This window comes from Gymnoscopelus microlampas (genome assembly GCF_963454915.1).
Source record: "Gymnoscopelus microlampas genome assembly, chromosome: 14".
NCBI lineage: Eukaryota > Metazoa > Chordata > Actinopteri > Myctophiformes > Myctophidae > Gymnoscopelus > Gymnoscopelus microlampas.
This window is the reverse complement of record NC_139951.1, coordinates 18,448,525-18,513,268: the sequence shown is the minus strand read 5'-3', so window position 1 is coordinate 18,513,268 and position 64,744 is coordinate 18,448,525. Positions and strand designations below refer to the sequence as shown.

Below are 64,744 nucleotides of genomic sequence, written 5' to 3'. Positions count from 1 at the left end.
GCCTACTATGTTTAGGTACTGTAGCTTGTGTTTATGGGATAGGGTTTAAGGCTGGATTAAATTCAGAAAATATCCTAAAAGTAAGTGATGTGTGATAAATGTAGTTTGCTGTTAATATACTGTACATCACAATGTGTCCATTGTAGAGCAGCAGTGATGAACTGTAGGTCATGGTGAGATCGGGCTCAGTCTGTTCTCCCCCCCCTTCCAATGAATAGATAATTATGATCTCAGAGTTTAAGTTTACGAAAGGGCCTACTCTGTGTGGAGTTTGCATGTTCTCCCCGTGTCTCCTAGGGTAGTTAATACCCTCACAAAAACATGTAGTAATCCTGGTCACTATACTGCCTCCCCCTGGTCAGCCGGGGCGCCCGATGGAGGAGAGGGGAACTGGTTGGAATAACGTGTTCCTTCCACGCGCTATGTCCAACCAGGGAAACTCCCCCCTGTCGGGTGATAAGAAGCGGCCTGCTTGCTCCTCATGCATTGAAGGAGGCATGAGCTTCAGCTTGGGCTCTCCCTAGGCTGGCAGAGGGTAGGTAGTGCCCAGGATTACATAGGCAATTGGCACTGGGTGAAAAAATGTGGGTTACAAAATCGTTGGATAAAAATTTAGAAAAAAAAAAAAAAAAAAGAGTTTAAGTTTACATCTAGTTTAGGGTGCATCACTCTGACATTTAGTGTGAGATGCAAGTTCACTGTACAGCTTTTTAGCACAAAGCCAAGCCAGCCCTTAGTTTTCCCTCTTAAGTCAAATGTGCCAGATTGTACAAGAAATAGTAACGTCAAACTGTACAAGAGGTGACGTAAATGTTTTGTTTCCTTTCTTTCTGTGTGTATTGAAGACGTTCCTTCACTGTGGCCTCCTGACACTGTGTGTCAGTGTGGGACCATAGCGTGGGCCCCAAGTAATAATTGTGAGTAAAACTACAATATTTGTCTCTGAGATGTTAGATGTAGTGGAGTAGAAGTAAAAATACTGAAAATTTGAAATACTCTAGAAAAGTCAAAATACTTCAAAATTGTACTTAAGTATTGTACAGTACTTGAGTAAATGTACTTAATTACTTTCACTGTGAGCTTGTAGATCTGCTATTTTCAAAAGATTTTAATACATTTTAGACCTTGCCATGATGTAACACCAAAGGTGGACAAGAAATCAAAAGGTTGTAATAATTCTTTAATGTAGCCTATATATTGTATATCAGCATGTATATAGTTCATTTTTGTTCATCATTAAATATATAACAAAAAATGTGGAGTCGTAGTGAATTGTTCCACATTAATATCCCACCACAATCACAATCACTGTGCTGCCATGCTAAAAGTAGTGCAAGTATTAAGCTATAGGATGACAGGATAACATAAAAGGATAACACAAAAAGCCCCAGGCGCTTGTTTCCATTGTGGTCCATTGTACTCAATTCAACAGAAATACATACTTTAATTCACTTTTCACCTGCCTCAGTAAAACAACCATATAGACAGCCTCCAACTAATTCAAAATGCTGCTGCCAGACTGTTGACCAGGTCCAGCAGAAGGTGCCACATCACTCCAGTCCTGCCTCCCTCCACTTCCTGCTAATTTCAGAGTCCAGTTCAAGGTACTGGTGCTCACTGGAGCTCTACATCAGTGGTTCTCAAACTTTTTCATGTCAAGGACCCCCAAATTGACACTTATTAGCCCGCGGACCCCCATTTCAAAAGATATGCCAGGGACCCCCATAAGAGAAGATTTTTTACATCTCTAGCAGTGATTCACAACCATTTTAATTTCAAGGACCCCCAGTTTGACATGCATTAGGGCTACAGACCCCCATGTAATGGCATTTCTATCACTTGGACCGCAATTTATATTGTAAAATCAATGTTAATTTAACTCTGAGAGTGTACAAATGGAACCAAATGGACCTGTTAGGGTCCATTTGGTTCCATTTGTACACTCTCAGAGTTACAGACCATAAGGGTCCATTTGGTGCCTAATCTATCATTTAGCTGGGGATCCCCTGGAACTCCCTCAAGGACCCCTGGGGGTCCCCGGACCCCACTTTGAGAACCAATGACTTAACTGACTGCTCCCACATTATGTGTCCAGCAGGACCCTAAAGTCTGCTGAACAGCAGTGTTCATTTTGACAGCAATTGTGAGCTTGTAGACTGGACATGTGTGCACATTGTTCAACATGGAAACGATTATGCTAAATAATTGCGATTAGGCGATTATGTAATCATTGTGACAGGCCTAAATGTCTTACTAGTCTGACAGCCTATTATTCTGAAACCTCAGGAACCCATACTCTTCGGAACATCTCAACACAGTGGGCCACAGTGCTCACTGTTCCATCTCTGTTTTGATAGTGTTTTAACCACTTAAACCCCATTATGGTTGAGCAGAGTCCCTCAGGGCTCTATGATTTGTCTCTAACCCTAACCCGCTCTACATTAAATATCTTTGCAGAAAGTATTTCCTGCTAAAGTTTTCCGTCAGAATATGGATCCTGGGGTGTTTTAAGCGTGAGGAGGCAAATATACTTTTTACTCAACTAATGTTTTGACAGGCTAGCATTTAGTTACTAATTGCAGTAGTTACTTTGCAGATTTATATTACATACATTAACCACTTAAGCCGTATTATAATAGCCAATCTACAAGTTCACAACACTTTGCATCACGATGTGTTGTGAGCTTGTATATCTGCAATTTTTAGTTGCCAATACTTTGTTACAAGTAAAAGGCCTGTATTCAAAATTGTACACGAGTAAAAGTACCAGAGTTTTTCTATGGTATTGCTTACTTACGTACAAATCGGAGTACTTCTTCCATCTCCACCACGGCAAAACACAATGTGGACTGAAAAATTCACCAACTTCATCAAACACTATTAACTATTCATGTTTATTGTGATCTTAATATACTGTATGACAATTCAATTGATCAGCTATCCTTTAAAGATTTCAAGTAAATAGACAAGTCTTCACTTGACAGTAACATCATGATGGCAAGTGTACAGTGGGATGTCAATGGAGAAACTACTGCTAAAGATGAAATATTGTCCATGTTCACACAACTTCTATGTCATATTCAAATGATAAAAGGAATATATTGACAAATCTTGCCAAGAAAGTAAAATATAGAAATCCAAGTTGTCACCAATTGTTGACATTCACATAAAAGAAAACAATAAACAAGCATTTGAATAAAATGCCATGTGTGTCTACTAGTTAAAACATTTTACACACAAACTCAATTATTTCTAAGCTGTACATAACTAACTTATTAGCATAGCTGTACATAACTAACTTAGCAGTAGAGGATTTGTCCTCTAGCCTACACAAATAAATTAAAAACACATTTGAAAACAGTTTTGACAACTTACAAAACTTCACATACACCGATATAACACAAAAGCCAACCAGGGCTTCACATTCAAATAAATAACATCCAAACACACATTAATCTCAGATTTAACACAGTAAAGAAATGTTACATTCAGAAATTAGGTCGAAAGGTAAGAAAAGTTCTCTGTCTGAAGGATCATAAGATGCAGTTTCCTCTTACATAGGCTATAGAACGTACTGATCAAAGACAATCCTCGCGTAATACCATATCCCCAGTTATCAATAATCAATGACTTGTGTTGGGTAACACAATGGCCAACTCTCAGCCTCAAAACCACTGGCAATGGAATTACATTTGTCTATCTCATCTTCCTAGACCACAACCTGCGCCAATTGCCTTACAAAGACAACAATTCTGCCTTGCAAAGACAGGAATTCTTAGTGGTAAGACACTTTACGAAGATCAAGACCTATATCATATGATACTAATGGTCACTGGATATATTCCTACTTCTCAGGGTCCTCCCACCCATGCAGATAGGGCCCAGAACCTACCGTACATGCAGCTATACCATAGCTCGGAGTAGCCATAGATCAGTGATTACTTCATTATTATGATACAGTATCCCAACAGAGACAATGAAAGCATACAGGCATGAGGACATAGTACCTTGCTATTGCACTAAATCTTCAACATTACTTCTAGGTCCTTCACATTTCATGTGTACTGTGTATACACATAAAAACCCTCAGGGCCAAATCGTCCTCAGAACAAACAAAAAAAAGTGTCACTTAAGGTGAAATAAAAGGACTCACACTTCCATTGTGTACTGTTCCAAGTTAGAAGAGTGTTGTTAACATTTTTATATTTTCTCCTTGGACAGTACAGTAGGTGACGTGTTAAAGTGTGATTAAGTTATTAGAAATGTCATTACGAGGGACAGAAAGCATTAATAATGAAAATTGAAAACACGAGCAAACTTGTGGACATATAATCTAGAAACAAGTTAGAAATTAGGGCCCCAAAATGACATTACAAGAAGACGTTTCCACCACAAAATACAAATAAAAGGCTTGAATTGTGAGGTTTATTTCCTTCAAAATTACTACTTTAAATGTAAATCATTTATTTATTTCCTGTCAATTCCTGCTTCATATCTCATAATTCCGAGTTTGTTTTTGTTTTTTTACGTGCTCACATTTGTGAGACAATAACACTATTCTATAGTCACAATTAAGAGAATAAACTGCAGAATGTTGAGATATATGGCTGCAATTAGAAGAAAACTAAACACAATTCAGCCCTTTTTACCTACTAAGTGGCAGAATTCACTTGTGTTTCTGTAAAGTTATGGTATACAACTATACCTGAAATGTGTACAAATTCAAATATACTGTGGAGGAAACTTTAAACGACAAGGCCAGAATAATTGTAAATCATTATTATTATTATTATTATTATTTGCTTTCTATTGTCAACAGCCTTTGAAAAGATAAAACCTAGATAGCATTTCTCCAACTAACGTTCATGGTCCATGTCGCCCACCGGTTCTCGAAGTGGGGTCCCCCACTAAATGAGGAATACGTTTAAAGATGTATTTTAGATGTATTATAGATCTACTGTTTTTGACAAATGCTGACAATTGGTGACATATCTTGTCCTATGGGGGTCTCTGGCACAAAACATTTTCAATTTGACATGAAAATGTTTGAGAACAACTGAACTAGCTCCATTGTTATTAACCCCTGCATATGTCATTGACCGGAGTCCCCCAGGGGTCTATAATAGGCCACCCCTTCTTAAAAAATACAAAATTGCTATTATCTAATCTAATAATTTCATAAAAATATTCTAAGATCTAAAGGTTTCTAGCTTTTGCTATTTTGTGGGATATGATGACAGTAAGAAAAATATTTAATTACTCCAGCCATATCAGGTAATCTATTACTATTGTCAACTGCATTAGTGTATGAAAATCTAAAACTTTGCTATTTAAAACACTAAGGACAACATAAGCCAACAGGCCTGCTCAATGTGAAATGTATATTCATATAATAGTTGTAAATGGGAAGTTAGAAAATAAAACTTGAAAGGGTTATTTAGAGATGTACATTTTGATTTACATCTCCAACAACAAAAACAAGTTGACATTGAACCGTTGTCTAAAACCATTTTTTTTTTTTTATCCAAATCATTAGTAAAAGAAAAAACGTCATGAAAAATCTTCTTAAGTTGAATATCTGTCTCTCCGTCACAGAAAGTAGTGAAACAAGAACATTGAACGTAACAGCAGAAAGAAAGAAAAGACTGTGCAAAAATGTAATGAAGACCACACTGTTTCTCTATATCTTGGTGCTAAATCTAAGACATTTAAAAAAATGTGCGACTTCCTTTATATATAAAAAAGAAACCACAAGAAGCCACATTATGGGGAAATACATGTGTGGTAGCATTCATTGTTAAAATTCTAAATGAAACAGCTAGCCACTGTGTACTAAAGAAAGCACTACATTATTTTGAATATCCAACACTACAACAAAATGTGGTTCATGAGATTTCTTGTTTTTAAATTCATATTCTTATCTAATAATAGTACCAAGATAGTTGGAGTAAAACAGCTCATCCTCAGACAAATCACTATAAAGTTGTAGACGTTTCAAGGTCATGATAAAACAGGCAATATTTTAGGGCAACCAAGAGAGAGAACGTTACCAACACTCCCTCAGACACATGTTGGAATATCTCATCATCCGTATTGTCTGAAAATGATGCCCCAGTGTCACCACCTTTAACCACTTGAACCCTAGCATACCTATTCTGTGCATGTCATAATGGGCAAACATTCAGCAAAAATAGCAGATCTACAAGCTCACAACGCATCACAACAAACTTGTAGATCGGTTACTTTCGAGAAAGAGATTTGCATTTGCTAAATACCTAAATTGTAAGCTGTAAATATAGGGTTTAAGTGGTTACGGTGAAGATAAACAGGGCAACTTTTTAGTTCACCAATGGGTAGCGTTTTGACCGTGTGTCTCATTTTGCTGCCTGTTGCAGGCTGTGTTGCCCAACTAAATTGCAAAAAAAACAAACAGGCATGCCTGTACAGTACTGTGAAAACACAAACAATAAGAGAACAATCAAACAAGCCAGCTTGTCAACCACCTTCTAAATGCCCAAACAGAAAAGACAATTCTTCCTTTCTTTTTGTCATCTACTCTCAATCCACTTCTAACTCTCCTTCCATTGCCTCCTTTCTTTTCACATGACGGGAGAGAAGGTATACCTCCGACCTTTATGTGTTTTTGTTCTACCAGAGAGAGGGAACAATTGAAATATGAGGTCAATCAAATACAATAGATATAATCCTCCTGTAGACCCAAGCCTCAACAAAGGCAAATGTACTGTAAACCCCTCCCTGTAAAGACACATTTGTGTATTACTGATGGATAATAATTTGACGGAACTGTTGACTCTGATTCACTAAACCAGTCCTCTATCTCCTCTTTGTGTCACCCTGATTCTGGGATGAAAGCAAAAACATACTTGTTTATTTCATCTAGAACTCAGTTGAACTTGTTTTTGGACATACGGTACTATAGTGTGATTTATTTCTAAAGGGGAATAATAACGTTGACTTTTTCTTCCTCCTTCTGATACCACGTCCCTGATGACTTCAGTGGAAAACAGCTGTCCCGGGGTACTCACTGGCCATGCCACCTCCTTCCAGTCACAGTTCTACCAATAAACAAACGGGAGCCAGAGCTAGCGTTCCAACAGCCTCCATTCAGCATGGCTTTGGGGAGGACTTCATCCCACAAGCGCCCCGGCATTGATCCCTGACTCAGACCATCTGACTGGACCAAACTCCTGTCCATCGTTCAGACAGACAAACAGCATCTGGATTCCGGTCAGTCAGTTAAAACCAATAAATGAGGCTCGGACCCACACCCATCAATAACCCACCCAAACAATGGGGCATCGCCTGAACCCTACCCATCTCTCAAACAACTGGCCAATTAGAGAAGGAATAGAATTATAGAATTAGCCACCCAATCAGGTTGAAGGGGGGGGGTTGCCCAAGAGTGCCAGAGGGGTGTTTCTGTAATTCAAAAATAAAGAACTCAAACACCTCGTTTCTCTTTGAAAGAGGGAAATCAAGCCTCGAGGTTCACAACTGGTCAACGCGTCTTATCTCTCGCTCAGTGGATTTCATTTGTGGACCTTCCAGTTCCTGAGGAGGTGAAGTGTCCAGGTCGGGGGGGTGAGAGAGTAAGTGGAGGACTGTTCGGGTTGGGATCGGAGGTGCTGCCCCTTGGACGAGGCCAGGAGGAGCCTCTCTGCACCAACTCTGCCCTCCGCTACCCACGCTTTGAAACCCGCAGACAGATACCCTGCAGAATACAGAGACGAAGGCGGTTAAAGACAGGTTAGACAATTCCACCCTGGCATTCCCAAACTTTTTTCCAATTCTTTCCACGATAAAAACAAAATCGGTTAAAGACTATTTGTTTCAGCAACAGTCCATACAATGTGATGCAGATCAAGTGTTTCCAACAGCATTTCATAACATACAGTATATATGCTGATGAAATGCCTGTGTTGTGTATGCTATGATGGAAACTACTGGTAGTAGTTAGTGAATGACAGCCACAACCTAAAATACCACATCCATGCATTATTACATATTAAATACAAACACATAAATACATGACACTTAATTAAAAAATAGCTTTTTTAATAACATATTGCAGTATGGCATATTTTGCCCATTACAATTATTTTATAGTTTTTATTTTATAGTTTTATTAGTTTTTAGTTTTTAGTTTCTCTTGGACCGCATAGTACAGTTTGACATGATACTTTAGGATTTATAGTATCATGTTTACATCATTACCTGATGAATAACAACGATTATGTTTATCACATCCATAGCCTTATTTATTAACTAAGGCAATGAGATAATAACATTTAATCAAAACTTTAATTAAATAAATAGATCAAGATTGTCAACTGTCAACAAAGAACTGCCCTAGCTAACGAAATTGTTGTCCTGTTGTGATTTCCCCGATGGTGTGGGGAAATCTTATGCTGTCAAAGCTCTCCTCCACTCACAGCAGGTGGAAGCTGCACACAAACACCACTAGCTGATTGCCACCACCTTCAGCCCTGTGACTACATCTATTATTAGGCACCACGAGAGAGCGAGAGAATGCTCTGCAACCATGCTTGACAGAAGCCTTCTAGGATCTGCAGTACACGAAAACAACTGCAGAGACCAGGGCAGGAGTTTCCGTAGCCCCTCGTTTTTGCTCTATGCCCTTCAAAAAATGATACACCCTAAAGCCACAGTGGACAGTGGACAGTGGACTCTGGACAGGGCATCAAGGTGATGCCCTGTCCAGAGTCCACACTGCCCCAGTGTGCCAGCTGATTTCACCGTTTTCTCCTTTGCTTCTTTTCTGTTTTCTGTTTCTTTTCTGTTTCTCCTTTGCTTCTTTTCCTTTGCTTCTTTATGTTTTTTAGACACCAGTGTCTTGTTGAGAATTGAGATTCTGAATTCTGAAATAAAAAGCTGTATTTACTTATTTAGCTGATAGTTCTATGGTGTATAAATTGACTACACCAAAGGCCAAGTGGCCTTGTTCCTAAAACGATGACATTCCAGGCCTGGTAAGTACCATAGATCAGGGGGATCAAGTCCAGGGGTGCCGCATAATACTTTGATAATATTTGGAATTGATCAACATCACTTCAACACACTTTGTGCGTTGTTTTTCAATCTACAACAAACCTTTTCGCCCAAAAAAATGCAGATCTACTTGTAGATCTGCTACTTTTGCCTATCTAAAGTTTGTCCAAAATAGGGATGACAAGATTAATGTGGTTCAAATTAAAGGCCATTAAAAAGAAGCATATTGGGGTCAGGGTGTTATGATCACTGAGTGCTGTTATTGCTGCGGGATGTTTGCTTCTTTTCGTATTAATTATAAGCTGTTGAGACTTGATAGCTCTTAGCTCTGGGGTATTTTGCATGACGTCTGCTACTGTTACGATTGAACATGTTCTGTAAACTCGGAATAAGCTGCAAGACTATTGACTACACACCTCATCTCCTATGTATAGTGGTTATAAACTCTGTCTCACCACACATGGGTCGTACGTTGGGATGTTGTCCTTAAAAGGTAAATTAGGGGGGGCAATGATGATGAGCGAATGGCTTCTCCTGCATTTAAACATGAGACTGTACATTGCTTCACTCCATTAGTGACAACAACAGAGACACAATGTCCTCACAGAGTAACCATTCACCATGACTGTCGTTAAGCACATACCAGACTGAGTTACAGCTCACACTTACTGGGACTGTACCAAGGAGTGCTTTTATTTTCTACAATGTGTAAAATAATTGTATTTCTTTCCTCTAGCTTTACAGAGTAAAGCTGACTTCAGTTTGTGTCTCTGTTAATCTCCATGATGCAGGAATTAAATACCCACCATTTAAGGTTGTGAACCAGAGTGGAGACTTTAGGTTGAATTATGATTAATTTGCCTGAGAATATATTTTTTCAAACTGTTTGTGTCATTAGTACAATCCACAAAGAAATAACGTGCCGATAAAGCGACAACCTTTATTCTGTCATTCTACAGTATGACACCCCAAAATACGCCATGCCACACAGTATGAAGGATATGCTACATATTAAGAATATGTTAGCATAAAACCAGAGATTCACACCAACCATCACCGTGCACAATAGTGTTAATTTACTAATTTGTAACTCTGAGAGTTTACAAATGGAATTAAATGGACCACTAAGGGTCGCTGTAAGTGATATTTTTTTTGGTTAAAACAACACGTTTATTGTTAAAAGTTAAATCTCTATATTTTGATAGTAATCATTTCTTGCTTTAGTGTTTGTTCAGTAACAGGAGTCTCCCCGTCTCTTCAGCTTTTAATGAACTAAAATATGAAAATCCATTTTCAGGTGGGTTACAAATTTCATCCAATCAGGAGAGAGAACCCCACACAACGATCATTTATTAGCTTGTGTTCCTGCTCCAATTTCACTTGTTAATCCCGTGTCCTATATGGGTTCTCTCTCCTGATTGGATGAAACTGGTATCTTATGTTTACTAAAGAGCTGTAGAGGTGAGGAGACCCCTGTTACTGAACAAACAGTCTGTTGCAATAAATGCTATGAGAATATAGCTATTTAACACTTATTTTAACAAAAGTATCACTTACACTCAGAGGTCATCACCATTCCGGTTTATGATGGACAATTCTGTCAAACCTTATTTTTGTCAATAATATTACCAGAAACACATAGATCTAGCCCTAAATTTACACTAGTGGACTCATAATGTGCCATAGTGTCTATGACAATGTCATACACATTTTAAAATGACATTCTGCATTCATTAAATCAGTGTCCTAGCTATTCTGAAGAAAATGTGGACAGAAAGTGCTTTCATCGCACATTGGATGAACAAAATATTAATCACAATCTAAAATTTGCCACGGACATGGACAAATCTTTCCAGACATTTTGTCTGTGTACGGACACGTTGATGACCCCTGCTTACACCACCGTCTAACAGTGAGGGCTTTACTGTGTACTGCATCTACATCTAGATGTTAGAGGGAAACCAGAGCATTACCTCTGTTGTCTTTCCATGCACACACAGCAGGCAGAGTGTCAGTCTCACTCCTGGATCTCTGTCAGAGCCACACAGCATGCAGCCCGCTCATCCTTACTGTGCGTTGGGCCGTCGTGGCACAGAGTCACCGACTGGCTGACCCCGCTGCCGCTCGACACGCTGCGGCTCCGGCTGGTCAGCTTCTTCAGCTCGCTGGCGAACGAGATGCCTTTCCTCTTGTCCTCGCGCGCCACCTGGGAGGTTACACGTTACTTTGTGTTAGGGGCTGGACGATGACTTCAAATCAATATCACCATTATTTCAAACCTTTGCCTCGATTACGATTACTGAACGATTATCTTTTATTTATTTTGGGTTTATTTTTGCTTTTTACCCTTTTTTCTCCCCAATTTAGTTCTGCCAATTATTTCCTCCCCACACACATTTCTGTGTTGTCACTGCTGTTGTATCGTACTGCAGTGAGGAGCCCCCACCAGGAGGATGTAGAGGCTTCATTCACAACTCACAACCTCCACGGTGGTTGTCACATACTTTACCACAGTGCCCCCCTGAGCGCCGATTATTTTGTAAATAACTAATGAAAATCTACAAGCTCACAACGATCGGCTATTTTCCCACGCCACCATTGTACAAGTAAGTATAATAGGGCTTAAAGGGATAGTTCACCCCCAAAATGACAATCGATTAGTCACCCCCTGGAGACTTGAATTCATGGATATTGTTTTTGTTTTTGTTACATTCCTAAGCCAATAATTTGATGACCAGCGGACCGGTCTGGATGGGGTGACACATCGATAGAAAAAAAGTGTTTTTTTGGGTGAACAGATTGTGATCAGATTAATCAATTTAGTTGATTATAAAAAAAAACATATAGAATGTTTTTGTGTAGATTTGTTGATACAGATTCATTTTAAGTCTGTTAAGAGGTTCTAAATGTCAGTTTTTTTATACATTTTCGGTTAATCGCCCAGCCCTACTTTATGTGTGACTGACATGTACAGACTCAAACACTCTGTATGCATGTGTGACTGATTAAAAAAAAGAAACTTTATTCAATCAAACCTAGCAACAAACAAGGGGGGAGGGGGGAACAGGTGTGATAAGGACAGACATACAACAAAGATGAAGCAACAACAGACATATTAAAACATCTTACAGCAGCAGTTCCCAACCTTCTCTGGATCAGGGTCCACTTGAAAATCGCAAAAGCGTTCATGGCCCACCCATCTCACCACTTAAAATGGTCAGATGGGTGGGCCGTGCCCATTTTCAGGGCAGGATTATTTTAATGATCAATCAATCGGTTGTGTTCTGGCTTGGGTCAATGGAACTAACGTGGCATACTTCCTAATTATCGCAGTATTTTTATATTAATGTTATATTATTGTTAAAATCTGGTACCTGTGGGCACCGGCACACAGGTTGGAAATAGTTTATTTTTCTCTTTTCTTTCTTCTGCAATAGATTAAAAATGTATTTATTGTATTTAACCACCATTCACACAAAACAGCAACACCACCAATTTGACAGTTCAAGTTCAGGAAAATGAATTCTTAATGCACTTTTTCCCACACACGAAAAAATAATACATGATGTGAACCAACACACTAATGGGCTGAAGGGAGGGTGAGACCACAAATAGTACAGTCAATATTAATTGGGAAAAAAGCAAATATCAAAAATATGCGTTTTGCACCGTGCTCAGGGTATATTATATTTTTCCAAATAAGAAACAATTGTGGGTGTAACTTTGGTGTTTGATAAAGTTGTATGGACCTTGTGTGGTTTATATATTTTATGGGAACAGACCACGCATACACCATGGGACACTACGTTTTTATTTTTTTGCAGATACTGTATGTGACGCACACAAAATGTATGGTCACATTTATGTTGTTTGTGTATTTATTTTCGTTTTTATTTTAAAGCTGTTATTTTTGTGAAAAGAATGTTTCTATGTGAACCAGCATGGACAATTATCCCTTTGACTAAGGTTTCTCAGTAGCACTGCATACAGTGGGACTTTCCTAGTGTTGCCACCACTAGGTGGCAGTGTGGTGATTCAATTCTTTCTCAGTGACTCACATTTTGGATGAACTGACTACTCTTTCTCATTCTGCTAGAATCTTGATTCTGCTGAGGAAGGCAGACTGGAACAAGACTCACTTGTCTCTGTTTTATTCCTGTTCCAACAGGTTGGTTCAACACTAAAGTGTCATAAACTGCATACAGTTGTTGGTGAAGATATTGTTTTCATTTGAGATCTATTTTTGTGAAGTAATGTGTCAATTTGAGTGATTTTGTGTCCAAAGTCCAAACTGTTGTTTTTAAGTGCTCCTAAAATGGTGAATCTGTACTGTTTGTTTGCGATCAAGGCAGACTTGGGCTCCAGATCATTTAATTTTTGTCTTTAGATTAGTAGAAGTGTTCAGAACGATTTTCTTTTCCAAAGTCTTAATTAAACTCATCACTAGTACTAATACTTACCCAGTACCTATTTGTAGCAGTACAGTATGCTAGTTAATTTCCATACTACTGTCTATGACAGACATTTAAAGGAGCATTCCCTATATTTTTCTGTTTTGGTTAAAAGGCTGACTGGAGCAAGACATCGTCACTTGTCTCAATTATTTTATTCCTGATTTAACAGGCCTTACCAGGGCTTTCCAGCAACCTTATCTGCATATGGGTCTTAGATCTGAGACCTGTAACAGATACAATGTATCTAATAATGTAAAGTACCTTGAACTACATTCGGTGTATGAAAGCTCCCTGTACAAATACAAATTATCTTTGTTTTCCACTTCCAGGTTGGTGTTGCAAGAAGTCTGAATTTATGAGTCAAACAGACACATGGAAAAACCCAGTTGATGACTTACAAAGCTTGCAGACCGAGGGTTTCAACTGAGAAAGACATTGTGGACAGTCTGATTTAACCTTTGAGTACAAAATGACAAGACGTAATGAGGAACCAGGTCATTTCTCTCCTCAACCAATCAAACTCTGTAGGAGTGCTGTGTCATTTGCAGCACAATTTGATGCCAACGTAGGGAGGATGGAAAACATTGGGCTTATTTTCATGAGAATAGCTGATGATCTTCGAGAGTTGCATACTAACATAATCATGGCAAAGAAGGCAGTTGGACTGTGGGTTGCATTTTTAGGGTTATGTGTATTTTCGACATTTTTGCCCATAGAGAAAGAGAAGGTCCAATCCGATATTTACTTAGAATTACTTAGATTTGCATTTTCGGGGATTTTAGCCTTACTGATACTAGCTGGTTTTGTTATTTTTTTTGCTGCAAATGCAGCAAAGATAATGATGGAGAACATGTACACAAAATGTGTAAAAGATCTGGGTGAAGAGTTCCTAATCATTGTCGAACCACAAATGATATGCCTGAAAAAGATGATAGACATTTGCCAGGATTTAAGTGAAGAATCCTCACTGATGGTACAGGCAGAGAGAAGTCTATTAGACACAGCAGAATTTAAAAGTCTCATTAATAGCATGGATAATATGCCAACTGTGAGCAAGGAGGTTCTGACTGTGCCTGTAGTTCAGGCTCACATAGAGAAGCAACTTCAACTGTTATTGAACACCATTATCTTTTCCATATCAACCTCAAACCAAGATTACAAGTTAAGACATTGTATCCGTGAATCAGCCAGGCTTTGTGAGAAGACTGTCCGGGAGTTTAAGAAGATGAAGAGAGAACTCAAAGAGGTGTAGATAATAGTCAAAATACACAATGGATATGCAGTCTGCACTACAGAGGAAAAGCTTGAATGTGGAAATAAAATGAACAGCACATGTATTTCTATCTAACGATACTCAAATGTATTGTCAATGTACAAAAAAAGAACTTGCTAGGCTAAAGGCCATAACCTGACTGAACCAAAGTGGTGTGAACTGACCACCAAAGGAAAAATATCATTAGTGCCAGAATTGGGGTAGGGAGGTATAACGTGGATGTGAGATTAATGCATATTGTATGCCCCCCCCCACAAAAACAAAATCATGTTTTTGTGTGGTTAATGTGTTTTGGAAACGTACCCATGAAAACCCTGTTCGTTTCTTGCACTTTGCATATCTCTAAAGCATTAATATGGATTTTTCACTCACTGAAGTGAGTGATCATCGCTTACTGAATGCAACTAATAAACTTTTTTTTTAATCAAAAAGTCTGATTCATTAGTGGCCTACTACATTATTTTTGCCCAGGCTAGGCAAACCCCTGAAAAGTGTTTGTGCCAAGTTTGGTGCAGATTGGAGCAACAGTGTGCCTGGGGCCACCAGGGGCCCCTGATGTGACTATTGTCTGAACAGCGTTTGTGCCAAGTTCTGACATTTGCTTGTAGATTGACTATTTTCTGCGAAGAAGGTCAAGTAGAAAGTCCTACTAAGCCGGCGATAGACCCTGCTGAACCGCCTACGCTGCTTCAAAAGTGGGACTTGACAGACAGTGCAGCATGTGAGCAGGGTTGCCAGATCCGCTTATTATAATTTCCCCGTAATATTTTATTTGAAAATAGCCGATGTATATGTTAAAGTGCTCATGTAGCCCATAGTCGCTTCTTTTGGGCTGGTTTTCCTAGACCTGGTTGCTTGTTTCTCTCACAGACACTGGCAACACTGCATGTGAGTGTGTGCAGCGAGTCCGAGCAGACTGACAAACATATAATTACCACCTGCCACCCCTATAAAGACCACCTTCAGGAGCAGGCCTCTTCAACAGATGGCCGCCACGACAATGGGCTGGCCATCTGATGATACACAGGGGAGAAGAATAATGACCACCATTTGTCCTGTTCTTTTCTACATTTTCATCTTATTAACTTAGATTCTCTATACGTCATCACTGAATTGCTGTGCTGTCAAGTTCTGATACAATGTTAATACATTAGAAACTCTTGTTCTATGTTGGCCAATAAGGAGAATGATTTGTCACCGTTTTACCATTATGATCCTGTCATGTTTACCGTATTGATGTTGTCTCACACACACACACACACACACACACACAATTCTACAGCTCTTTAATTACGATTGTTATAATGTGCAATATTCTCAGTTGGGCAACCCTTTTGATTAATGTACAATCTTTTTCTCTCTTTTTAAAATAAATGATATGTTGCTACTTTATTTTTACTTAAATAAAATATCTGAGTACTTCTTCCTTGGGTCTTACCTGAAGTAGTAGGCTATCATAATCTTAACGGCGCTGCATCAACCATTGCTCAAAGTTGCATTTGAAATATTCCAATTTGAGCGAAAACTAAACATTAGTTGAAAATATTACAAATGAGTAGAAAAGATTAAAAGGTCAATCACATGATAATGACTTTGAGATAGAAGACCTTCAACTTCCCCATCATGTCATCTTGTGCCCGTTGGGTTTGCGTGGACCCTGATATTACAATTCTTATCCGTTTAAAACATTGGTTCTCAAAGTGGGGTCCCCCAGTTAAGTACAATTAAGTACATTAATTACTCAAGTACTGTACGGTACAATTTTAAGGTATTTTTTACTTTACTGGAGTATTTCTAATTTTCAGTACATTTACGTCTACTCCACTACATCTAACATCTCAGAGACAAATATTGTACTTTTACTTTACTACAATTATTTGAAAGCTTTAACACTGATGATTTTACTGTGCAGGAGGTGCAAGGGATCAGTTACAGTGTTAATACTCATCACATTAAATCGCACAGTAGCCTATCTCTCCTATGAAATACATCCTCTGGCAGATGGTTGGGCTGATGGGTGGTCCGCATGCATTTTCAGAGCATTTTATTTTAATTAGTTGATTTCGATAAATTAGTTGATTGTGTTCCGGTTTGGATCAATGAAACTAACACAGTATACTTTAAGAAAACATATCATCACATTTAAAGAATCTGAGCATATCATCATCATAGTATGAAGGCTTGACCACAATGAGCAATGCTGTCTTCTGTGGTTTATCATGTGCTGCCCCCTGCTGTTGCTTTATCTTCATAAACAGGTACTATGAAATACATCCTCTGGCAGATGGTCATGCCCCACCCAGAGCCTTGTTCTAGTTCAAGTTCAGTTATTCTCAACCTTTTCTGGATGAAAATCTTGAAACCTGATGGATGGGCTGTGTGCGTTTTGTGGTGGAATGGGTCATGGATAATGGGATGGTAATGCTCTCACCTCTCTACGGGGTTAATGCCGACAGCCATAGACAGAGACTGGGTCAGAGGGTACTCGCAGCTGAAAGGCAGGTGGATGTTCCTCTGACGACTGATGATCGTGTCATGGGGGTCCACCTCACCCTGGATGACATTCTTGTACATGAAGTAGGACCCATTGCTCTGTCGGGGGAAAAGTGTATTAGGGATGCAAATTTATACTTAAAACGAAAGGGTCCATCTTCATGCCGATGCGTTTGTATGTTTACTCTAGTCAAATTTGAATACAGGACATGTCCTTGTAACAGGCAATTTTTATATTGCTGCTTAAACCTAAGCAAGACATCTGAGTACTTCTTCCACCACTGCACACATCCAAATGCAAGAATCTCCTGTTGAGGATTAATAAGGACTCTACACTCTACTGCATTCAGACCCTATCATGTCATTAATAAAATGTTGTAACAATCGGCCTTTTTATCTGAAAGGATAATCACTACCAAAAAGGAAAAACAACGAGATCGGTGGGTGTTTTAACTGATAAGATTTTTTATATAATAGCCAGGAGTTAATTGACAGGTCAAACGGTATTTAAACCAAATAATAACACTTCAAAATGACTTCTGTCCCTGTTGCTCTCCCTGATAAATAAAATAAACAGCCAAACAAACAAATAAATCAAAAACAAACAATAATCACTTTAACTGCCCCTCCCTCCCAAACAATTCCCACTGTCCCTTGTAACCCCGCGGGTCACAATGCAATCAAAAAGAATAAACAAATACACACGGCGTTTAAGAGTCTGTCATGCACGCACGCTGCTTAAATAAATAAATAAACAGTCCCCGCGACCGTCCTCTTCTTAACGCGCGTCCGCGACGCAACAGTTCCTTTTAATCCAAACGAAAATAAAGGTCTTCTCCGCCCGATGCGGCCCAAATAATATCTAAATGTCGGGGTACCCCTCTAATTTGTATTCCAAGAAGAACAGCACGCTCGGGTTGATCTCACCGGTTTCGGCTGTCGGCTCCAATCCCCCCCGCAGCGCTCGAAGTCCCAACGCACGGTATAAACGGCCGGTTCCAACCTCCGCTGGGCTCGAAAGTCCTTTAAACCTTAGCTGCAGTCTAATGTCACGTTTAAACTTAGAATCAAAACGGTATAAACTGGCGCTTCAAGGTCTCTGCTTTCCTCCTCCGTTCAAACTGGCACAAACGGTTTGGTTCGTTCCACCCCTCTGTTGTGCACCACACCCATTACTAGTAACCTCGGGTGGCAACACTGATTCAATTATCCCCCCCAATCAGACCCATTACAGTTCATGTGAATAGGACAAGTTCATATTTTCTCATGGATTCAAACATGTTACATACAGTACATTTACAAATATAATAACATGCACAGGTCGAGTGGAATACTTATAATAATAATGTGCAATTGTCATATCATATACTTGAGTGTTTCAGACTCCTGAACCTCTACACCCCATGTAGATTGTTCCCAAGTCTCAGGGCCCTGACGGGCTGACTTGGCATACAGTACAACCATTCCACTGTCAGAACAACTGCATTCATGTAATTAACAGACAATCCATACAGCATTGTTAACCTATCAGTTGAAAGACGGTTTCATCATAGTTGTTCATTGTGACCTGAACCGTACCGTAGCTCTCGTTGTTGCGGCGATGGTGGTTCTCATCACAGAAGCAGCCGTAGACACCACTCTTCTCCCCTCACCACTCATGCTCGACACAGCCCAGCTCCTCACAGGGGTCTGTCTCCACTGGAGACATGGAGACATAAAATAAACAAGACAGGGTAAGAAAAAGTGGAAAATACTAAATAGTGGAGTTTTTTTCCCCAAACCATTTCTTTGTGTTATCTTGGCAATTTGTCAAAGCAGTGTCTACGTACCACACTGCAAATCAGCACGCCACTGGGGGATTTCCAGCCCCAAGACTGCACAGGTTGTCTCATAGGCCGAGACAGCAGAACACAGCATGCCATTGGCCGGCGTGTAGAGGCAGAGGTCATAGACACAGGAAGTGAAGAATGGCTGAGGGTCAGAGTGGCAGGTGCTGAACGGGCCAGTTGTGTTGGTGATGATGCTACACAGCTGTGAGTACTCCTCATTGAAGAGACAGTTCTCTACGCCGCCACCGCTACGGTCATCTGTGGCCCCACATCTAGCAAGGATATGGAGAGGCTCAGGTTAAGCCTAATCTATATTTCATCCTACAGCCATGTCGCTTGTCCAAAAGTACCACGATATGTCACGTTTTAATTGGAAGATCAGCTCTTTTTGGCATTCTACGCTGTTGTATGAATTAGCTTTTACACATCTGCTGTCTAAAGTGTTGCTTTTTACATACACTTTTGTTCTCTTTCTTTTTTGGGGACTCTCAAACACAGTCTAACACTGCTTCTGGATTCAGTTATCTTTTTTCTGTATTATGTTCATACAATAACTAGCAGCTGTGTTACTGTGTCCCAGGCTCAGTCTAGTCCTTTAGATTACTTTTACCTTTTGGTAGCAACAAAAAAAAGTCACTGAAGTGGCATAGGGTTGAGTTTCCCTTTAGCAATGCATTTACCTTCACTATCCTGTTGACTCCAATCCTGATATAGGCTGTCTCTTGTTCATTTGACAGGTATATGTCCACTGCTGACACAAATGACACACGATTGCTGCCACGGTGATTGTTAGTCGCGACCACTCTGAACCCAGTTTCAGTGCCAGTGCGATTCACACTCTCACTGATGATGCCCTGGAAATGAGCCAGTGCACCATCGAAGGTGACATAGTGGGGGTCCCCCCACACAGTGCAGGTGGTCAACGCATCAAAGCAGCCCAGTTGGCCGTTTTTGATAGTGCACTCTTGCGTGGGGGTGCAGGACACAGCAGAGCAACGCAGATCATTCGGGGCAAAGCATTCACATCGCTGGGAGCAACCGGGTGTGCAGAAAGACTCCCCAGCCTGCAACATGTTAAAGGGGAAAGAAAGAAGCACACTGCGATCAGAAATCATGCTACACATATTGTGGTTTGTGGTTCTACCTGAGTTCGCTTTACTTCTGTTTCATGTTGTCAGTGGCTCTTATGTTGCCAGTCATGTTCATGTTTTTTCCACTCTGCACCTGTACAGTACAGTACATCCTTTTGCTGCACTAGTTACTGTATGTGCTCATTATTCGTAACACTGCAATCTAGACAATCTATATTTCAACTTTCTTGCACAAAATAGGACTGGTGAATTAAACTTGGAATATATGCTCAAATGTGAGGGCTTTGAGGGATTTTTGATGGAGACCTATAGGCTGGAATGGAATGTGTTTGCTTCTTTGGTAGTGATCACACAAACAGCAGAAACATTTAAGCACCAAGTAAGTCAAAGTGGCCAATGTGTGTGGATCATCCTGGTCAAATCACATGAATGCCTGCTGTTAATATTTTAATCTGAACTTTCATATGATTGTTGTTTTTCAGTATGCCATGGTTAAAGTGTGTATGTATGTCATACCCTACCAAATAATACAGTAAAGCCTCTAGCCTTAGTGAAACCCCTGAGACACAGTCAGGGAAGGGTGGGATTTGTTGCTTAAAAATGCAACTTATTTGTATGGGACATAATAGTTATCAAAAAGTTGTGCAGTGGAGCTCTAAGTGGACAAAGTGAAAAGAAAATACGAGGAACTGACTGGAATGCAACTTACCACAAAGTAGAATCCATCGTACTGGCAGCCACAGCGTTCCACAGGGACACACTGGCCTCCACTCCTGAGATAACCCTCATCACAGAAACAGCCCTCAGAGCACACTTGCAGAGCGCAGCTAGCATCAATGCTGCTGGCACATGTGTGCCCGCAGTCTGTGCCACAAAGCTCATAGAGAAAGAAAGTAAGGTCGGTCTAGTTCATACTGTAGAGCAAGCATGTTTCCATGTTTCATACTTCCTATAAAGTAGGCTTGGCTGATAAAGTACTTCCAGTAGCGAAGGCTTGTTTATTCTTCCGTCTGATGGTATCTCAAATAAGCCTAGTCTGACTGCATTTGTACTGATATACTATAAAGTAGGCTTGGCTGATAAAGTACTTCCAGTAATGAAGGCTTGTTTATTCTTCTGTCTGATGACATCTTAATAAGCCTTGTCTGACTGCATTTGTACTGATGCAGCTGTCACAGTCTGTGGCTCTGTGTGAGCGTGGGCTTGCCTTGCAGCTTTGGCACACCTGCCTATGGTCACCTCGTCTCCCTCAGTTGACGCACCTGCCGGCCATCAACTCATCAACCCTCACAGTATTTGAACCCTGGTCTTCTCTCCACTCATCGTCAGATCATTGCACAACCTTCCATGGTAGTAGCATGACTCTTGTCAGTTGTATTTGCTAGTGAAGTTACTAGTGTATTTCAAGTTGTGTTACCTAGTATAATTCCTACTGTTGTGTTACCTGCAACTCAAACTCTTCTCCTCTGGTTCAGAACCTAGCTCACCTGTTCCACTGCCTGCCTGCCTGCCTGCTCACTTCCACGCCTACTTCCACCTTGGTTTGAATAAAGATCTGTTTACCTGACTCTGTGTTTAGTCTCTGCATTTGGGTTCACCAGTTTCCCGGTACCGTGACAGTAGCCTCACGGGCAGGTGAGGAAGGCGGGCTCCGTCGTGGGGACCTCACTGGAGAGGGGGTGGAGGAGTTGGCCAAGGTGCGTACAACGAGGAAGCTGGATGCCATCATGGAGAATCCCTCCCACCCCCTCCACCTAGATATAGTGGGGCACCTGAGCAAGAGAGGAAATAACAAATTCACCTCCCCGGGGTGGAACTGCATGAGACTTGGCAGGTCCTTCGTGCCATTTGCTTCGAGGATTTACAACGAGACACACAATTGCTGCTCTGCCAGGTCTACCGTAACAAAACTTGTAATATTATATGTACTGTAACAAGGTCTCTGACCTCTAATGACATTCTTAGGGTATGGTTATTATACTTTTTTTTCCCCCCTGTGAATACTGTCACTTTGAGATGGGGGTCCTTGACATGAAAAAGTTTGAGAACCACTGATATAGAAACATACTTTTTTCCCAGAAAATTGTTAGGATTTAAAAGACATTTTGTAGAATCGGAACCTCAGGCCTTAATGGGTTAAAACACATAAAAGGACATTTGAATACAATTAAAATAGTTATGATTTAAGGAGTAGTTCACCCAAAAAAGGACTTATTTTCTATCAATTACACACCCCCTGACGCATTGAATTCATGGACCTTTTTTCGTCGCATTCCTAAGCCAATAATTTTATGACCGGCGGTCTCTCCGGTAGGAGACTCAAAGGACTCTTTGAGTCTCCTGCCGGATACATTAGCATCTTTCCGCCAGTCATCAAATTATTGGGTCAGGAATGCGACAAAAACTAAACAATCTCCATAAATTCAATGCTTCATGGGGTGTGTAATCGATAGAAAAATAAGTCATTGTTTGGGTGAACTACTCCTTTAAGAGAAAATAACACACTCTGCTACACCAACTTGCAGCCAACAGCACAATAAGTACATGTAACTGTATGTAACAGCAGTGGTTCTCAAATGTTTTAATTTCAAGGACCCGGTCCCCCAGTTTGATATGTATTATTCCATTTGTACACTCAGAGTTACAGACCTGTGGGTTTATTTGGTCTTAACTATCAATAATTTAGCTGGGGACCCCCTGGAACCCCCTCAAAGGTCCCACTGGCCAACAGGATCAACAGCGCACATACACGCAATTAACTGCAAAAGCATATCAACTAATGCTGCCTTATTTAAGTGATGGGGAAATAACAAATAGCATGTAACAGAGGTTTTGTACAAGTGTGACATCTAGTGGCTGAATGATGTCTAGTACTCCTTTAGTTACTTGTAATGAGCAGATCTAGTAATTGAGGTGTATTCTACAAATGCACTGCTAAATCCCTTAAACGTGAACCCTAGTGTCCCTATTCTGGGAATTTTATAAGAGGCTAACATTCGGCCAACATTTGCCAAAAATAGCCAATCAACAAGATCACAACGTGACGCGTTGTGAGCTTGTAGATTGGTTATTGGCAAAGAGATTTGATGTAGAGGAAGAAAAGGAGGGGACCAAGTATAGACGTCTGGGGGACCCCGGTCAACAAAGTATACAGCGTTTAAGTGGTTAAATGTCACCTGTAATGTATATCTCCGTAAAGATATATGCAGTAGCTGTACCATTTGAGCTTTAAGCTGTATGGAGTCATCAAATAGAGAAAGGCAGTTGTTGATGGATTTCTCGCTGACTACCACCGTGTCTGCCAGCACCCTGGCAGAAGACAGCACACTGACGGGCCTGGTTGATCAGCATCACACCATCCTCCACTGACAGACAGCTCTGCAAAAGTCAGGGAGAGAGAAAACAGCCTCAGATTTCAAAAGTGTTTAGAGGTAATAGCTCCGTTTATATGTTCATATGTGCAGAAGGTCTATGTCAGAGGCCCACTCGGTACACTTGGTATAGTGGGCAGTTACACAGTAACATCCTCAGTGTTAACCTCTTAAGCCCTATAAACTTTGTCATGTGATGAATAGTGAAATGATCCATCTACAAGCTCACCCATGCCGCACGTTGAGCTTGTAGATCTGCTATATTTGGCGAATGTTCCCCCCAGAATAGGCATGCTGGAGTTCAAGTGGTTAAGCCCTATAAACCTCGTCATAGGACGAAAAGTGAAAAATACATCTACAAGATCACAACACGTTTCCATACGATGTGTTGAGCTTGCAGATCTGCCATTTTAGAAATGTATACCCTCACAGGCCTAATTAACACTGATGATTGTATTGTGGATTGTCATAGTGTATTAAAAAGAATGTCCAATGTCCATAACCTTAATATTGAGAACATAGTACATCATTTAAGAAAGGGTACCCAGATATCCGTTCTGCTTAAGGAAGGAGTCCACCCATGCATTCTGTGGTTTGGAGTAAGACGTCCAGTATTCACCAGCTCCTCCAAGACAGCTGTCAAAAGCACATGGAAGAAGCATTATTACACACAGCAGGCTACTGTATAAACTACAGTGTCTCTACATATGCTACACTACGTTGACTATAGGGGTGGGACGATATGGGTATCTCACGATACGATATCTGTGGCGATATTAGGCCCTCGATAACAATAATATCACTATATTCGATATATTGCGATATCACAATATATTGCATGAAATTTCACCAACGATATATCACGATAGTCCTTGTATTCAATTCATAAACAAATAAAATAGCACCAAACAGTTCAAAATCATCATTACACAAATACAGAGTCGGAAAAACAACGTATAAATATTGCGATATCGATATATCGTCCCACCCCTAGTAACTTGACTATAATGTATAATTAACTCAACCAAATTAAAGATTTCTGCACAGCGCGCCACTCAGTGCCGCTGTGCCGCGCTATGAGCTTGTATATCTGCTATTTTTGAATAGCCAAAATATAAAATAATGGTTAAAGTGTTTAAAATCTAAAATGACAGATACTTTCCTGGTCTTAGTGTTAAACAACTTTAGACAGCAAGCCCAAATAAAATAACTACACTTTAGAAACAAGCCCAAAAAACAGTCACCACCAATATTTACAAGTGACTTTACAGAAAAACTATCCCATAGTCGCTTACATGGCAACACTGCTCACAAACCTGTTTCCTTCACAGTAGAGCTTCTGAACACATCATCAACAACAATACTAAGGAAACATTGGCATAATGAGTCACATAACAGTGTATATAATAGTTGTTACCAGAGCCATTCATTACAGAGTTACGCCAGTCACAGCACCGGTCACATGGTTCATGTAACTCGAAATAGTGACAAACGCTCATAGACTCCAGTGCATTCCCTAAACCTATGGTTCAGGGCTTTGTCACTATTCACCAATAGAAGGCTATGTAGAAGACCTGGCCTGATGAAGTGACCGGAGGTGGCGTAACACTCTAATGGCTCTGGTTCTTACATACCAGGCTCCATCTCTGATGGTTTCTTTTGGCTCCAGAAGATTCCATTTCATGCCCAAAGGGGCTTCCTACCTTGCACAGGTGTTGTTGTGGCTGGTGAATCCTTGGACGTCTGCTGGCGGGCTTTGGTTTCTTGTGGTGATTTCTGTAACATATTTTAACTAGGGGTTGTCCTTAGTCTGATCCCTACCCTTCGAGCTGTCCGGCATGGTTGGACCTGCCAGGAGCTTAGCTCTCTGGGTCACTGGGATAACACAAGCTCCTCTACCACGTCAAGGTGACAACCCATGAGAGGAGATCCCAATTTAGTCATCGCCAATTCCCAATTGTCCCCAAGTGTCCTTCAGTCGCTGTTGCTGGCACCACCACCTCCACAGCTGGGGAGGTATAAACTACGGTGTGCATCCTCCCATACACACAGTAGCTTCTATAGTGCAGCAAAAAGGACGGTCACCTGATCCATCACCAGATTAAGTTCCCACCCGTAAACACGGCCAATTGTGTTTGATGGAGCGCCAGGCCATGCTGGAGGCACCGCTTCTGCTGCTGGGTGTTGAACCCAGCTTTCTGCTGCGGTGGTGGGAGAGTTTTTTTGTTTTACCTCTACCACACCCAGACGCCCCATAGACAGACAGACAGACAGACAGACAGACAGACAGACAGACAGACAGACAGACAGACAGACGCTAAACACTCAGGCGCAAGACGCTACCTAGAGCCTGGCCCCGCAAGTCGCCAAGGCCAGTGATCACAACAGTGAAGGGCGGCTCAAGCTAGCCCGCCAGACGCGAGGCCAACTGACTGGTGAAGATAAAACCTACCGCTGAGTAGCACAGAGGACAGACAAAAGAAGAGGCTGCAAGAAACCAGTAAACATACATACGATAGATAGACAGACATATATTCTATTTTAGTTTTTTTTGTAGTTTTTGTTTTTTTTGTAGTTTGTTTTTTTTGTAGTTTTTTTGTGCATTTTTTAGTTATTTAAAGTTAAAAGCCTATAAAGTAGTCGGCCAACAGAAAAAAAGTGAGAAGTTTCTCTGGGAGGGCTAATGCATGCAGAGGAACATGTAAACCTTCCCAGATTCACTTCCTGCTGAACAGGTGCCCAACCAACCTGTAGGAAGACAGAGATCACCCTCACTTACTTAACTCTGCCACACACAGATGCCCCATAATGAATTAGATAAGACAGACAGACATTTGTTTTGTTGTATTTTTCCTTAACAACTATTTCTCTTGTGTTATCCATTCCTTTTAGCCTTAATGACTGACTGTACCTCGTTTACATTTCTGACTAATAAATTATTCAATCAATCAATCAAAAACTGAAAAAAGTTATCTACCACCACCCCTTAATCCATTAAGACGGGGAACGCATCAGTGTCATTTTAAGATTTCTTTGGGCTATTCAAAAATAGCAGATCTACAAGATCATAGGAGCTTGTAGATCTACTGTTTTTGAAAAATAAAGTTGTGAAGATGTGTGCAAATCTTTGAATATATATACATTTTTAACTCGAATATTTGCTTCTGGGGGTCCCTGGAACAACATATTTTGAGATGAGGTGGGGGGGGGGGGGTCCACGGACAAATATTACATTACAGTCATTTAGCAGACGCTTTTATCCAAAGCAACTTACAATAAGTGCATTCAACATAGGTAGGGACGAAAACTACTAATCACCAGAAGTCTTAAGTGCATTTTCTGCAAAAACAAGCAACCAAGAGTATACCTAGGGCTAAGGTAAAAGTGCAATATATCAGCTACCTATTTCCTTAAACAGATGAGACAAAATAGCAAAATCAAATACATATCATTTTGGGGGTCCTTGACATGAAAACAGTTTGAGAACCACTGATATTATAGCAACATAAATTCTTTTAAAAAAAAAAAGGATTTAGAAGACATATGTAGAATCCCCCAGATGCAAAGATTTGAGTTAAAATGTTCACTTTAAAGAATATATGTATTTTCACGATTTTTTAAAAATGTAACAATATTACTTACCTATTACTAACCCTATGATTCCAGATGTATCCAGGGGTGGTACAACAGGTCCAGTAATGTCGCCCTGGATGCTGGATCTTTGACGAGACAGTGGCTCAAAAAGTCCTGGCCACCTGAAAAGATAGAATTAAAAGTTAGTGAAACGGTGTGTGTGTGTGTGTGTGTGTGTGTGTGTGTGTGTGTGTGTGTGTGTGTGTGTGTGTGTGTGTGTGTGTGTGTGTGTGTGTGTGTGTGTGTGTGCGTGTGACTGCGCGTGTACTGTGGGTGAGAGAGAATGACAAAGAGACTGTGTGAAATGTGCGGGTCCATTTGTACAATCATTCATAGTTTATTTTATTTTATTGAATACTTTATGAGCTAGAAATGTAAACAGCACGTGGTAAAGTAAGACATTAAAGCTTAAAGGATAAGTCAAAATAAATAAAAGGAAGTATTTTGCTGTGTACTTGAGTGTGTGTATGGCTTACACTGGGACAGCAGCTCAGGGTTCATCTGTGGCTCTTGGAGGGGGTCGCCATCGACCAAGTTGAAGGGAAAGCGTCCAAACACCATGTTGTACATCACCACTCCAAGTTGCCACACGGTGTAGGGGACTGCCCTGTAGCGCCCAACTCCAAAGAACTCTGGAGGGAAGTAATCCAAGGTTCCTAGAATCCACACAGAGAGAAAGAAAGGGTAAGAGCAAGTGAGAACTACCAAACACGCCATAACATAAGACATAACCTTATGTTATGCCCATACAATGTCCAGAGCAGACATAGGCACAAATGGTCAATATTGTGGGAGGGAAGCCAATCAGTGTTTTTTGTCACTGCACTAGCAACTCCTACAGGTTGATCAAGGACGCCTGTCAGCAGGCATGTTGAACTGTGAGGAATAGGGTGGTTCCTCCACACACACACTACGTCCTCCAGGTGAAGCTTCTCACTGGCACATGAAAAGAAGCGGCAGGCGGTTCCATGTGTATAGGAGGAGGTGTTATATCATCCCTGGGACCAACCAGTCCAACAACCAACCAGTAGGGCTCAGCAGTGACAAGACTACACACATGTAAGTGTTGCCATAAGTGGCAGATAATGGGGAAAAGTTGGCACACAAAAAATAAAAAGACAAAACAATATTGTACCAGCCATGTCGGTGTATTCCTCATCTGTCTGGGCGCAGCTACAGCCGAAGTCTATGACCCTGACCACTGGACCCTGAGAGGCTGTCTGCACCAGTATGTTCTCCAGCTTGATGTCCCTGTGAACAACACCTTTCTGATGGAACTCTATCAGTGCGTCCACTAGCTGCTCCATTATGGTCTGAGAGAGAGAGAGAGAGAGAGAGAGAGAGAGAGACAGCGAGACAGGGCCAGGGGATATGACAGAGAAAGACATGTTATGAGACTGTTGGACTACTGCCAAGGTAAAGAGCAGTAACTACGTTTTTGGACACGCCGACTTATTTGTGTATCCCAAAGGTCAAATTAGCCTTTGCGATTTTGGGGGATAAACAATTACCTCAAGAACAGATGCAAAATTAGTGTAATATCACTTATATGTCGATATCTCATTTGGCTGACCAGTTGAATCACTTTTAAACCCATTTTTCAGTGATTTTCTCTTTCGTAGTTACTGCTCTTTACCTTGGCAGGGCAACTGTCATGACCTAGATTGATCTATTTAATGGACATAGTCACACACACACACACACACACACACACACACACACACACACACACACACACACACACACACACACACACACACACACACACACACACACACACACAGTGTTTTTTTAATCTAATTGTTTCCATCCATCCTTCCATCCCCTTACCTTAGCCTCATGCTCCGGCAGGCTGCCTCCTCTTTCCATGAGGTAGTCAAACAGGTCCATGGAGGGGACGGGTCTCTCCAGGACCAGGACCACCTGCTGACCCAGGTCAAACCAGTCCAGAAGGGTGACGGCTGCAGACTCACCAACCGAGGTCCCTGCTACCTGTCTCTGCAGCAACACCTCCGTGGGAATCCTGAGCAGGTTCCCGTTCACAGTCTGAAGTCACAGTAACAAAGACTCTATTACATAATTATCTACAAGTATATTTTACTGGGGCCATTGACTGACAATGGCCATGACAGTGACTGGTTTCAGGTAAATGTATTGTCCCACATAAATAATATGGGGAGAGACACTATATTATAGAGAGAAGAACTGGTGAACATTTCAAACAACTAAAAACAACTCACCACTTCTGTGTAGGCCACCATCTCCTTAGGAATGTATTTGATCGCCACCTTGAGGAGAGAGACACAAATACATCATTCATGGCTTCATCAATGATAGGTAAATAAATACTGTGTGTGTGTGTGTGTGTGTGTGTGTGTGTGTGTGTGTGTGTGTGTGTGTGTGTGTGTGTGTGTGTGTGTGTGTGTGTGTGTGTGTGTGTGTGTGTGTGTTCCTTACAGGCAGGTTGTCAGCTCTACGGTAGCCTCCAAAGACAGTCCCATAGCCTCCATTCCCCAAAGGCTCTTGTTGGACGTATAAGTCGTCTAAAACAGACAAAAAAAAACAAGTTTAATCAATCAATCTATCTAAATTATTAGGGCTACCTGCCTCTATAAATTATTTTCTTAGCGATACCAGTGTGTAATAAATAAATGAAATCTAGGATCTGAGAATCAAACTGAGATCTGGGGACTCTTACAGGTCTGTAACTCTGAGAGTGTACAAATGGAACCAAATGGACCTGTAGGCTCCTTGGAATTATATATGTTTGAGAACCACGGATCTAGGAAAACATAGAAATTCTAATTCTAATTGTTAAATTGCAGCTATAAGTTAGTAAAATAATAACGGAAAGAGTACAGTAAGAGTATAAAACAGTAGTGCAACATCAACTGAAACATTCAAAATATTACACTATCATCATTACGTGGTATGGGAATGGCATAGACTGGCATATTCGCCGATACCGATTCCAGCATTTTATGCAGTCTATCTATCCATCTATCTACTGCATAGCATAGCTTACCGCTCTTGTCACAGTAAGGGGATGAAGATGAGGATGAGGATGGTGACACTGACCACTTCCAACTCTCTGTCTTCTCCTCCAGGAGAACATCAACGCTGTGACTCCCTACAGAGTGAGAAACCAAGAAAGACGCAAATATTGTGAAAATAGCCAACCGTTGCGAGGCGTTTGTTTGAGCTTGTAGATCTGCTATTTTCGCAATATTTATCTGTGGAACCGAGTCAAACTACACAACTCCTACAATTCCAAGTGCTTGTCAGGGTTCAAATATGATTATGTTGGGGGGGGGGGGGGGTCCCAGTTCAAATATGAAAATGTTGAGAACCAAAATCGGTGCGGTGGAGAGCTGCCTTTAGCTGAAATGTTTGTTAAATTCCAAATTGGATTCAAATATTTTGTAGATCTAGTGAGGAGCTAAACGTCAAACAGCAGAAATGTATTAGAGTAATTCATTATTGGTCAAATAATAGAGTAACTTACTTGCACGTCCAGAGGAAGACGTCTCGTTGGTCATCTTGGTGAGATACAGCTCCACCCTCTTGATGAGATACAGCTCCATCATCTTGATGAAATACAGCTCCATCCTGCTCTGTGGAGGGAGAGAGAGAGAGAGAGAGAGAGAGAGAGAGAGAGAGAGAGAGAGAGACAGACAGACAGATAGACAGACAAAGAGCTGAGAGGGAGAGAGCTGAGACACCTGTGAAAGGGAGAAAGACAGAGAGAGATATATGTCAGTTTATTATGTCAGTGGTGGAAAGTAACTAAACAGATACCAACTGTAGGCTAATTAAGTACAATTTTGAGGTAGGCTACAGTACTATAGTAATATGGAAGTAAAAATGTAAATACTCTATGGAGTATTTACATTTTTCAATACATCTCATTAGATGCATACATTCTAGACAAGACAATACATAACTATACACCACAATAAAAACACCCAGCAAAGTACTTTCTATATAAGGTAAGCCAATTCTAAATGTAAAAGGGTCTTTAAAAGAAAGCAATGTCTTCTCCATACTTGTGTAATGCCCATAATGTTTACATCTCATTACAATACATTAGTTACAGTGTAGATTTACATTGATTATTACAAAACATTAACCAATTCAGCCCCATTTGTTACTATTCAAAAATAGCCAATATACAAGCTCATAATGCATCATAATGCCACACATTGTGAGCTTGTATATCTGCTATTTTTGAAATATAGATACTTATTAACCAATTAAGCCCCATTTGTCACTGCATCTATTTGAAAATACCAATCTACCAGCTTGCAATGCATGCAAGTGATACTGTGAGCTTGTAGATCTGCTATTTTTGAAATATTAGGACATATTTAAAAAAAATGTGGGTCAAATCCATTCATAATAATGAGTACTGTTACTTTGGTAGGCTACTTCAAGGACTTTTACATGCAACAGACTATTTTCTACATTGTGGTATTACTACTTTGACTTAAGTACCCTAAATAAAATCATCTGAGTGGGCCTACTTCTTCCACCACTAAATTAAATATTGTGTAAAATGAGCCTAACGGCTCCGCTCCCATGCAGGCCTGGCCTGGCTGCTTTGTACCACACAGTACGACGGTATTGTTTGGCAAAAAATAACAGATCTACAAGCTGACAACGCCCCAAACATTGACGCTACAGGTTAAAAGCTAAGCTTGTAGATCTGTTCTGATTTGAACGACAAACGACAGTTTGATTCAAACGTAGCCCTGAAACATGACTGTCACACTAATTCAAGCGTAAATAAGCCACAATAAGACGTTGTAATGCAACTCTTTTAAACCCAGTACAACCAATAGCCTATTACAATGACATTTACCCCTTTAATCCTGTTCAGAACGATTTGAAAATCAACAACCAGCTAACATAACAGACGTTACACATCTCTTAACGATAAACAATGTCAGCTAGCTAGTTTATCGTTAATACCTGACAAGACGACAGCAACGGCAACGGAAGAGACGTTATGTTTGCCAAAATGAACAGATCTACAAGCTCACGAGCTTGTAGATCTGTTCTTTTTCCACATGACAGCGGCCGTTGTATGATTTAAACGTACACAAGACTCAACGAGAGACATTATCGTTTGACAAAAAAGAACAGATCTACAAGCTAACAACGCCCCATGATGCAACAGGTTGTTAGCTTGTAGATCTGTTCTTTTTACACACGACAGCAGCCGTTGTCTGATTCAAAAGGTACACAAGCCACAACGTCGAGACGTTATGTAACTCATTAAACCCAGTAGAACACTGACAGTTACCCCTTTAATCCTCGTTAAGAACGTTTAAACGTTTGAAAATAAACAACAAACCTAACATTAAGTTACATAATAGACGTTACACATCTATTAATGATAAACATGCTTTTGTCAGCTAGCTTGTTTATCGTTAAAGATGATAGCAACGGTAACGGAAGAGATGTTATCCACACTGACTTAGCTTCTAAACTTTAGACATAACTCGACGCTAAAATCAAACATATCACTAAATAGGCATTTTAAACAGCTTAAATAGCATTAAAAGAGACAGATCCCACCAAACCCCAAGGAAATCAATCAAAACTCACCGGTTAGTTGACAGTTGTAGCCTATTTGAAACAAATAGACTACAACTTCTGGAAGAAAAGCTGGTTAAAAAGCAACAAATATTAAAGCAAAACGTTGATCAAAAGCCTTGGCTCTGATGACAACAATGTGTAGAGATTCCTCTAGTGATGTATCCTCCGTCCTTTGGTGATAATATTGCTGTAAAGCAGGTTAAATCGCTGTAAAGCAGGTGAATGCGTCCGATTCTGAGACAGTCTCTGAGCATTCTGATCAGTACCGGTCCTGCAGAACCTTTTTATACCTGCAGCATCCCACACGAGCTGTAGAAATTCTGTCCGTTGCTTGGTCAGGTGGTCGCTTGCCCTGAGCGCTGATTGGTCTGCGGTCGTGATTTGTATAAAACTAGTCCAGATGATGATTATTATTTTTGTTTTAATTAAGTGACTCGTAAGTTTAGAGGAGAAAATATTAACCATTGAACTAAAACAACATGCATGGTTTAAAGTAATTAAGTACATTTACTCAAGTACTACTTACTTTATTTTTAGGTATTTTTACTTTACTGGAGTACTTCCAGTTTTCAGTACTTTTACTTCTGCTCCACTACATTGGAGGAAAACATATTATACCTCCACAATGCGTAATTGTGACGCATTATGAGCTTAATTGTAGATCTGCTATTTTCTGCTATATTTTATACATTAAAAAGCTTGTGAAATGGGACATTCTGCATAATGAGTACTTTTAATTTTGGCACTTTAAGCACATTTTTATACCAATACTTTTGTACTTTTTGAATTCCGGCCTTTTACTTGTAACAGAGTATTTCTACATTGCATTATTGATACTTTTACTTAAGTAAAATATTTGAGTACTTTTTCCACCACTGTCGTTGCATAACGTAACGAATTGGTTCCATGTGTTTATTTTTTAATTGCAATAATTATTATTTTTGTTTTATTTGTTTTAATTTTTAATTTGTAGGTGTGCAAAAGACTTGCTTTGTTTTAATTAACAACTCAAATCTGGTAGGGTCCCTGGCAAAACATATTTTTAGATGGGGGGTCCGTAGACAAATACATATTAATCTGGGGGTCCTTGACATGTTTTGAGAACTGCTGGTTTACAGCAACAACATTTAGGAAACATGCCCAAATAAGCGACTACACTTTAGAAAGAAGCCCCAAAAAACACAACACGCCAATATTTACAAACAACTTCATAGAAAAAAACAAGCCCAAAGTTTATAGCTTATAATAAGCGGACATGGCAACGTCGCTCGGGGTTCAAATCAACACGTTGGACGAGGTGTGGGCGTGCCCTTCAGAAGTTGTTTACGCTACTCGCGCCGCCATTGGTCAACAGACAACGTCTGGTGTTTTAATTCGATATTTGGATTTTAAACGTAAAGTCTCTCAGGTATAAAAAGTTGCTCACAACCACAGTTGACCAGTTGTTGATTATCGTGAACATGATGGTGAACAACTACAACACTTGTGCCCGGCTGATATCTGAGGACGTTGTCCGTTACCAGAAGCCTTCCGACCGACACAGGGATTCCATGATGGAGAAGTTCTTCAAGGTGGACGCCGATCACACCCAGCCAGAGGACGCGGTCTCCACCTACATCGAAGAGCTCAAACATGTCCTTCACAAGAGACTGTCGCTGCTCCCCAGAGAACTGCTTCCCTGCCAACCTCTTCTGACCGATGACCAGAAAATCAAGCTGCGCGACGACAAGGAGGTCAACGAGAAGAAGAGGAAGGCAGCCCGGAAGATGAAGTTCATCATGGGTGAGCTGTTAGAGACAGAGAAAGCCTACGTTAGAGATCTACACGAATGTCTGGAGACCTACCAGTGGGAGATGGCCAGTGGAGTTGATGAGGAGATACCTGCAGGCATCCTCAACAAGCAGCACGTCGTCTTTGGTAACATCCAGGAGATATATGACTTTCACAGCAATATTTTCCTGAATGAGTTGATCGACTGCGAGCTGCCAGAGGATGTGGGACACTGCTTCACCATGTGGGTCGATGAGTTCCACATGTATGTGGACTACTGTAAGAACAAAGCTGACTCCAGTCACCTCATATTGGAACATCAAACCTTCTTTGATGACATCCGGCAGAAACATGGCCTGGGCCCGGCTAATTCCATCGAGTTCTACCTCATCAAGCCTGTGCAGAGAATCACCAAGTACCAGCTACTGCTCAAGGACTTACTGTCTTGCTGTCAGGAGGGAGAGGGAGGAGACATTGAGGCTGGTTTGGAGGTGATGCTCAGTGTGCCTAAGAAAGCCAATGATGCCATGAACGTCGCCATGTTGAAGGGTTTTGATGAGAATCTGGATGTCCAGGGGGACCTGATCCTTCATGACAGTTTCCAAGTGTGGAACCCCAAGACTCTCATCCGGAAGGGTCGCAACCACCACCTGTTCCTGTTTGAGAACTCACTGGTCTTCAGCAAGGAGATCAGAGACTCAGCTGGCAGAACCAAGTACCGGTATGCGAATAAAGTGACAGAGCTTATGGGGGTGACAGAGCTTATTGAAGGGGACCCCTGTAAGTTTGCTCTGTGGGCAGGAAGGACCCCCACCTCTCACAAGAAGACTGTTCTTAAGGCATCCAGTATGAAGGCCAAACAGGAGTGGGTTAAGAACATCAGGGAGATGATCCAGGTGATTTTTTGTTTTTACATTTTCCAGCATTGAATTGCCTTTATATTTCCTGTGTATGTATTGTATTTGTATTGTTAAGCATTTTGTAAACCTGTTTTTGAAAAGTGCTAAATAAATAACGTTTATATAATTCTATTATCCAGGAGAGAACGACACAGCAGAATCAGGCCTCGCTCGGCTCGCTGCAGTCCAACCCTCCTGGTCCCAAACGCTCTGGAAACGTGCTGTGGAAATGGCTGACCAGCTGCATGAGACCCAGCCGGCGACAGAGGTGAGAGTCCGTCCAAATGCAGTCAAGATCACCTTTTCCACAACATCAAATCCAAAAAGTAAAGGTAGGTCCAAGGTTTGTATATTTAATACATTTTTTATGATGTAATCCAAAAATAACAACAACAAAAAAAAACTACAAAAAACGAAACAAAAAAATAATATATATACTGTATCTGTGTATCTTGTCTGTCTGTCAGCTATCTGCATTTGATGTATTACCTTGTGTTGTCCTTGCTTACTGTAAACCAAATGCCTAAATTGTTGTATATCTATCTATCTATCTATGTATCTGCAACTGATGTATTACTGTGTTGTCCTTGTAAATTGCTCTGGATTAGGAGTGTCTGCTAAATGCCTAAATTGTTGTCTATCTATCGACACACACACACACACACACACACACACACACACACACACACACACACACACACACACACACACACACACACACACACACACACACACACACACACACACACACACACACACACACACACACACACACTGTTTGTCTGTCTGTCTGTCTGTCTAATTTGTCTGTCTAATTTGTCTTATCTATCTATGATGGAGCGTCTGGGTGTGGTAGAGGTAAAACACTCACACCACGCAGGTAGCTGGGTTCAACACCAGGCAGCAGCAGTGCATCCAGCTTGGCTGGCCGCTCCAACAAACACTATTGGCTACAGTGTTTGCAGGTGGGAAGCTAGCGATGGATCAAGTGATCATGTTCTTTTTGCTACACTGCAGAAGCTGCTGATGCACATCAAGGTTGTTTTAGTTCTGAATTAAGTTTTGACTCTCATGTTTTCAGTTTTAGTTTGTTTTTAAAGTGGCTTTGCTAGTTAAGTTTAGTTTTTGAAAATGCGTAGTTTATTTTTTATTAATTGTGTTAGGTTTAGTTTTTTATTTTAGGGGGTGAGAATCAGAAAGGTCATAGGTATTGTGTTATAAAAACATACAAATTGAAAAGATGTATTCACAGTTAAAACTGGTACATTACTAGTCTTATGTATGAAATATTTACAAAGACTAAAAGTAAGGATATTTTCTTGTTAGTTTAATTAGTCTTGTAAGGATATACAGTTTCAATTAGTTGTATTTTTTACCCTAGTTTTTATTTATCTTTAGTTAACTTTAATAACCTTGATGCACATAGCACTTTATAGCAGCAACAGGGACTGCAGGACACTTGGGGACAGTTTGGGAATTGGCAATGACTAAATTGGGTCTCCTCCCATGGATTGTCACCTTGACGTTGGTGGAGGAGCTTGTGTTATCCCAGTGACCCAGAGAGCTCTGCTGACAGGTCCAACCATGCCAGACAGCTCAAAGGGTAGGGGTCAGACCAAGGACAATCCCTAGTCCTCCATATTGGGGGTTGGGAATGAGGTTAACAACCTCGTCCCTTAAAACAAACATGTTACCGAAATCATCACAAGAAACCAAAGCACTCCAGAGGAAGTTCAACCTGGCTGTGTTCACCGATGTTCAGGTATGACACTACGTATAGATAGATAGATACAAATCTATCTATCCTTATTGTCATTCATCAATACATGAAATGCATAATTGAACAAAATTATGTTCCATTGGCTTACTATAATCTAAAACTACTCCTAGTTTAAAAAAAAAAAGAAAGAATACTATACTACAATACTAAAAACACCACTGATAAAATCACAGTCAGTTCAAAATGAGTACCCATCAAGCACCTGGGAGCAGGTAGTAACAGTATGTAATGTGTTGTTTTCCAGTGAGTCCGGTGGGGGACAATGGGAAGTTCATCCTGGGATACAAGGCCATGCTGATGAAGTGGAGATGCTGTACCATCTAGCCTACGTCCTGACCTCCACCCTGGAACTGTGTGTCCCAAAGCTATTCTACAGCATACTGGTATGCATGCATACACACACAGACACACACACACACACACACACACACACACACACTGGTCTAGTGTTATCTGGTCTAGTGCATCAAAGCAAGAACTTGGTAAACTTCAGCTTGCTCAGAACAGAGCGGCAAGACTAGCACTTCACTGCTCTGTTAGGAGTAGTGTGGATGCTATGCATGCCAGGCTGTCATGGAGGTGGGTGGATGAAAGACTAGCATGCAGCCTTATTCTGTTTTTAAAGAATGTGTATTCCTCACAGAAACCCTTTAGTTTGTTTTTACAGGTATTACCTGCAAATGAAAGACATGGTTATAATACTAGACAGGCATCAAGTGGTCACTTTACTTTACCTATGCCCAGAATCAATGCACTTAAGAAAACAGTAATGTACAGAGCCATGGCATACTGGGATGTGCTCCCCCCATATTTGACTCAAAATACATTTGGTTTCAAAAAGAAACTTAAGGAAGCAATAATCAAAAAGGAAATTAGATTAGGTTATTATTTTTGGTATTTCGGACAGACAAACCTGTTTTGTTTTGTTTTTTTGTAATAAACAAACAAACACACACACACACACACACACACACACACACACACACACACACACACACACACACACACACACACACACACACACACACACACACACACACACACACTATGATAAGTATTATCAGAGTTGTGTTTTTTTTGTGTTTTCAGCTCAGAAAGTGATGCCTCAATTCAAACATGTACAAGAAATGCTAAAAAAATGTCTCTTTCTCCCTCCCTATTTCTCGTTCTCTCTCTCTCTTTCTTACGGGTTACTCCATCCTGCTGACCGCTCTGTTAGCTCTCATCCTGGTCTATCTGTTCTCCATCATGGGCTTCCTGTGTCTGAACAACAACTGACACCCTGCCTCAGATAGCACCGGGTAACTCCTGACCCTAAAGCCCAATTCATACTCCATCCGAAGTTGAACAGAACTTTGTTCGGACAACTACAGATTGACGCGATTCAGGATTCCTGATGTTGTCTCTCAGATCTGCCTACCTCCATGACGGATTGCCCACAGCATGTTGGAACCACATCCAGGTATTAGATCCATTCTGCTGGCTTGGATTCAGTCGCTGGAGATGACGGAGGAAGCTGTTACAGCTGCGATTCATTGATCAGATTAGTAACTGGGCGAGTCTGGCATTCAGAACACAGAACAGTTTTTGGACGGGCCACCTGGAAAAAAATCGGATGGATTATTTTGAAGCATTTATTGGCCTTAACCCCTAAACCTGTCTGTGTCACTCCCCTTTAACCTTTCAACTCAGATCAACAAGCTCACAACGTGTCGCATCGCGATGCGTTTGTGAGCTTGCAGATCGGCTATTTTCGCTTTAAGGAAAATATTGGATACTGACAAAGACTAACTAAGGAAACTTTCTGTATGATTTTAGTTAGTTTCAGTTACTTCTTTTGTAAACACACAATACAGTTTCAGAAAATTATCGTTTTTGTGTAAAACCTGTTTATTTTCATTTCAGTTCCCTATAATGTATTTATTTATCGTTATTCCTTTAGTTTTAAGTTAACTATAATGACCCTGCAACACCACCTCTTCTTCTTTCTCCTACAGTGGTGAACATGAAGGCACCAGAGACCGCACAGCAGTCATGGAACGTCATTCCATCACCAGGACCAACATCTGTTCCACAAACAGCTTTGCCACAACGTAAGTTTTAAAATATTCATTCGTTTTTATTTTTATTTCATTTTGACTTTCAAAAGGCTTAGTTTTAGTTGCATTTTTATTAGTTTGAGTGTTAGTTTAGGTTTTGTATTACAATATATGGGGTACTAGTCAGTCAGATTCAAAAAGCTTAGAAAAATAGTGAAAATAGCAGATCTACAAGCTCACAACGCGTCGCATTGTGCCACATTGTGAGCTTGTGGATTGCCTATTTTCGCAATGTTTTAAGAAGAAGAATATTGGACTAAAACTAACTAAGGATATTTATGTATTTAGTTAGTTTTGTAAACACGCAATACAGTGTCAGTTAGCCATCGTTTTTGTGTAAAGCCTCATGTTTTTGGGTTCTAGCTGTTATTATTTGGACCGTTTTAGTTAACCCTACAACTCCACCTCTTCCTCTTCCTCCTACAGTGATGAAGGCCCCAGAGACAGCACAGTCTCAACAGTCATGGAACGTCCTTCCATCTTCAGGACCAACATATGTTCCTGTTTACCAGGCCATCCAACCTAGGCTTCCACCCGCTTACATCACTCTTGATGTCAACACTGTTGTTGGCATACAGCTACTGCATGCCAACAACCAGATAACCCTGCCAGCAGAACCTGTTGCCACAGCAGACATGTCTGCCTATGGACAGTGCAACCCCGGCGCAAGCTGTCAGAAGTCCACCACGCGCAGGTCCCGACAGTCTGCCATGGACGCCTCATGCAAGAGGGAACTGCGGTTACAAAAGAACAAGGAACATGCCAAAATATCACGGCAAAAGAAGAAGGACCTTATGGCTTCACTCAAGGATCGTGTTGAGCAGCTGGAGGCAGAGAAGAAGCAGCTGAGTGCCAGGGTGCAGTACCTGGAGGTCATCTGTTCTCTTCTTGGATGTGATGACCCTTGATGTTTTTTTGCTCAGATACCTGTTTTATTTACCCATGCTTTTTATGTTTTGACGGTGTTTTGTAAATGATGTGGTTCAAAGGGAATTTATTAACATATGTATTTTTCAATCTAATTATAATTTATTGTAAATATACTCTTTTATGTAATTCTGTAAATAATAAATATTGATTGTTATGAACATGTTAACTGTGTAAATATAGTTTATTATTAACATGTTAACTGTGATTTTAACACTATACACAAACATGTTTTGGATCTGGCCTATAGAAAACAGGAAACCGACACAACTAATTTTATCTTTTTAATTCAGCAGTTCCACTGCATTTCAAATTAACAAACAACCACAGCAGTATTTCTTAAAGCCTTATCTATACTCAAGGGATCAAAAAAGGCCTCATCACACATACATGGTGTTAAAGGCTACATTTTGAATATCTACTGGGGATGAAAATATGTTTCAGTGATATGAATTTCACTGATCAAGTCTTAAATGGGGGGAAAAAACACCACCAACTATCACCGAAGGTACAGAAACAGCAACTTTCATACAATACAATTGACAGGAGAAAATACAGATGTCATCTGTGTGTATCCATAAATATCACAAGGTACAGTATTATGAGGTAGTGTCCGTAATTTGGCCAAACACTTTAGTGGGGTATTAAGAATACAACATTATTTTAACCAATCTGCATGGTATACAGTAGTATGTATATGCTAATACAATCTAATTAACACCCTGGATTTGGGTAGGACACCTACAGTACTGCCATCTTGGCTGTAGTTTGGACATTGTTGCTATTACCTCTCTCCGTCAGCACCAGGGAGACAATTACATAAAACGTACGGGCTGTAGCTTTAAGAACACTTTCAATGGATTGTTTGTTATTGTCTCATATTAGAGTCCTTTAATAAAATCTGAACGTCATTATGTCTACGTCGACATACATTCAAAGCCCACATTTTCTCAATAGTGTGCTCAAATATTAGTTGATAACACCACGCTTCTTGATTTGGAGACCGTCTCTGGGTTAATGGGGTTACCCTGGGTATCGATTCCTACTTGACATCGTGCCACTGAGCAGGTCACGAATCTGGGTGCTATGATGGTCTACAGATGATTCAGTCTGACTCTGGGCCCTGGCAGAAGGACTGGAGGTCGTTGTGGAGCAGCTCCCTGGACACGAAACAACTGATTAGTAACATGTATTCTAAAGTCCCATTCACTTTCCAAGAGATATGGTGGTGTATGCGGTTCGGTTCAGTGTGGTTTAATTGCTATGTCTCTTGGTGCTGGTCATTTATCCACTCCTCTCTCTCTCTCTCTTTCTACCCACACGATTGGTTTTTTTTTTCTCACTGTCTTGTTACAAAAGTTGTAAAATATAGTAGACAGGAAGATAGTGCCCAACTCCAATATGGATTTTTAGCTCAAACTACTGACAACAGCGCCCTCTAGAGATGATGAGGGAGGTTTGTGTCAAATGATAGGAGCCAGCCTCACACTACAGTATGGAGTGTCTGCAGACTTGGAGCAGGCAGATACGAGACCGGAAATAACCAAATCTACACATTAATAACCCTAACCCTAACCCCGACATTGACTGAGTGGTTTTGTATACTTAGTGTTACATATAAATGCTATATTGGGGTGGTTTGCAAATAAAACATTTTTTTATATTAATATAATAATCGAAAAGGCAGGGAGGAGCTAATCACCGTTCATCATCCACATCATATTTTTCTCAAACAACCCCACAGATTTGTTCCCCATCTTACTGTAACAGAGATAACGATGATGCATGTGGTCATCATATTATCATATTGATTGTTTTTTTTGCATAGGTGGTATAATGTTATGAGAAATTATTTTATTGATTTGGGGATTGCACTTATTAGAGTTTCAGGAAATGCATCCAAACAATTGATGATATATATTAACTATTTAGGTTGCTTGTTTACACACAGATATAATGAACCCATTGTCTATTTTTATCAAACAACCGACAAAGAGGGAGAGAGAGGGGGGGGGGGGGCACTGAGGATTTTACAGAGTAGATTAGAGTCCCAGAGATAAAATAAAATTGTTTAAAATGGGTCTGTGGCCTAATGCACATCAAACTGGGGTCCTTGAAATGAAAAGGTTTGATGAACACTGCATCATTTCAAACAACATTTTTCACTGTTTTTTTCCAAAATATTTTTTTTCCAAATAATAATAAATAATAATTCAAAGTTCAACATCAATACATTCATCGAGAGCTTCCTTTTCCAAACTTTTTGCCCACACAAGTCAAAATCTCAAGCCACACCCGTATTCATAGCAACAAATAGCAGATCTACAAGCTTTTACTGAGCTTGTAGATCATGTCTCTAACATTTGCAACCAAATATACCTCACTTGATAATCTATGCAGTGGTTCTCAACCTTTTCAGGCTGTGACCCCCCAAAATAATCATATTTGAGCTGGGGACCACCATTTTGTTTGACAGGTTCCACAGATAAATATTGTGAAAATAGCAGATCTACAAGCTAGCCCTCTCTTCTTCTGTCTGTCTGTCTGTCTGTGTCTCTCTCTCTCTCTCTCTCACACACACAGTGAGATCGGTTCCACAGATAAATATTGTGAAAATACACAGTACATTTTATGCACACTTGCACAGAACATGGGGCCTGTTTGTTCAGGAGTCCTATACTTGACTTGTATAGGACAAATGATCTTGAAGCCATAGCCTGAAACATTGGCACTGTCTGCATGAAATGTAATGTGATGCCCTGGCCCCTGGTAGCCTTTTCTAGTCTTCTTTACTCTGTAAAGAGAGGAGCTGTGTAGCACTGTCCATGTATTATGTGATCTGTCTATGTATTGTGTATTTATGTTGTTTTGTGTTTTTTTTCCTATCCTGATGGCTGCTTGGTACAAAATTAATTTTCGCAAGGACAATAAAGTATAACTATCTACAAGCTCACAACGAGGCGTTGAGGTCCCAGCCCACAGGTTGAGAACCTCTGCTCTAGCGGTCACGTGACACTGCAAATTCTAAACAACGCCAGGTTGTGAGCGAGAAATAAGCAGCAACCAGGTCTACCGCCTAACTAACAAAATTGACCAATAGTCCAGTAAGTCCACACACAACATAGCAATATAACCCTAGTGGGGAAATAGCCGATCTACAAGCTCAGAGGTTGTGTGCTTGCTTGTGGATCGGGTGTTTTCACACGGTGTGTGTGTGTGTGTGTGTGTGTGTGTGTGTGTGTGTGTGTGTGTGTGTGTGTGGTCGCGCGCACTTGTATGTTGCGGCGGACAGGCACGCACACACACACACACACACACACACACACACACACACACACACACACACACACACACACACACACACACACACACACACACACACACACACACGTCACGCGAGCGAGTACCTTCAGTAGTCTTCTCCAATCCGCATGGCACACGACAATAAAACTCCATGCACGGACTCATGGCGAAGCGCGCGTGTTGCAACTTCACGATCGGTGGACCGAGTGTCCTGCCTGTGGTGTGTAACAACCGGTCGTCGCCCGCGCGTGCACACGCGTGCACGCGCGGGGACACGCTTGTAGGTTTGGGGTTAGGAAAAGTGCATCCCCCGAGCGTGTGCGCAACTGAGCGCGTGCATGTGACGTGCACACGCTTGTCTCGGCTGCGCTCACTCTGATCATTAAAGGCACTAAGGCAGACTAGTCAGAATGTGCTGCTGATCAAACCTTCGTTTTGATCGGAGCGGAGTGTTTCAGATTCTCCCCTTTTCGTCTTTAGTGTTTTGTAATGTAATAACGCATTTTATGTGATCACGTGACTAGATCACATACTTTTTCAACTTTTCTGTGGTCTATGGATGATATTCACTGACGATGTTGTGCATAAGGAGTCAATCTAATGTAAACCACAAAAAAGACGAAAAGGGTGTGTGTAAAGCAGTGTGTAAAGCAGTATTTGAATAAATTATGAATTGCAGACATGTGTATGTGTTTGAATGATGTTTTACTGTGAGTGTTAAATGTTTTCTTGCGGCAGCAGTTTAATCAGTTGAACCCCAGCATCCCTATTCTGGGAGGGAACGTTCACCAGAAATAGCAGATCTACAAGCTCTGTCTGTTTGTCTTTGTTGTACATGCATCTTACAGGAAGTATTATGGTTGTCCCAGCTGGCTGTTCTCTATTAGAACAAAAATGTCATTTTGGAAACGATTATAGCAGAGAGTGAATCATTGAAGCAAAAAACAGAAAATGCAATGCTGAGCTGGTCAAGGTTACCAGAGATCAGATATAAATTGTCTCTATCTTAAATCATCTGTAATAATGTAGATTATGTTGAAACCTTCATATCATAACATCCTCACTAGTGGTAGAGCAGTGAATCATATAACTTGACGTTTTTAGCCAAGAAGTTAAGCCTGGAAGTTCTATTAAAATAACAGCACAGTGATTGCTTGTCCCTTAGAGCGATATATTATGTTGGGATATTAATTCATGTGAATAAATTCACTATGACTCCAGAATTTGTTATATATTTAATAAAGAGAAAGGCAAAAATACATTTTAAAACTATATACAATTTATATATATATATATATATCAAACTTTATTAAGGACACATGGTCCATAGCAACATAAAATAACATACAAAAACAAACAAGGCGAACAGAGTCCACATAAAATCATACACGCCAATGGTTCCACTCTTTTTTTAAAGACCAACTGTTACGATGCCACGATTTAAAACCAGGAGTAACACAATGAGACAGAAACACACACACACACACACACACACTTTGTGTCAAATCAAGAACAAATCAAGCAGCACTAACATGCACAACGCCACAAATCAAATCATGCACATACATAACAGGTAGCTGAACATAGTTCAGATTATTGGATCATGTGTCATTAAGCACAATGCCATGGAAGAGGCATTACTTGGGGCCCACGCTATGGTCCCACACAGTGTCAGGAGGCCACAGTGAAGGAACGTCTTCAATACACACAGAAAGAAAGAAAACAAAACATTTACGTCACCACCTGTACAGTTTGACGTTACTATTTCTTGTACAATCTGGCACATTTGACTTAAGAGGGAAAACTAAGGGCTGGCTTGACTTTGTGCTAAAAAGCTGTACAGTGAACTTGCATCCAAAACTCTCACACTGAATGTGAGAGTGATGCACCCTAAACCAGATGTAAACTTCAACTGGCTATGAGATCATAATTTTCTATTAATTGGAAGGGGCGGGGGAGGACAGACTGAGCCCGGTCCCACCATGACCTAAGTTCCTTACTGCTGCTATACAATGGACACACTGTGATGTACAGTATATTACCAGAAAACTACATTTATCACACATCAGTTACTTTGAGCACATCTTCTGAATTTAATCCAGCCTTAAACCCTATCCCATAAACACAAGCTACAGTACCTAAACATAGTAGGCAGATAAGACTCATTTTTACGCTATGGAATTGATGAAAGATTATTGTCTTTAAGCCATTTACAGTACACAACATAAAGTAAAATGTTAGAATATTCTAAAATATATATTTTTTGTAATAATGTATAATGTTTTTTTATTATTTTTATTATGCTGTTTGCAGAATCAGACAGCCTACACATACATTTGAGGTTCTGCAGCACAGCGGAGAAGGTGGGTACACCAATACTGATATATATACAATATATACATAAACAAAATTGATTAAAAATGAACTGATTCACATGACAATAGAACTTTGTTGGAGGCGTGCAACAGTTAATCGAACGGTATACATAAGAGTGGGCACCTAAACCTTGTGGGCACCTCAATGTTAAATCGGCTATTTTTTTGTAAATGAAAAAAATACAGAACTTGGAAAATGATCTGAAGTAATGTAAACTATACAGGATTTGAACATGCATGGTACACCATTAAGAGACCTACATTTACCCTTCAACGACTTGTTTATGCCCCTACTGACTGGCTGATCAGAGGTTTTGTAGCAATATTTTGCAAGTGTAGAAGTATTGGTTCTTAAATGTTCAAGCATGTTCATATCATGTATACTTACTTAATTACTTCAGATTATTTTCCAAATTCTTAACATTTTTACATTTTGCAAAGATTAGCCAATTTAACAATGAGGTGCCCACAATGTTTAGGTGTCCACTCTTCAGCACAGTATTGCAACCTTTGTGAGGTCTGATCTTGGGTGGACAGTCACTGGCCAATCTCCACCAGGTGCCAGCGTTGAGTGGCTGTCCACCAGGATACAGGCAACATCTGTCGTAAATGTGTACAAGCCTCCACCATCTACACTGACCGTGTCGGCCCTACCGCTTGTCCAGGCACCTGCCATCTATGCAGGGGACTTTAACTGCCAGCACACTGACTGGGGATACTCCCACACGACACCAGACGGAGAGACGCTGTGTGAGTGGGCCTCCAACGCCAATCAGCTCCTGTTCGACCCCAAAGAGCCACCAAGTTTCCAATTCCAGAGAGACAGGTCATCGATAGGTTCCCCCGGTCACACCACCGACCGTCTATCATCAAAGTCTCCTCACTGGTGCAGCCGGTAGGGGTAAACCTGTCCGTAGGTGGAACTTCCGTGAGGCCAACTGGCAGGCATTCACCGCAGAGACAGAGAGAACGTCAGCCTGTCTCCCGGACCCAGACAATGCTGATGTGGACTCAGCATATGCAGTGCTCCTAAGTGCAGCAAAGAAAACAATCCCTGGCGGCTACAATGCGAGCTAAAACTCGGGCTGGGATGAAGAGTGCAAACACCTCCTGTGTGAACATCAGCAGGCTGGCTCAAGGGAGGATGTGGACGCGACTGCAACGGCACTACTCCACCCGAAGGGCCAGAGGGACTGAAACCGTTGAATCAATCAATTTCACCCAGTCTAGCTGTAAAGCGTGGCAGATTATCAACCAGCTCACTGGCAGGAAAACAACACCCCCCAAGTGCCCTGTGACAGCAGATGCCATTGCAGCCCAGCTCCTGAAGAACAGCGAATTCCAAGGTGCAGACAAGAACTTTGCCCGCTCTACACAGCGCGAGGTATCTTCCCTCCTCTCTAGGGCACCCAGTCTCGATGCTGCTGACATCTCTGGAGAAATCAGCTTAGGGCGGCCATCGGCAACCATTAGGCAAGGCAAGTCCCCGGGGCACGATAACATCCACCCAAAGTTTGTGAGACAATATCTGCCTGGCTCTGCTCCTTTTTCTCATCCTGCTTCCAGAGGTCCAAATTCCTGGGCTCCGTCGGGCGTCTCGCCGCTCCATGAGGTCCGCAGGGCGCTTACGTCACACTGGGGCGTCAGCAGGTTCTCTTCAGGTGTACTGAAGTACGTTGAGCCTACAGAGATGAGTGGGACAGCAGCGTCAGTCTAGGATCATTTGCAGCATTATGTTGAACCTCTAATTCAGTGGTTCTGAAAGTGGGGTACGGGGACCCACAGCTAAATGTGTTAATATAGAATAAAAAGATGTTCAACCACTATACATTGGCTATTTGAAAATAGCTGATCTACAAGGTCAAAAAGGTACAAAAACTTGTAGATTGGCTATTTTCAAAAGAAATCTTGAAAAGATGTGAAACATTTTGAATATTTTTGAAACATTTTAACAACACAAATCTTGTACGGGGGTCCCTCCCAGGTACACACATATTTTCAGATGGGGTCTGTGGCCAAATACATATTCATGTGAGGATCCTTGACATTAAAAGTTTGAGAACCACTGCTATAATTCCATCAAATTTAGTTCTTTATGGATACTCACTCTTGGACTCGCTTCCCTTCCTCAGGAAAGCCGGGCTGAAGTCTTAGTCTTCGGTGGCGCGGAAACTGGTGGTGCTCTCCTGAGTGGCATAGAAATGACAAATGAAGGATTTTATCTAGTACAATGGATCCAGACATTACACTTTTGTTAGTAGTGTTTGTTGTGTGAAAAGAGCCCTGCAGATGTTAAACAAGTGCAATATCATGTTAATTCTGTACATTTCTGAATGGCTTTCTGAATGGCATAGAAATGACAAATGAAAGATGAAGGATTCTACTCCAATCTCTGGGTCTACAATAGATCCAGAGATTACACTTGTGTTAGTTGTGTAAAAAGAGCCCTGCAGATGTTATACAAGAGCAATATGTTCATTCGGTGCATTTTTCAGTTAGTACCTGGTGGCTCACACAGCTGGTGCATGCCCTGTGAAGGACAAGGATCCGAGTTCGAATCCAAGTTGCAAGTCTCTTTCTCCATCCTAGGGGCCTCTCGTCTTTCAACATGGCTGGAACCTTCTCCATAAGGAATTGCGGTAACACACCTATCAGCACAAGGGAAGTCATTGATTAGTTGATCGGCACATATTAATCAAACTAACAGTTAGTAATCAAAAGCGTATCAAAGGGATGTATTATGTAAGCATTTCTAATATGCACTACAACTTTAACAAATGCTTGTCTTTCTATAGAATGAAAATGTGTTTTTGTGGGTAAACATATTCCTAACATTCCAGTACAGAGCCAGCCTCTGCCTAATGACTAAAAGTCTAACATCTCCCCCTGGTGGAGACAATTAGTTTATTTTAAACAAATAACAGGTGATAATCATTCAATTACAACCATGGCCAATAAGCTGTGGCCTTACTGTCCTTGCCATAATAGCATTATACATTCAATAATATTTGACAAAAATAGCATCTACAGCTTGTAGATCGGATATTTGTAGTGATGAGATTTCGTCACTTAAGTTTTACTTACTTGTAACTTAAGTTACAAGTAAATGTCTGGAATTCAAAGTTTTCAAATAATTGTAAAAGTACAATATTTGCCTCTGAGATGTAGTGAAGTAGAAGTAAAAGTACAGAAAATTGGAAATACTGCAGTAAAGTAAAACAAAAAACCTCAAAATTGTACAGTACTTGAGTAAATGTACTTTAGTTACTTTACACCACTGGATTTGGTGTAGAGGGGAAAAATATGGGGACCAAGTACAGATCCCTGGGGGATCCCGGTCAATGAAGTATAAAGGGTTTAAGTGGTTACCTGTCATTTTGTTGTCAAAATTGATGGCATAGATTAGAAATGAACTGTGGTGTCTAGAGTCTTACCGAAGTCCTGAGCGTTCTCAATGAAGCATTGAATGACTTCTCTCTGCAGCTTCAGGCGTTTCTCTGTGGCGTCCATATTCTTAGTTCCCTCTCCAGTTGGAAGGAAGTTTGGGGTCAAGACCACAGACAGGTTACTGCTGGCCATCTTGTTCTTTGCACTCCTAGGGTAGAAACAGCAATCACAGAGTACAATTACAATCAGAATCTATTTATTGGCCAGGGAATTAGACTTGGTGCATTGATCTCACATAGTAGAAAACACATAAAAAGCATACATCTGGAAGGAAAAAAAAAAAGTACAGCATAAAAAGTGTATATATATATATTTTAAATATACATTTGTCTTTATTTGATCTGCCCTCCTTCTTTAAGAACAGAAAACAGTCTGTTCTTGAAGGTCAGACAGATGAAACATTATCAAATAAAGATTATGGAGCTGGAAATAAAATTCATTAACCACTTAAATCCCAGCATCGGTATTGTGGGGAAAGCTCTCCCCACAATACCAGAAAACAGAAAAGACACTAGTAGTGAGCCCTGAGGGAATATGGGGTTTAAGTGGTTAATCTAAAAAGCTGGTGAACACACTTACCTCTTGGACACCTTGTGGAGGAATTCAAAAACGTAGCGCAGCACACTGAGGTTTCTGTCAGGCAGAATGCAGGACAGAAGCAGTGTGGCGGCGGTGCGTTCCTCCTCGCTGTTCAGCTGCTGGGCCTTCAGGAAGGCATCATGCAACTTTTCGGGCAGGACCGGTCCCGGCAACTCCCTGAAAAACTCCTTCACCAGGCAGGCCACATCGTAGGGATCTGCTGTGGACAGACACTCCTCGCCCGCATCCAACTTGACCTGATGAAACAATGCAAACAAGTTGTGTTTAGACTTCATTTATACTTCAACAGTGTCAGGAGGGCTCTCACGATCATGCATCTTACTTGTCGGTTAATTGTCATTTAAATAATTGCAATTAATGATTTAATTGTGTTTTTGGCATTGAACATTGGTACATATAAAAAAGAATTGCATTTCTGTTTGTCTTTCATATTTAATAACTTTATACTTTCAAAAGTATATAAAAATAATGCAGAGATAGCTGATCTACAGCTATTTTAAATTATTTTTTTATTGTGTAAATGATTATGATGATAATGCAACAAAAACAAAATCGCAATTATGTAATCCTGCCTTCAGACCGTCAAGATCACCAAAGGAAAGCAAGGTCAATAGAGCCAAAAACTCACCCTGAGTGCTTTCCGACGAGCAATGGAACCTGTCTTTCTGAACAGGCCCTCTTTGTCTGCGTGCTCCAGCAGCATTGAACATGCATCCACCACAAACCTAAGAAAGCAGACACATGAAATGAAATTAGCAAAGAAATAAACACCTTTTGAACGGGAACATGACAGTAACTGACATTATTTGTTTTCTCCACTTAGGCACTTACCTTGGTACACTCCCATGTTCAGTGTCATACTGAGGTAGACTCTCCAGCCGTACACCGAAAACCTTCACCTGAGCGAGAAAAAAAATATTAGAACAGCATTTTAGATTTCACAAAACAAATGGACAAGTTATTATCAATCAAATAGATTGAATGTGCCTTATAAGACTCTCAAGCACAAACATGTGATCTTTAATCTGGGATGGGATGAGTGAGTGTGCTTGGAGTTCTTAAGATACAAGAGATTTTATTCGTCACATGTATTGCTCATACAAGACTCAGTGAGAAAATGACACATTCAAGTAAATAACAATGCATGTTAGTAAGGTTTGTTTATCCATAGACTCACCGTGTTGGTAGATGGTGACTTTGACGTTTGTTTGGTTTTGTAGAACGACTTCTTGATCTTTATGCCGTATGTGGCTCTCAGCTGCTGATCAGCCATCAACCGCTGCAGGCTGGTCAGGCTGTTGATATTGATATTTTTATTAACAAAAATGCATATAGATGACCATATATTATTTGTACATATCTGTCAAAAGCAGTGGTTGTGAAACTTTTTTAATTTCAAAGAGCCTCAGTTTGGTGTGCACTGTGCATGAGTCAGCCACGATAACGCTGAGTATGTACAAATGGATTTGTTACAGATCTGTCAACCCTCTCAATGACCCCTGGGGGTCCCCGAACCCCACTTTGAGAACCACTGGTCAAAAGGATAAAACACAAAAAAGCTGGAGAGCTTATTTACCTGTCATCCACGTCCTTCTTCAGGCCGGTGGAGTTCTGAGGTACTGGCAAGTCATTCAACTCCCCGATCCCACTGTCTTCTGACATGAAGTCGTCCAAATCCCCGATACCACGGTCTTCTGACATGGTACCTGAGAGAGGGGGGGGGGGGGGGAGAGACAGAGACAGAGAGACAGAGACAGAGACAGAGAGACAGAGAGACACACAGAGAGAGCGAGAGAGAGAGAGCGAGAGCGAGAGAGAGAGAGAGAGAGAGACACAGAGAGAGAGCAATAAACATGTAGTTCAAACAATGATAAAAGCCAATGGTGGAAAAAGTACTCACATTTTTTACTTAAGTAATAGTATCATTACTGCAATGTAGAAGTACTGTTACAAGTAAAAGTCCAGAACTAAAAATGTACTCAAAGTACCAAAAGTATTAAGTACTCATTATGCGGAGGAAACCATGCAAGGCACCAGCCTGCTCATCGGGAGCAATTAGGGGTTCAGCGTCTTGCTCAAGGACACTTCGACACTAACTCTAGGGGAGCCCCCCAGCCCGGGATCGAACTGGGAACCTTGCGGTTTTCCAGTTCACACTACCCGGCCACTCTACCCCTGAGCCACTGCCGCCCCAGGGACCCCCAGAAGCAAGGATTTGTGTTAAAAATGTTCAAGATTTTTTGAAAAATAGCAGATCTGCAGCAAGCTCATAGTGCGGCACTATGTAAGAAAGTAGCTATGTTAGCTTGCTGAGGACCCCCCTGGACCCCCCCCCCCTCAAGGAACCCCTGGGGGTCCCCGGACGCCACTTTGAGAACCAATGCTTTACACCACTGACAAAAACGTGTGCGTGCGTGTGTGTGTGTGTGCTTGCGTGCGTGCGTGCGTGCGTGCGTGCGTGCGTGCGTGCGTGCGTGTGTGTGTGTGTGTGTGTAACTCCTCTCCTCCACGGCCGTTTAACCTCTTTATACCCCGCAGTATGACGGTGTCGCTTGTCAAAATAGAACAGATCTACAAGCTAACAACAAGCTAACGTTGATAGATCTGTTCTGTTTGACATGATGTGACATATGGTGATTTACAATGACAACCGGCCTTCCCTCATATTCTCTAATCTGTAACAACTTTGTAACGGTTTTTATCAACAACACAACTAAACGTCTATGTTTGACATGATGACAACGGTCAAAGCATTGGTTCTCAAAGTGGGGTCCGGGGACCCCCAGGGGGGCTTGGGGGGTCACATCCAGCTAGGGGGTCCCCAGTAAAAGTAGCTAAGCTAACATAGCATCACAATCATTTGAACCACTTTAACCTTTTATACGTTGGCTATTCAAAAATAGCAGATATACAAGCTCATATATAGCCTAGGCGCAGCACCGAGTGCTATGTTTCAAAAATCTTAAACATTTTTAACACAAATCTTTTTGCTTCTGGGGGTCCCTGGCACAACACATTTTCAGATGGGGTCCGCGGCCAAATATGTGTTAATTTGGGGGTCCTTGACATGAAAACGTTTGAGAAGCACTGTTCTAAAGACGTTAACTCAAGCTATATGAGATGAAACATTTGAAATGCTAACTCATTTCACCTATACTAGCCTTGGACCATGATGACTAACGGTCAGCGGCATCCACAATAACTTGTTGTAGCTTCTAAAGACATATTAACTAATAAACGCTACAATCAAACACACAATAAGGCATTTTAAATACATAGCATAACAACGACATTTCCCCCTAACCCCAACGGCCCGAGCATCATCAAACTTGAAACTTGACTCACCTAGTTGGACGTTAGTTGAAGAAGCTGGTGAAAAAAAAGCAAGAAAATAGAAGAAAAACCGTCAAAATCGGACAAATTGTGATCTAAAGCCTGAGCTGTGATCAAAACTGTAGATTCTGTGGCCGTTGATGATAAATCCTCTGGTTTAGCAGACTAGCAGGTCCGTTGATGATAAATCCTCTGGTTTAGCAGACTAGCAGGTGCGTTGATGATGCTGATGTGAGTCAGTCTCAGTGTTAACGGCAGCTGTAGTTGAGATACGTCTGGTCCAAATCGATGGTGCAGGGCATCTGACGATGTTCCCGCTGTTGCAGCATTTGAACCTGAACGAGCGAGCGATACCTTGTCGTTCATTGGTCAACTGACAGTTTGTTCAACGTCACGTGCCAAAGTTCAACTGCTGGGCAGTAACTATGGTAATGATGACGTCACATCATGGTAACCGCCCAACTCACTCCAAATCCAACTCACTCCAAATCGCACCCAACTCACTCCAGACATCTCACTCCACACACTTGCCCAACTCACTCCACACACTTGCCCAACTCACTCCACACACTTGCCCAACTCACTCCAAAAATTATTATTGAGTACAATATTGAGGAATTAAGTACAATATTGAGGAATTTGTTACTTTTAACTCTATTCTGTTTTAGGCTTGGTTAAAGTTTTAAATACTGTCTCTACAAAACAACTTAATGGTTCTGGGGGGGGGCTCGCTGGCCACTTTGGCACTTGGAGTCCAGTGTTTGTTAGATGTCTTATTCTATTGTTGGTCAAATCAAGAGGTGTTGTTATATTCCTCGTTAAGGTTTTGGCCCTCCTCCACTGAGTTCACCCGCATAATCACCCTCCACCCAGGTTAGGGTTAGGGTTTAGGGTTAGGGTTAGGGTTAGAATGTAAGAGTCTCCACCGATTCAACCCACACACACACACACACACACACACACACACACACACACACACACACACACACACACACACACACACACACACACACACACACACTATAATATTATAATTTATAGCTGCAAAGTAACTAGTAAAACAAATACATTTAGTGGAGTAAAAAAACAATATGTGGATCCAATATGTAGTGGAGTAGAGGTAAAACCATTGGAAGTTGGGAATACTCAAATAACGCACAAATACCCAACATTGTACATAAGTACAGTACTTAAGTTAATGTACTTAGTTACTTTACACCACTGACACATTGAACCAATATTACACTGGTGACATTGCATGGAGTGAGTTGGGTTTGGTCCTGGAGTGAGTTGGCTATGGTCCTGGAGGGAGTTGGTCTTTGGTCCTGGAGGGAGTTGTCCCAGCCCTGGAGTGAGTTGGGCGAGCCCTGGAGTGAGTTGGGCAAATATTTCTTAAGTCTTCATGGAGTGAGTTGGATTTGGAGTGAGTTGGGCGGTATTCCACATCATCACCGTAACGATTTGCGTTGATCTTTTTGCGATGCCAAAAAGATTTTAATAATTGTTATACATTATGATACCTTGTAAAACCGGACATTCTGCAAAGTACTTTTACTTTTGCTACTTTAAGTATATTTTGATATGTGTCACTTAATTAAAACAAATCAAATCTTTTGCACACCTACAAAAATTAAAACAAAATAATAATAATTGCAATAAAAAAAATAAACACATGAAACCAGTTTGTTACATTACACAACGACAGTGGTGGATTTTTAAAAAGTAAAAGTATCAATACTGCAATGTAGAAATACTCTGTTACAAGTAAAAGTCTGGGATTCAAAAAGTATCGTTATTACAATGTACTTAAAGTACCAACATTAAAAGTACTCATTGTGCAGAATGTCCCATTTCACAAGTTTTTTTTATGTATAAAATATAGCAGAAAATAGCAGATCTACAATTAAGCTCACAATGCATCGCATGTGGTGTAATAGGGCTTTTATTCCTGAGGTGGGGAAACATGTTTTCTGTGACGTTTAAAGTGTTTTACTGATGCAACGTCACACCCAAATTGTGTCCCTATCGAATCTCGTCTGTCTGCTACACTTCCTGTTTCTTATTATGCGATCTATTCAAAATGATCGAAATGTTCCCAATGTGTCACTTTAATGACCAGAAAGAGTCTTTCCTTTTCAAATTCAAAATGTAAACAAAAATAAATAAATAATACACTTAAAAAAATCTACGCAAATCGTTACGGCGATGATGTGACGTCATCATTACCATAGTTACTGCCCAGCAGTTGAACTTTGGCACGTGACGTTGAACAAACTGTCAGTTGACCAATGAACGACAAGGTATCGCTCGCTCGTTCAGGTTTAAATGCTTCAACAGCGGGAACATCGTCAGATGCCCTGCAATATTGATTTGGACCAGACGTATCTCAACTACAGCTGCCGTTAACACTGACTGACTCACATCAGCATCATCAACGGACCTGCTAGTCTGCTAAACCAGAGGATTTATCATCAACGACCACAGAATCTACAGTTTTGATCACAGCTCAGGCTTTAGATCACAATTTGTCCGATTTTGACGGTTTTTCTTCTATTTTCTTGCTTTTTTTTACCAGCTTCTTCAACTAACGTCCACCTAGGTGAGTCAAGTTTCAAGTTTGATGATGCTCTGCTCGGGCCGTTGGGGTTAGGGGCAGCCCTGAAACATGACTGTCATAAGCGTCATGTGAACCATGGCTAGGTTAGGGGGAAATGTCGTTGTTATTATGCTATTTATTTAAAATGCCTTATTGTGTGTTTGATTGTAGCGTTTATTAGTTAATATGTCTTTAGAAGCTACAACAAGTTATTGTTGATGCCGGTGACCGTTAGTCATCATGGTGCAAGGCTATATAGGTTGAAATGAGTTAGCATTTCAAATGTTTCATCTCATATAGCTTGAGTTAACGTCTTTAGAACAGTGGTTCTCAAACGTTTTCATGTCAAGGACCCCCAAATTAATACATCTTTGGCCGCGGACCCCATCTGAAAATGTGTTGTGCCAGGGACCCCCAGAAGCAAAGATTTGTGTTAAAAATGTTCAAGATTTTTGAAAAATAGCACTCGGTGCTGCGCCTAGGCTATATATGAGCTTGTATATCTGCTATTTTTGAATAGCCAACGTATAAAAGGTTAAAGTGGTTCAAATGATTGTGATGCTATGTTAGCTTAGCTACTTTTACTGGGGACCCCCTAGCTGGATGTGACCCCCCCAAGGGCCCCCAATTTGACCGTTGTCATCATGTCAAACATAGACGTTTAGTTGTGTTGTTTTTTAAACCGTTGTTAACAGATTAGTGAACGTGAGGGAAGGCCGGTTGTCATTGTAAATCACCATATGTCACATCATGTCAAAACAGAACAGATCTATCAACGTTAGCTTGTTAGCTTGTAGATCCTATTTTGACAAGCGACACCGTTCAACGGCCGTGGAGGAGAGGAGTCACACACACACACACACACACACACACACACACACACACACACACACACACACACACACACACACACACACACACACACACACACACACACACTCTGTGACACACACACACACGCACACGTTTTTGTCAGTGGTGTAAAGCATTGGTTCTCAAAGTGGGGTCCGGGGACCCCCAGGGGTTCCTTGGGGGGGGGTTCCAGGGGGCCCTCAGCAAGCTAACATAGCTACTTTTTTTTACAATATTGTACTTTTACAATTATTTAGTTACTACATTTACATAGTTACTTTGTAGATTTTGATTATTAAAAAACATACATTAACCACATTGGCCATTTGAAAATAGCCCATCTACAAGCTCACAATGCGTCACGACGCATTGTGAGCTTGTAGATCTTCTATTTTCAAAAGATTTTTAGATATTATTAATTATACATTTGAAAACTTGTGAAATGGGACATTCTGCATAATGAGTGCTTTCTACTTTTGGTACTTTGAGTACATTTCGATACCGGTTTGTAAATACATCAAAGATGCGATAATAATCCATTTCTAATGGATAAAGCCTTGGCCTGGATGTGAGTACTTTTTCCACCATTGGCTTTTATCATTTGAACTACATGTTTATTGCTCTCTCTCTCTCTCTCTCTCTGTCTCTCTCTGTGTCTCTCTGTCTCTGTCTCTCTCTCTCTGTCCCCCCCCCCCTCTCAGGTACCATGTCAGAAGACAGTGGGATCGGGGAGTTGGACGACTTCATGTCAGAAGACAGTGGGATCGGGGAGTTGAATGACTTGCCAGTACCTCAGAACTCCACCGGCCTGAAGAAGGACGTGGATGACAGGTAAATAAGCTCTCCAGCTTTTTTGTGTTTTATCCTTTTGACCAGTGGTTCTCAAAGTGGGGTTCGGGGACCCCCAGGGGTCATTGAGGGGGTTTGCAGATCTGTAACAAATCCATTTGTACATACTCAGCGTTATCGTGGCTGACTCATGCACAGTGCACACCAAACTGAGGCTCTTTGAAATTAAAAAAAGTTTCACAACCACTGCTTTTGACAGATATGTACAAATAATATATGGTCATCTATTTGCATTTTTGTTAATACAAATATCAATATCAACAGCCTGACCAGCCTGCAGCGGTTGATGGCTGATCAGCAGCTGAGAGCCACATACGGCATAAAGATCAAGAAGTCGTTCTACAAAACCAAACAAACGTCAAAGTCACCATCTACCAACACGGTGAGTCTATGGATAAACAAACCTTACTAACATGCATTGTTATTTACTTGTCATTTTCTCACTGAGTCTTGTATGAGCAATACATGTGACGAATAAAATCTCTTGTATCTTAAGAACTCCAAGCACACTCACTCATCCCATCCCAGATTAAAGATCACATGTTTGTGCTTGAGAGTCTTATAAGGCACATTCAATCTATTTGATTGATAATAACTTGTCCATTTGTTTTGTGAAATCTAAAATGCTGTTCTAATATTTTTTTTCTCGCTCAGGTGAAGGTTTTCGGTGTACGGCTGGAGAGTCTACCTCAGTATGACACTGAACATGGGAGTGTACCAAGGTAAGTGCCTAAGTGGAGAAAACAAATAATGTCAGTTACTGTCATGTTCCCGTTCAAAAGGTGTTTATTTCTTTGCTAATTTCATTTCATGTGTCTGCTTTCTTAGGTTTGTGGTGGATGCATGTTCAATGCTGCTGGAGCACGCAGACAAAGAGGGCCTGTTCAGAAAGACAGGTTCCATTGCTCGTCGGAAAGCACTCAGGGTGAGTTTTTGGCTCTATTGACCTTGCTTTCCTTTGGTGATCTTGACGGTCTGAAGGCAGGATTACATAATTGCCTAATTGCGATTTTGTTTTTGCATTATCATCATAATCATTTACACAATAAAAAAATAATTTAAAATAGCTGATCTACAAGCACACAATGTATCGCTTTAGCTTGTAGATCGGCCATTTCTGCATTATTTTTATATACTTTTGAAAGTATAAAGTTATTAAATATGAAAGGCAAACAGAAATGCAATTCCTTTTTATATGTACCAATGTTCAATGCCAAAAACACAATTAAATCATTAATTGCAATTATTTAAATTAACCGACAAGTAAGATGCATGATCGTGAGAGCCCTCCTGACACTGTTGAAGTATAAATGAAGTCTAAACACAACTTGTTTGCATTGTTTCATCAGGTCAAGTTGGATGCGGGCGAGGAGTGTCTGTCCACAGCAGATCCCTACGATGTGGCCTGCCTGGTGAAGGAGTTTTTCAGGGAGCTGCCGGGACCGGTCCTGCCCGAAAAGTTGCATGATGCCTTCCTGAAGGCCCAGCAGCTGAACAGCGAGGAGGAACGCACCGCCGCCACACTGCTTCTGTCCTGCATTCTGCCTGACAGAAACCTCAGTGTGCTGCGCTACGTTTTTGACTTCCTCCACAAGGTGTCCAAGAGGTAAGTGTGTTCACCAGCTTTTTAGATTAACCACTTAAACCCAAAATTCCCTCAGGGCTCACTACTAGTGTCTTTTCTGTTTTCTGGTATTGTGGGGAGAGCTTTCCCCACAGTACCGATGCTGGGATTTAAGTGGTTAATGAATTATTTTATTTCCAGCTCCATAATCTTTATTTGATAATGTTTCATCTGTCTGACCTTCAAGAACAGACTGTTTTCTGTTCTTAAAGAAGGAGGGCAGATCAAATAAAGACAAATGTATATTTAAATATATATATATATATATATATATATATATATATATATATATATATATATATATATATATATACACTTTTTATGCTGTACTGTTCTTCCAGATTTATGCTTATTATGTGTTTTCTACTATTTGAGATCAATGCACCAAGTCTAATTCCCTGGCCAATAAATAGATTCTGATTGTAATTGTACTCTATGATTGCTGTTTGTTTCTACCCTAGGAGTGCAAAGAACAAGATGGCCAGCAGTAACCTGTCTGTGGTCTTGACCCCAAACTTCCTTCCAACTGGAGAGGGAACTAAGAATATGGACGCCACAGAGAAACGCCTGAAGCTGCAGAGAGCAGTCATTCAATGCTTCATTGAGAACGCTCAGGACTTCGGTAAGACTCTAGACACCACAGTTCATTTCTAATCTACTAGTGTCTAGTAGAGGCAGAGGCTGGCTCTGTACTGGAATGTTAGGAATATGTTTACCCACAAAAACACATTTTCATTCTATAGAATGACAAGCATTTGGTAAAGTTGTTGTGCATATTAGAAATGCTTACATAATACATCCTTTTGATACACTTTTGATTACTAACAGTTAGTTTGATTAATATGTGCCGATCAACTAATCAATGACTTCCCTTGTGCTGATAGGTGTGTTACCGCAATTCCTTATGGAGAAGGTTCCAGCCATGTTGAAAGACGAGAGGCCCCTAGGATGGAGAAAGAGACTTGCAACTTGGATTCGAACTCGGATCCTTGTCCTTCACAGGGCATGCACCAGCTGTGTGAGCCACCAGGTACTAACTGAAAAATGCACCGAATGAACATATTGCTCTTGTATAACATCTGCAGGGCTCTTTTTACACAACTAACACAAGTGTAATCTCTGGATCTATTGTAGACCCAGAGATTAGAGTAGAATCCTTCTTTCATTTGTCATTTCTATGCCATTCAGAAAGCCATTCAGAAATGTACAGAATTAACATGATATTGCACTTGTTTAACATCTGCAGGGCTCTTTTCACACAACAAACACTACTAACAAAAGTGTAATGTCTGAATCCATTGTACTTCATAAAATCCTTCATCTTTCATTTGTCATTTCTATGCCACTCAGGAGAGCACCACCAGTTTCCGCACCACCGAAGACTAAGACTTCAGCCCGGCTTTCCTGAGGAAGGGAAGCGAGTCCAAGAGTGAGTAAAGAACAACATTTGATGGAATTATAGCAGTGGTTCTCAAACTTTTAATGTCAAGGATCCTCACATGAATATGTATTTGGCCACAGACCCCATCTGAAAATATGTGTGTACCTGGGATGGACCCCCATACAAGATTTGTGTTTCAAAATATGTTTCACATCTTTTCAAGATTTATTTTGAAAATAGCCAATCTACAAGTTTTTGTACCTTTTTGACCTTGTAGATCAGCTATTTTCAAATAGCCAATGTATAGTGGTTGAACATCTTTCTATTCTATACACATTTAGCTGGGGAACCCCCTGTGGGTCCCGGTACCCCACTTTCAGAACCACTGAATTGGAGGTTCAACATAATGCTGCAAATGATCCTCGACTGACGCTGCTGTCCCACTCATCTCTGTAGGCTCAACGTACTTCAGTACACCTGAAGAGAACCTGCTGACGCCCCAGTGTGACGTAAGCGCCCTGCGGACCTCATGGAGCGGCGAGACGCCCGACGGAGCCCAGGAATTTGGACCTCTGGAAGCAGGATGAGAAAAAGGAGCAGAGCCAGGCAGATATTGTCTCACGAATTTGGGTGGATGTTATCATGCCCCGGGGACTTGCCTTGCCTAATGGTTGCCGATGGCCGCCCTAAACTGATATAAATTCTCCAGAGATGTCAGCAGCATCGAGACTGGGTGCCCTAGAGAGGAGGGAAGATACCTCGCGCTGTGTAGAGCGGGCGAAGTTCTTGTCTGCACCTTGGAATTCGCTGTTCTTCAGGAGCTGGGCTGCAATGGCATCTGCTGTCACAGGGCACTTGGGGGGTGTTGTTTTCCTGCCAGTGAGCTGGTTGATAATCTGCCACGCCTTACAGCTAGACTGGGTGAAATTGATTGACTCAATGGTTTCAGTCCCTCTGGCCCTTCGGGTGGAGTAGTGCCGTTGCAGTCGCGTCCACATCCTCCCTTGAGCCAGCCTGCTGATGTTCACACAGGAGGTGTTTGCACTCTTCATCCCAGCCCGAGTTTTAGCTCGCATTGTAGCCGCGAGGGATTGTTTTCTTTGCTGCACTTAGGAGCACTGCATATGCTGAGTCCACATCAGCATTGTCTGGGTCCGGGAGACAGGCTGACGTTCTCTCTGTCTCTGCGGTGAATGCCTGCCAGTTGGCCTCACGGAAGTTCCACCTACGGACAGGTTTACCCCCTACCGGCTGCACCAGTGAGGAGACTTTGATGATAGACGGTCGGTGGTGTGACCGGGGGAACCTATCGATGACCTGTCTCTCTGGAATTGGAAACTTGGTGGCTCTTTGGGGTCGAACAGGAGCTGATTGGCGTTGGAGGCCCACTCACACAGCGTCTCTCCGTCTGGTGTCGTGTGGGAGTATCCCCAGTCAGTGTCCTGGCAGTTAAAGTCCCCTGCATAGATGGCAGGTGCCTGGACAAGCGGTAGGGCCGACACGGTCAGTGTAGATGGTGGAGGCTTGTACACATTTACGACAGATGTTGCCTGTATCCTGGTGGACAGCCACTCAACGCTGGCACCTGGTGGAGATTGGCCAGTGACTGTCCACCCAAGATCAGACCTCACAAACGTTGCAATACTGTGCTGAAGAGTGGACACCTAAACATTGTGGGCACCTCATTGTTAAATTGGCTATTCTTTGCAAAATGCAAAAATGTAAGGAATTTGGAAAATAATCTGAAGTAATTAAGTAAGTATACATGATATGAACATGCTTGAACATTTAAGGCCTAATACTTCTACACTTGGAACAAATTGCTACAAAACCTCTGATCAGCCAGTCAGTAGGGGCATAAACAAGTCGTTGAAGGGTAAATTTAGGTCTCTTAATGGTGTACCATGCATGTTCAAATCCTGTATAGTTGACATTACTTCAGATCATTTTCCAAGTTCTGTATGTTTTTCATTTCCCAAAAAAATGCTGATTTAACATTGACGTGCCCACAAGGTTTAGGTGCCCACTCTTATGTATACCGTTCGACTGTTGTACGCCTCCAACAAAGTTCTATTGTCATGTGAATCAGTTCATTTTTAATCCATTTTGTTTATGTATATATTGTATATATCAGTATTGGTGTACCCACCTGCTCCGCTGTGCTGCAGAACCTCAAATGTATGTGTAGGCTGTCAGATTCTGCAAACAGCATAATTCAAAAAAAACAAAAACATTATACATTATTACAAAAAAAAACGTTATATCAAGATATTCTAACATTTTACTTTATGTTGCGTAAATGGCTAAAAGACAATAATCTTTCATCAATTCCTTAGCTAGAGTAAAAAGGAGTCTTATCTGCCTACTATGTTTAGGTACTGTAGCTTGTGTTTATGGGATAGGGTTTAAGGCTGGATTAAATTCAGAAAATGTGCTCAAAGTAAGCGATGTGTGATAATTGTAGTTTGCTGGTAATATACTGTACATCATGTGTCCATTGTAGAGCAGCAGTGATGAACTGTAGGTCATGGTGGGATCGGGCTTCTCTCCCCCCCCCCCCTTCCAATGAATAGATAATTATGATCTCAGAGTTCAAGTTTACATCTGGTTTAGGGTGCATCACTCTCACATTTAGTGTGAGATTTTTGGATGCAAGTTCACTGTACAGCTTTTTAGCACAAAGCCAAGCCAGCCCTTAGTTTTCCCTCTTAAGTCAAATGTGCCAGATTGTACAAGAAATAGTAAGGTCAAACTGTACAAGAGGTGACGTAAATGTTTTGTTTTCTTTCTTTCTGTGTGTATTGAAGACGTTCCTTCACTGTGGCCTCCTGACACTGTGTGTCAGTGTGGGACCAAAGTAATAATTGTAGAGGAGTAAAACTACAATATTTGTCTCTGAGATGTTAGCTGTAGTGGAGTAGAAGTAATAGTACTGAAAATTTGAAATACTCTAGAAAAGTCAAAATACTTCAAAATTGTACTTAAGTACTGTACAGTACTTAATACATTTTAGACCTTGCCATGATGTAACACCAAAGGTGGACAAGAAATCAAAAGGTTGTAATAATTCTTTAATGTAGCCTATATATTGTATATCAGCATGTATATAGTTCATTTTTGTTCATCATTAAATATATAACAAAAAATGTGGAGTCGTAGTGAATTGTTTCACATTAATATCCCACTACAATCACAATCACTGTGCTGCCATGTTAAAAGTAGTGCAAGTATTAAGATATAGGATGACAGGATAACATAAAAGGATAACACAAAAAGCCCCAGGCGCTTGTTTCCATTGTGGTCCATTGTACTCAATTCATCAGAAATACATACTTTAATTCACTTTTCACCTGCCTCAGTAAAACAAACATATGGACAGCCTCCAACTAATTCAAAATGCTGCTGCCAGACTGTTAACCAGGTCCAGCAGAAGGTGCCACATCACTCCAGTCCTGCCTCCCTCCACTTCCTGCTAATTTCAGAGTCCAGTTCAAGGAACTGGTGCTCACTGGAGCTCTACATCAGTGGTTCTCAAACTTTTTCATGTCAAGGACCCCCAAATTGACACTTATTAGCCTGCGGACCCCCATTTCAAAAGATATGCCAGTGACCCCCATAAGAGAAGATTTTGTACGTCTCTAGCAGTGATTCACAACCATTTTCATTTCAAGGACCCCCAGTTTGACATGCATTAGGGCTACAGACCCCCATTTAATGGCATTTCTATCACTTGGACCGCAATTTATATTGTAAAATCAATGTTAATTTAACTCTGAGAGTGTACAAATGGAACCAAATGCCCATTTGGTTCCATTTGTACACTCTCAGAGTTACAGACCATAAGGGTCCATTTGGTGCCTAATCTATCATTTAGCTGGGGACCCCCTGGAACTCCCTCAAGAACCCCTGGGGGTCCCTGGACCCCACTTTGAGAACCAATGACTTAACTGACCTGCTCCCACATTATGTGTCCAGCAGGACCCTAAAGTCTGCTGAACAGCAGTGTTCATTTTGACAGCAATTGTGAGCTTGTAGACTGGACATGTGTGCACATTTTTCAACATGGAAACGATTATGCTAAATAATTGTGATTAGGCGATTATGTAATCATTGTGACAGGCCTAAATGTCCACT

At 41.0% G+C, this 64,744-nt stretch overlaps 1 protein-coding gene and 1 long non-coding RNA gene across 2 annotated transcripts; both read right to left on the bottom strand.

Annotated features, from left to right (window-relative positions):
- Nucleotides 1-7,413: 7,413 nt before the first annotated feature.
- Nucleotides 7,414-11,279, bottom strand: LOC311060706. Its single transcript, XR_014602304.1, has 2 exons — nucleotides 11,004-11,279; nucleotides 7,414-7,732 (listed from the first exon to the last, which is right to left on the bottom strand). It is a non-coding gene; the product is annotated as an uncharacterized lncRNA (long non-coding RNA).
- A 16,464-nt stretch (nucleotides 11,280-27,743) lies between these two features.
- Nucleotides 27,744-29,700, bottom strand: LOC311060096 (serine/threonine-protein kinase pim-1-like; the record flags this gene model as incomplete). The annotated part of the gene is made up of 4 exons (XM_084078220.1): nucleotides 29,632-29,700; nucleotides 29,415-29,462; nucleotides 29,005-29,220; nucleotides 27,744-27,830 (listed from the first exon to the last, which is right to left on the bottom strand). The coding sequence occupies exons 2-4, from the start codon at nucleotides 29,433-29,435 to the stop codon at nucleotides 27,744-27,746; spliced, it is 324 nt and encodes a 107-aa protein (XP_083934346.1). The 5' UTR covers nucleotides 29,436-29,462; nucleotides 29,632-29,700.
- Between the last annotated feature and the right edge of the window lie 35,044 nt (nucleotides 29,701-64,744).